This window comes from Poecilia latipinna, unplaced genomic scaffold (genome assembly GCF_001443285.1).
Source record: "Poecilia latipinna isolate Pla-1442-1.1 unplaced genomic scaffold, P_latipinna-1.0 Scaffold228, whole genome shotgun sequence".
Taxonomy (NCBI): domain Eukaryota; kingdom Metazoa; phylum Chordata; class Actinopteri; order Cyprinodontiformes; family Poeciliidae; genus Poecilia; species Poecilia latipinna.
In genome coordinates, this window is record NW_015112844.1 from 5424 (window position 1) to 77102 (window position 71679).

General features: G+C 39.7%; 3 protein-coding genes and 3 long non-coding RNA genes across 7 annotated transcripts; 3 read left to right on the forward strand and 3 right to left on the reverse strand.

The window, feature by feature from the left end:
• Positions 1-2287: 2287 nt before the first annotated feature.
• Positions 2288-23956, reverse strand: LOC106947192 (uncharacterized). The gene is made up of 2 exons (XR_001424938.1): positions 22282-23956; positions 2288-2463 (listed from the first exon to the last, which is right to left on the reverse strand). It is a non-coding gene; the product is annotated as an uncharacterized LOC106947192 (long non-coding RNA).
• A 192-nt stretch (positions 23957-24148) lies between these two features.
• On the reverse strand, positions 24149-31168 carry ythdf2 (YTH N6-methyladenosine RNA binding protein F2). Its single transcript, XM_015032013.1, has 6 exons — positions 30975-31168; positions 30724-30748; positions 28812-28891; positions 26177-27871; positions 24604-24669; positions 24149-24306 (listed from the first exon to the last, which is right to left on the reverse strand). The coding sequence occupies exons 1-6, from the start codon at positions 30999-31001 to the stop codon at positions 24283-24285; spliced, it is 1917 nt and encodes a 638-aa protein (XP_014887499.1). The 5' UTR covers positions 31002-31168; the 3' UTR covers positions 24149-24282.
• Positions 31169-31191: 23 nt separating this feature from the next.
• Positions 31192-34905, forward strand: LOC106947191 (uncharacterized). The gene is made up of 2 exons (XR_001424937.1): positions 31192-31269; positions 33915-34905. It is a non-coding gene; the product is annotated as an uncharacterized LOC106947191 (long non-coding RNA).
• On the reverse strand, positions 33674-35015 carry LOC106947193 (uncharacterized). The gene is made up of 2 exons (XR_001424939.1): positions 34207-35015; positions 33674-34033 (listed from the first exon to the last, which is right to left on the reverse strand). It is a non-coding gene; the product is annotated as an uncharacterized LOC106947193 (long non-coding RNA).
• Positions 35016-42397: 7382 nt separating this feature from the next.
• Positions 42398-50662, forward strand: vgll2b (vestigial-like family member 2b). Of its 2 annotated transcripts, none has more exons than XM_015032015.1 (4): positions 42398-42575; positions 43080-43428; positions 46751-47197; positions 48549-50662. In XM_015032015.1, the coding sequence occupies exons 2-4, from the start codon at positions 43125-43127 to the stop codon at positions 48590-48592; spliced, it is 795 nt and encodes a 264-aa protein (XP_014887501.1). In that variant the 5' UTR covers positions 42398-42575; positions 43080-43124; the 3' UTR covers positions 48593-50662. The 2 variants fall into 2 exon arrangements, with proteins under 2 accessions (XP_014887501.1, XP_014887500.1); XM_015032014.1 differs by having other exon boundaries at positions 42399-42702; positions 48549-50659.
• Positions 50663-56426: 5764 nt separating this feature from the next.
• ctsl.1 (cathepsin L.1) lies at positions 56427-59583 on the forward strand. The gene is made up of 9 exons (XM_015032016.1): positions 56427-56527; positions 56792-56896; positions 57007-57149; positions 57488-57685; positions 57777-57968; positions 58672-58837; positions 58923-59028; positions 59119-59222; positions 59384-59583. The coding sequence occupies exons 2-8, from the start codon at positions 56797-56799 to the stop codon at positions 59216-59218; spliced, it is 1005 nt and encodes a 334-aa protein (XP_014887502.1). The 5' UTR covers positions 56427-56527; positions 56792-56796; the 3' UTR covers positions 59219-59222; positions 59384-59583.
• Positions 59584-71679: the final 12096 nt, after the last annotated feature.

A 71679-nucleotide genomic window follows, 5' to 3' on the forward strand; every position in this document is an offset into this window, starting at 1 on the left:
AGTGTCACACTGCGATCAGCCAAGTAATAAAACTGTTGACAGCAACTACTAACAGCAAACAACCCAGCAGGCTCTTACAACCACTGAAAAAGAGTTTATCAGTGTCCAAAGGTTAGAGCTTTGGCTCAAAAGACTTTACAATACATGTTGGTTGCCAAGGTTAACTTTGGACAAGAATTTTAGAAGTTACCGTTGATTCAAAGATGTGTGAATCACCATCACTGTGTACCCAGTTTAATTTCAGGACACACTTTACAGCTACTCGTATAAACAGAAATTCAACAAAAGTTTCACTCTGCATATCTTTCCACATTTGGTCAGGTCACAACCAAACTTTTTGACAACCTGATTAAATGACCCATATGTGAACTGGATTTAATTTAATTTAATTTAGGCTTATCAGCATAAAGAGCCCAGAATACTGATGAATGACACGCTTCTTAAGACTTTCATCTGTAAAACATGTTAAAACCACATACTATTTTCACGTCACAATCATGCACCAGTTTGTTTTAAACTCACCTGCACAAAACTAAAAGTCTTATTTGTGATTGTTTGCATCCAAACTGTTTTATATCTACACAGACAGGTAGCAGTGAGTGTACCAGAGTTTAAACTGTTTATATGTAATCACATCCTGGTTATTTAACTACAATGCTGGGTTTATCGTTGAAGAGCTCTGATACTTATATACTGTTAGAGTTGCTCAGTGAAGCATTTGATTTTAAGACCTTTGAACTGAAATATGCTGTTTGTTTTACATCACAAGTTCATCAGCAGAGGCTGCAGGCTGACCAAATCAACGTGGTTTCAGTTCACGTTTTGTTTCCAGAATACATGTCTTTTTAATTCATGAACACAGGTAATTTTTTAATAATAAAACATTAAAAACAGCAATTTTAACCAGAAAACTAACAATATTCACTGAACTTAAAATGAGTGATCCTCGGTTATGATTTGTCTTTAACCGATTCATTTGGATCATTACTCTGGATGTTTCTTTAACCTTTATGGAAAAAAATAACCCTGAAATTTGGCTGAATCTGTTCGTACTGAGTGCAACTAAATCTTTTTCTGTGTCATCAGGAGTCTGACCTCGATTGTTTGGAGGAACTGTTGTCTAATACATTTTAGGAAATGTTATTTTCTGTTGCTTCCACCTTTGGATATCTTGTTTTGATGGGAGGTTTTAGAAATGTTGAGGTTTTTTATGTTTTCAACCGCAGAGTCACTAACTATATCAGGCTGGGCTAACCCATTAAAACTGACATTTCACTGCTTTTTTAAAATAAGAAAACTGCATTTCTAGCTTCCCCTGACAAGCAATATACACCACCATTCAGGCATAACATTATGACCACTGGTATGATCATCTCTACATGCCATCTGCTAGTGGGTGAAATACTAGAAGTGATAATTGTCCTGAACGTTTAGTACGTCATTAGAAATGTGCATAAGTTTCACAAGGACCAAATTGTGATGACTAGACACTTGGATCAAATCATCTTAAAACCTTTGACCATGAAGCAATGGGGGAAGGTGGCTTGGTTCTTTTACATGAAGTAGATTGTTGGGCGTGCATGAATTGTTTACCTGGGAAACATGTGGCAGCTGGACATCTTTTGGGAGGATGGCTTGACTTCCTCCCAGTATGCCACTCGAAATTTACCTTACCCTTCCACATGTGCTTTTACTGTTTCTCTGTGATGGACTGGAAACCTGTACAGTCTGGATAGGACCCTGCATGGATGGGTGTAGCTCCTTTCAGCAGGATACTTCACTCTGCCACAAAGCCAGGGTTTTGAAGAGTTGATTTTGCCTTTAAAACAAACCTATTTTACCTGTAGGTTTGCGTAGCACACTAGTGCAGCAGACGGTCATAATGTTATGCCTGATCTGTGTGTTCTATTTAGGAGTTTATATTTAGAGAATCTTGTTTGTATCCAGTTAGTTGGTGATTAAAGTGCTATCAGTTCATGATGTCATGCCCATCTGTTGCTGCAAATTAATCAGCAGAGCTTTCCATTGTGATTTAGGTATACATAAAAATATTATAAAATTCTGGAAGAAAAAATATAGATGAAGTTGTTTCCTTGCATTATTTTGAACCTCAGTTCTTCTACAGTCAATGTGTGTGTGGGTCTTTTTTTTTTTTTCATTATATAACAAAGCTTTATTAGTTTCAGCAGACGTGGCTCCAGAAAAAAAATCCGACTCCACGATTCGTTTAAACTTTTATAAACTTACGTTACTCTGAAATTTACCTGCTACGACCATCCTCTCCTCCCTTCCCTTCAGAGCCCGCTCTCTGCTCGGCAGCTCGGTCTTATCGGTCATTCTGTCAGCGGCGAGCAGCGACACGTACACCAGCAGCAGCCCTGCGCACTTTCTGAGTGTCTGTGGAAACCAGGCCGAGCACGGCGGAGCCTTCCGGGAAGGTTTCATAACGGCCCCCATCACGGACTTACGTTAAACGGCGAGGACGGGAGGGAGCGACACCGGAAAGGGGGAAAAAAAAAAAAAAACGCCATCAGGATGAATATTCATGGCACGTGGGCCACGTCGTGCGATGCATATTAACTAGTCAAGGGGTTAATATGACTTTGGCACAAAAGCCTGCAGAGCACCGAGTGCGGGAACGAAATTAAATTTAAATAAATATCCACCACATTCAGCATGCAAATGAGCACTCACCAATTATCTGCTGCCGTTTTGTGGGAGGTGCTTCTGGTGGAGCAGGTTAAAGTATGGATGTATGAAGTACCAGTTTTAATGGTCTGTGCAAGTTTTGGTAACTGGATGTTTTCATTAGACACCAGCAGAAGTGGTGAGAGTAAACCAAAAACTGTCCTCAAGTCAGAGTAGCACTACTTACAGTTTTACTCAACAAAACAGTGAAGCAGCCATCAAAGAAACAAAAAAAAGTAAATATGTATTTGTTTATAATTAATATAATATTTTAAAAAAAATTTGGCACACAAAATTATAAAAGTATGCAAATTCTGGTGTTTCAAAGAGTAAAAAATAAACACAAATACATAACAGTTAAAATATAAAATTACTGAGAGGAAACATTTCCAAATGAAATGTGTTCAACAGAAAGCTTGATATCAATCACTTCAGTAGCTAATGAAAGTGGTTTATCTACTTTGTATACTATCAATCAGTCAAGTTTATTTATAAAGCACATTTCAGCAGCATGGCCTTCAAAGTGCTTTACACTGTGAAAACATTAAAAACTGATCAATAAACACACGATACAGTCAACAATTGTGAAAGACAATAACACACATTAGATTTTGTGAAGTGAATTTGTTAAAATCATCAACACATCAAATATGTTGATCAATGTTTCATTTATTATTGTTCAAAAGCAACTCTAAGCAGGGGGGTTTTTAGTCTCCATTTAAAAAGACTCAGTGTTTCAGCTGTTTCACAGTTTTTGGGAAGTTTATTGTGGCACATAAAGCTGAATGTTGCGTTTGATTCTGGTTCTGGGGAGGCGAAGCAGACCAGATCCAGAAAACCTGAGAGGTCTGGAAGGTTGATCTTCCCAGAGCAGATCTTTAATATGTTTTTGTGCTGAGCCGTTCAGTAATTTATAAACTAACTAACTAAAGTCTACTCTCTCAGGGTGGAAGGACTTTAAACTGGGTTGATGTGCTCTCACTTCCTGGTTTTAGTGAGAACACAAACAGCAGCGTTCTGGATCAGCAGCAGCTGTCTGATTGATTTTTTTAGGCGGACCTGTGAAGACACCATTGGATTATTAAATATATTATGCAGGGCACTTAGGGACCAGAACTGTCCATCAATAGCTCTGTGAATACTTGAGAGCCCCTTTAAAACACTTATAAATGCCTGTTTTAATAGTTTAAACACTAAATATGAATTAATATGGATACTGGAAACCATCTTGGCTCTACCGGAAGACTTTCATTTATGATAATATATAACTATGATTCTTGAAGAAAACTCAAGTATTTTAAATACTTTTTCTAAGTAATCTAAAACCAAATTCATTAATTAATTCTTCAGTGTTTCCCTTCAGGGGCCGCCGCAGTGAATCATCTGTGCAACTTCTACAGCTTCGTTATTGATTTAGCCAAGTACTTTGGTATTGTGAATCAAACTTATCTCACTATGTTTTCACATAAAAAAAATATATAAGTGGGTAAATAAAACTGAATATCAAAGAATGACATTTTCTATCAAAGTCTTTTAAAGGTACAGTTCTCCACTGCTTTCAACTTGAACTTCAGGAAGACCTAGCGATGGGACGGTAATGATGATAATTGTTTGTCAGTGGGAGCATAAAGTATCATTCCTTGTTCTCTGATTCAGTCAATGAGAACAACAAAAAAGAAGTACTCAGGGCATTGTTCCCATATTCTGCAAGCCAAAATAACATCACAGCCTCCTCTACAACCCTTCCCTCCTCCCTGTCTTCCTTTCTCCCCTCTCTTATCTGCCAGAGAAATGAAGCTCAGTCACCTGTGGAGGAGCTGAATGCTGAACAGAGGGACTTTGCAATGCAAATGCCAGGTAATTACCCGAAAGCTAGGAGAGTGGAAGCACACAGATGAAAACAGAGCAGGCAGAGTAAGAGCGGAAGGTAGAAGGAGAGATGAACCAAGTGCTAGGTTCACATGCCTGTTGATGCCGGATGATTGGGGTGTAACTGTGAGTTTGGAGAGGCGGTGTGGGAAGAGGAGAAGGGATGAGGTACAGAGGACCAAAGGGATGTGAAGACACTACATAAATACAGTAGACACAGTGTGTTCTTTTTCTCCCCATTCTTCTCTGCTTCTAAAAACACGCTTCCCACTTAAAAATCAATCAATATCATTTCTGTAACCTCTGCAGAGTTGTGATTTTAGAAGGATCTACTTTAATTTGAAGGAATTTCTGTGATCAAATGAATGTAGAAGGAGTGGATATGTGTGTGCTTGAGCGCTTTTGTGCACATGAGCGTACGTACACGCTTTCTTACAAGCACTTGTGCAGACATGCATGCATGGAGTGGTTGCATGCATATATTTGACTGTATAGCTGGTGTGTTGTAGCGGAAGATTTAGCGAGCATGCCAGCTTGCAGCTGTTTGATTGTCAGACAGTGAATGCGGAGAGATGTGCAGATGCGATTATCAAAGAGATTATGAAATGACCTGGAATTAAACACTGCGGCAGACTTTACCAGGGTATCACTCCTTGTTAAGCCCCGGGTTTGATGGGAGACACTTGGTTAGCCAGGTCACATACCTGCCGTATGCACTGTAAGCTGACATGCTTGTTTAAATTCACTTCATGGAGACATAAAGCACTGCTTAGACAGACTCTTTACATGTCTCAAAATACAGTCACTGGTATCAATTTCATTAACGTGGGGCTTTTAATGATTTATTTGAACTTTTACTTTTCCAGGGTGGAATGTTTTTTAAAGTGAAAAACTATAATAAATATGAAAAACAAGAAATTGGTGGACAGGTCTAAGTTTAACATATTTTTTCCCATACATAATGTGTCAAAATGATAAATATAGACTCAAATATTAACATTCACACAGTGAATGTTTTTTTTAATACCTTCAAGCAAGAAAAGAAAATCCAGACATTTTTTCTAGCAAATTTCTAACAAATTTCTGGCATCATTCTGGATTTCAACTTGTTTTGGCTCCATTAAACTGGTTGATCTCCTAAGACGGACCCTTCTTTTAAGAGTACTCAATAAGTTTTCATCAGGTTTGGACCTATTGGATCACCATCTGTATCCAAATTTCAAACATCTTCTCCAAACTCTCACCCTCAGATGTAATCAAGTTTGAATGAAACTTGCAGTTGCACACATGGACAAACCAAAATGTTTCTGGAGAAAGGTTTTATGATCAAAAAGGGACAAAGATTGACTTGTTTAGCCAAAATGTCAAGAAATAAGTTTATAGGAGTCAAGAGAAGACTTTCAAAACTTAGAACACAGTATCAGTTGTCACATGGTGGAGGTAGCATCATGCTGTGGGTTTGTTTGGCTGTCACAAATTTAGAAAGAAAGGAGACTACCTACATTTTTATTTTACTATTTCTAGAGCAAATCTAGAGTTTGATGTTGTGAACGTGGACCAGTTGGGTGTTTGGATGGAACATTCATCCAAAGCTAATGCTACAGACAGCTTAATTTGAACTTAAGATGATTTTTCTCCAGTACCAGTGATGTTTAAATTCAATTTGATGTTGTTTCAGGTGAGTAAATAAGTTACATCCAGAACTTAAAATGCATACAATGGCAAAGTTTTGACCTGGCCCACTTTTGCTTTTACAATGCAGAATTTTGATCCTGTGGATTTATGAAAATCAACAGTAAATTCAGACTTGTGAACACAATTTTTGCTTAAAATCATCACTGAAATTGGAGTTTGAATATCCATCCAGCCTCCAAAAAGAAAAGTTAAAGGAAGTCATTAAAAGTTGAAATTAACATTCCTGCAGTTAAAGAGTGGATGCAAGCTTCTTACCAGAACTGACCAGAAGAAGAGGTCGTCAACCTGGAAACTGCTTTGCTTGTTTAGTGTAATTGTGGCTTTTTAAAAGTCTCACTTAGACTAATTAGAATAATAAATCATGCCGCCTCTGTGTTTTTAAAGGACTCTTTTCGTCTCGCTAAAGCAGGTGGGATTGTGGGCTGGTGAGAAAAAAACAAAGGCTTTGATTGCTCTGCTGAAGCTGCTGCTTCAATGTGGTTCTCTGGCAGTATTCACAGACCAGAGTGGGAAAAGCAAACTTGACAAATTTTCATTCATATGCCTGCCTGTGCTTGAGTTCACTTGCCATAAATCAGTCGGCTTATTGCAGAATGGGAAGAGATGGAGGCCAGTTTGAATGACTTGGAAAGGTGAGGGTGGTTTGGACAGTGGTGCATTTCCAAGAATTTGCAGCAAATATATTCTCTGCATAGGTCATTCGGCTATAGCAGAATCTCATTTTTCTCTCACTTTAGAGACTCAACACAATGTAACAAAGTGAAAATCATGATGCAGCAAATGGTGACATGTTAAGTTGATTTATATGAACGTCAAGGGGAGAATTTTTTTTATTGTGCTCATAAAATCTGAATAAATTTAGAATTTGAACAAAGACAAGTTTACTCAATATAAATAGTAATTTAAGAAAGCATGAGCCCTGAGATTTTCTGGCTTAATGAAAACTGTACCTCATTTTTTGCACATGTATATGATAGAGATGGGATGGACCAAATGCAGACCTACAAAGACATGACTGTCCTCTCAAACTGAAAGACTGAGTCAGAAAAGGAGCTGCAGGGACCCACAGCTCTGGAGGAACATAAGTTGTCTAGTTGTGATAAAGCTATGTATGGGACACAGCAATTACTTGGAAGGAGGTGGATTTCTGCAGCTCCTCCAGTAAAGACTGGTAAGGTACCATTGCAACCTCATGTCTTTTTCTCTGATTAGTGCTCTCCTGTCTGGTCTGTCTGCTTAGGTGGACATCCATGCCTTGGTAGATTTACAGTTGATGGATTTAGCAGAGCTCTGATAGACATTGCTTTAAATTTCTTTGCAGTTTTATTCATCTTCAGGAAATGGGTTTCTTTTGGTTGACTTCTTCAACGGCCTGCCTGCAATCTAAATCGGTTTAACACCGAAAATCTATCAAGGCGTCTATTTTAAAGAAGAGAAGTGGACAAATATAGTCCAGAAAGACGCACCCAACCCACCAAACCAACTCAGAAACACAATTGATCACTTAGAATATCCTAGTGCTTAATTTTGGACTGCAGGAACTTGACGGATCGGGGGGAAAACCACCTACCACTGCATGTGAGTGGGGTTTGAATAACTACTGTGATTCAAACCATTTTCCTTCTGTCCTGTTAGCTCACTGCTCTGACCTCTGAACCGTCAAACTGGCCCTCAGACATGTGAATAATTTGAAACTAGAGGAGTCAGAAATGGGACTTTTTGTTGGATAATTGAAAAGCCTTTGTAATATAAATGTTTCCCAGAGCTTGTCCCGTTGCTCCACTGATTAACTGTTTGATCAATGTAAGACTAAAATGAAGCAAAAATAACAAAAAAACACAGTAACATTATTACTGCCTCTGAAATATTCTTAAATATAACACAACTTTGAACTTAAGTGAAGTGTATTACTGTCACTTCTGAAATGTTTCCACTCTACAGAAGAAAGCTGTCACAACCTCTTGTGTTTGAAAGTGATTACACACTGCATGCTCTCATACTTGTGTGTGCATTCCTCTCATTTGACACTACCTGAGTCTATGCAGTGCATACTTGGCTTTCCTATGCTTCTGAGGACAGACTTCCAATTAGTTTTTCACTTTCATGTAGCATAACGTTTTAAACTTAGTTTTGCATTTGTTATGTCAGCAGTTCAAATAATTAATTCGACTTATGAAGTGACTCTTGAATTATTGTCAATATTTACACTTTAACTCAAATTTGGAGTGCTCTCAAAACTTAACACCACAAGGATCATCAAGGTCTGCAGTTTAGCAATAAAAGTACTCTCCATGGAAACTGTAGACTTCTCAACATAATGAAATAAAACAAAAACACATGCACCGTATAAATAGATTAGGCTCCTAATGAAGAGCTAGTTATTGGAACTTCTTTAGGAAGGGGTATATTGTTCTTATGTTCTTACGCTCCAATAAATTTTTTAAAGACGGCCAAAAACATGAAGTAAGACATTCAGATCAGTAACGTTCAAAGTGAGACAGAATGGCTGCTATATCTGTGTCATGTGATCTGCTACGATATCCCTGGACAGATAAACGTGTGTAGAGAGAGAGAGAAAGAGAGAGAGAGAGAGAGAGAGAGATAATGGTGGGGACAGAGCAACTAAAAATCATTCAAATGTAAGACTTTCAAGCTTACATGTATGAGGCAGAACCAGTTTTTGTGTCAGTTCTGTTGTCACAAAATTAACTGGAACCGTACTTCAATATGATACAAGTTGAATCATCAACAGGTCATATTACAACAGAGCAGAAGCTAATGTTAGCATTTTTAGCTATTGTTTTTGTAGCAGATATATTTTTCCACAGTAAGATTTTGTAAACATTTAGAATGCCATGAAGCATTTAGTCATCAGATATATTTGGGTGATTCGATCATGACCTTTTTGGAATGCTCATCACTGCTGTTGCAAATAAATGATAAAATCAATCAATCAATCAAATTTTATTAGTATATCACATTTCAGCAGCAAGGCATTTCAAAGTGCTTTACATAATTAAAATAAAAACAGCATGTAATAAACAGTGAGAAAGAGAAATAAAAAGCTGTAGAACTTTAGTTTAAAACTACATTTTAGGTGTTACTTTGTGAGAACACAGTAGCAGCTTTCTTAACCATGTAAACTCATGTTAAAGCAGAACACTAAGAAAACAACAGCTGGGAAAAAGTACTGGTTGAAGAGGCTGCAGCGTCCTGAACGTCATAGGAGGTATATTACTGATGAAATGTGGCGTGCTATTTTAATGCTGCAGAGTTTATAAGCTCATAAATAGAACTGTTTTTAATGAAGTTTACTGGAGCTTTGGTTATTATTTTATATCCTAACTTTGCTTTAAACCTGCCTGCTGTGTTCCTTGGTCTTCATGATGTTTCTGTCACAAACCTCCGAGGCCTTTTCAGAACAGCTTGATTTATTCTGTACGCTACACATCAGTGGACTGTGTTTTCTAACTAGGTTTGATGTGGATTTTAAAGGGGCTCAAATATGCATTTCTAAAAAATGTGAACCCATCCATCATTTCCCTTGTTACCTTTATGTGGGCCTATCACATAAAAAGCCAAATTTATTTTTATGGGTTTTTGGTTATGATGTGACAAAATGTGAAAATGTTCAGGGGGTGTGAAGACTTTTACACTTTGCTGTATGTGAAACAAGCAGCCAGACAGAGAGCAGGTGGATAAAAGCAGAAAAAACAAAAAAACGACATGATGGGCGATTTGAGTGAGATGAGTGCTGCTCCATAATGCCGGTCCACTTCCTCTCCATCTCGCTCCAGCCTTGCTAAGAGCGGCTGGGCTAAGCTACTCTTGCCCTACATACAGCCTAAACAGCAGATTACCGACTGTCCCTCTAATCCCATGCACCGGGGCATGTGCCACTGTCACCATGCACGAACCACCCAATCACCCTGCCGCCTCTGTCGCAGCCCCCCGCTGGGCTGGTATCCGAATAACCTCCCCCCACTCCAAACCCAGACCACAGCAGCTTCTCTCATTCTGGTTTCTGTCTGTTATTGTTTTTTTTAAATTTAGTTCAATCTGCAAAAAAGCTCGCTCAAAGCAAAAAGTATTGAAAACCTTAGTCTATTTGCTGCTCTTCTTCTTCTTCTTCTTCTTCTCCCCTAGCAACACCCCCTCTGATTCCACATCCTCTCCCAGCTTTAACCTCCTCATGACCACCTGGCATCATGGCACAGCCTCCTCCAGTCCCCCGGCCTTACCTAAACCAGCAGACCTGAGATTAGGGTTAATCTGGACCTTGTGTCATCCTGTATCCATCCACCTCCCCCCACAGGCCCATTCTTTCCACCCTACCTCCCTTCCTCTGCTTTACCAAAGAGGCTTTGGTTTAAAATCCTTTATTGCAAACCCCCACTCCCTTTGCAGTGTCTTTCTGCGTGCTGCCAACTGCAACTTTTCCTCCTGCACCACGTCCTCAGCCAATCCTCCAGCAGACACTGGGAGAACCTGTCCCCGAGCGATGAGATGCTTGCAAAGGATTTTTTTTTTCTGATCGTCTCCTCCGTTAGAATAAATCTGAAATTAGGCGTCTGCAGAAATGCGCTAAAATAAAACAAGAAATCTGTTCATTTCTACAAAGTGAAACATAGAAAGTCTGCATCCATGAAGAGTTTTTTTATACTTAAGTTCGGGACAGAATAACTAAACAATTCATCCCTCCGTCTTCGCTACTGATCAAGGCTACCCGATGCATTTAGTGATTTCTGTTCTAGCCGGAGGACTGAGTGAAGATGTGAAGGCCTGAGTTGGAGGAAGGCTTTTATAATAGGTGGAGAAAGAAAAAGCAAAGATGAACAAAGCAAGGAGACAAATAAAGAGCCAAAGTGCTAATGCTCCCTTCTTTTTCTTTTCTTTTTTCTTTGTCTGTGGAAGTAAATGGCAAATTCCCCCTTAAGCAAAGTCTCCCATCTTGAGTTGAAAGGCCAAAAAAAAAAAAAAAAAAAATTTGGCTGACGGATACTGGTAGAAAAGAAGAATTAAAGTTCCAGCGGAAGTGGCGGCAGATGTAGGCCAGTGAGGATGAATAAGGAAACTTAAATGTAAAGGGAAAAATAAAAAGGCCCTTGAGCATAAGAACCTGAATGAAATGATGCTTTCATGATAAAACAGAATGCAGAATGTCGTGGCATGATCAGAAGATGCACAGCTTATAATGTTAATATCCAATTCCTTGTGTAGTTCTAGTCAATTTGCTTAGCTGTGTTTAAGTTATTCACATTTTTCACCATGTATGTTTTTTAAATTTTAATTAAAGTGTGGATACACCCTTTAAAATATCTCAAATCCTAAATTCCTCATTCTGTTGCCTTCCTGTGAAAAGAACAAAAATGCAGCTACATAACAGTCATTACATGTAGAGGTGAACCTGTAGGAGTGACTGACGAAAAGCAAGCTCACCCGCTGACGGGTGGGAGAAAAAAAAGTCAAAGAGGAGAAGCGAAAAGCGTTCGAACTGGTTGCGCAAAAAAACGTCCTCAGAGAGCAAGAAGGAGAGAGCAAGCAATGTGGTTAATGGACGTAAATTAATTGCTGTCATGTGGATTCTGATCCCAATAAATCAGGGTCAGTGAGGTCTCTGGTGCCATCGCTCCATCACTGGGATCCTGCAGGAAGAAACCTTCATCTCACACACACAGACACACACAGCGACTCGCAGCTGTACACATAGAAATATTTGACTTTTTTTAGTTGAGAATTAAAATTAAACATGCAGGTAGAAATAAAATTTCCCCCCAAAAAACAAACAAAACCTAAAATAAGAATGCAAAAATAATATCAAGTTATTGCGGCACTCCTTGACTGTATTTTGGATGCCGGATCCTCGCATAAGTGAGGGTTTTTAAAAAAATGCACCACAAGTCAAGGCAAGACACTGGATGCCAACTGGTGCAGATCTAACTGGGTTATAAATGCAATGTGCCTCAATAAATTAGCAATGCTTATTATTAAAAATTACCAGTGTGCTTTCTGCTTAGCTAGGCTGCAAAATTGATTTACCTTGTTTTCTGACCATGGCCGTCACAAACACTTCCTCTCTGCTCTGAGAATTACTAAACGTGCTAATCAGAAAATATGTGATCCATGTATTTTAATTACAATTCACACAAGAAAATTCAAAAACAAAAAGTGGTAAAAGAGGCCGCAGCACTGCAACAACCCACAGATGAAACTCGGAACAAAAACGCCGTCCACGCTGAAGTTGACATTTTTATATTTAATTTATAACCACTTACAGTAAAGCATGCCTTATTTTGTATACCGCACATTGTGCCCTCTTTGATACCGTATGCCCCAAAGCAAATCACTCATGTTCAAACAATAATATCTGAATGCGAGCGAAATGGTGCAAAATGGGAAGTAGGTCACATAGCAATTTATTTGACAAAAAGGGGATGGGGGGTGGGGAACTGGGACAGGGTGTATGCAGAGGCAGCAGCAGCAGCGAAGGTTTTCGGGACCAGAGATCAGATTTTAACGGAGAAAGTGATCGATCCAGGAAGAAAAGTTACAAACACTTAACGCTCATTAGATCTGTGTTTGGGCTGGTGTGAAGCTGGAACAATAAGCTCGGCATGAAGTCTCACACACACACACACACACACAACAAATAAAGCATGCTTACTTATCAGAGGCGTCATTGTCTGTTCTTGTGAAACTGAGACCAATTTCGCAGCGTTGCAACGATACTGCGCTTCAGCACAACTGACACAGAGAACGGCAGCAGCATTGATCAGCTATCAATGAGCAGCCCAATAATCCTGACCAATATATAACAAACTGATTTCTAAATATATTTTAAAAACTCTGTATAAATTACAAGTATATCACTAAGCATCACATATGTATGACAACAATAAAAAACATTTCAATCCCATGTATTTTTTCTGATAAACTCCACTTTTTATTTAGGAATAATCTTGCACTTGTAATTTATCTAAAAACTGTAAATATTTTTTTAATCAAAAATAAACAAAACTGTCTAGAAAAAAAATATTCAAATGCAATATGAAAATAAATTACAAGTGCAAATTTAGAGGCTATTTAAAAATGCTACATTTCTATGCATGAGTGAAATCTGATATTTAGAGACGACTAATATAAAACATTTTATTAGATAAATATGAGGATTGTAGGCAAGATATGACAAAAAATAATCATTTGAATAATGTCACAGATATACAGTTACACACACCAGGTCTGAGGAGTGTTGGCTGATGCGGCCCTCTTTGCATGTTTAGAGACGATGTCATGTACATCCTCTGCACAGACTGCGCTCAGGACCTGTAAAGCCACATTAACACATGAGAGAGGCTCTGGAGCACCAGTCTTTTCTAATGACCCGATAATCCGACCCAAATGCTGCCTGCTTGCTAATCTCCCCATCAGATTACCAAAGTGGGAGACGAGCACTGCCTATTTGTCCCTGCCTGCCTGCCTGCCTGTCTGTCTGTTTCTGCCTGTCTGTCTGTCTCTTCTGGCTTGTCTCTTTATATAATCGCTTGACTCTTTTTTCCCCGTGTTTCTCTGTCTGATAAAAAAAAAAAAAAAATCTTTTTTCGAGTCTTTCTGATCTTCGCAGCTGCCAGCTAGCAGTGGTTGCACGCCCGTTTGCTACTCTCGTCTTTAAAAATTAAGGACGAAGTGCGAAGACGTAAAAAACGCTGTAAGAAATATTTGTTCTGCCATGTTTTTGATGTGGACAAGGTTAAACTTTTTGTGAAAAAGCACCATTTATGCTTATACACCATAGCATGCAATTAAAGGGAAAATTAAAGAATGATCTTTAACAGAAAAATATGTATATATAAAAAAAAAAAAAATCTTGTCTTCACAAACAAAAACAGGATCTCTCTGGTGTTTCACACTGGAGCTCTGCTCCAAGGTGTCTGAGCATTTCAGGCGGAAAACATCCAACCTAACATCATGTATGTCTCCCATCAGCATGTCTGCATCTACATGTTAGCCTTCCAGGCCACATAAAATGTCACGTTAAATCTACAGAAAGGCACTTTGAGGAGCCCGCTCCTCGGCTCTGTACGTGCATTTAAAATTTTTGTGCATATATTTGACACACGTATTTACAAAAAGCTCAGACGGAAGCCCAGTTTGCACACGGATAAACAAAAGATGTCTGATTTACTGCTTCAAATCTGTAACTGTGAGGAGTTAGTGACAGATTATGGACGGTGTCTACGTTTCATAAATTGTGCACATCTGATGTGTTTAAGGAACATTTTTAAAGATTTGTCTGCATTCTTTTGCAGAGGCTGAAATAAAATAAGTTTAACTTTTCTTTCCGCTTTTTTTCTAACTGTATCTTAATGAAGGATAATAATAATAATACCTACACTGAATAAAGGAAGCAGTGGCGCTGATGTATGAATAAATCAGATCAGCAGCCATAACAAAACGTTACATTGTTTATTGTAAAAAAAAAAACAACAAAAAAAACAGCAACAGCTTTACTCTTGAAAGTCTTTTAATGTGTGACCTATTGATTTCAACCAAAGTATTTGTGTACTTCTGCACACCAGTGGAGACAAAATACATCTGTAATGTGGAAGAAGTTCAGAGCCTTACAAAAACACTGACAAAGAAAATCTCATTCAACGACGACCAGATGAAAATATGCTCCTGTTTCTGTGTGGATACGACAGCTGTGGACACTTTTTAAGGAACGGGAATGGTGATAGCAGCAGGAATACCGGGATGAGCTAAGTGCTGAAGTGAGACATGAGACGGAAAAGAGCAGTGGTGCGCTGGAGGGAGCGGGAGCTGGAAAATAAAAAAAAAAGAGCTAAGGTCATCCCTGCTAGATTCAGCAGCGTTAGCGGGGCTCGTGTCGGTGTGCACGTGTGTGTTTGACAGGGAGAGCGAGGGGAGGGGGGGGGCTGCTGCCGCTGCCCATTTACCAGAATCAGCTGATGGCTGCGGATGATGGAGCGGGGAAGGAGTCAAGGGTCAAAGCCTCGCATTGTCAGCCCTGCTCCACTCTCTCATGGGGTTCCCTCCCTCTGCCGTCAGCCCCCCCACCCCGCCGACCCGCGGCCTCCTCCACATTAACATCCATTCACCAGCTTGGTGCATTGTTGTTGCTTGCAGCAGGAAGAGAGGATGCGATGCGTAGCTTACAGACGTCACTCCTGCAGCTCATTTCTGTTCTGCTGCGGTCGCTCCAAACCGTTCATCTGCTTCAAGTGTGTGAGTGCACTAATATGTGTTTATATGCAGGTGTGTGTGTGTGTAGGACAAGACAAGAGAACTACCCCAGCCCCCCCACTCCTCTCATCCCCCAGTATTAGATCTACCCTCTCCCCCCTCAGCTCCCCCCCCCGCCCCGCCGCCCAGTGCAAACCTCCCCCCACTTTGCCTGTGTAATCCCTGCCAGCTGGCCCTGTTGGCTAATCCCTGTGCACTGATCAGCTGGGCCATGCATCCAGTACGGGACAGGATAGGGACAGGGGCAGATAGGGGCGGGACATTCGATAGATGTGTGTTTGTGTGTGTGTGTATGGATGTATGTGAGATGGGGGGTGGTGTCGACCAGAAAGCATAAATTGAAGCCGTGCCTTCTCCTCAGCGCACTGTGTCTGCGTGTGAGCCAGTCGCCTGTCCTCCTCGTCCATCCGTCCCTTATTTCCCTGTTCTCCTCCTTCTCCCTGGGATCCTCATACATATATACCTACCTGGCTTATATATGTATATTCTACATCGTGGGCTTTTTTTCCCCATTGTTTCTGGTTTTGTCTTGAGCAGATCCAAATGGATTTTTCCTAAAGCCGATGAACGGCTAGAATTTAGCTGAGTCCGTGTTTTTTTTTTTTTCGTCCTGCTACCTTCTCCTCCTTTCCCCCTTGACTGCATGCGTGACACCTGCCTGCATCCCGTCCCTTCAGTCCCCCCCTGTTTGCTATCCCGCCACCCCTTGTGTCTTCCCAACGCAGAAGAACCCAGACAGGATGGAGATGGAGCGGCGCAGCCACAACAACTACAGCGGCAACAAACAACAACAAGACCGGGAGCGAGGACCCAAAGGAGGACACACTCTCCATCTTCTCTGCTGTTTTTCGCTTCAGCCTTAGAGAGGAAGGACGTATTCGATCAGAGAAAAGAAAGATTCTGTTTGTGGTAGCATTGTGTAGGGTAAAACGGAAAAAGAGACTGATTGCAGTGATGAAGAGTTTTTAAAAAAAAAGTGATTTCCTGGAGTGATTTGTATGATAAAAAGCTTCAATTCTGAATTTTTTCCTTCTTTCCATCACACTTTACTGCTTGCAAATCGATTTGTGCGTGTGTGTGTGTGTTGATATTTAGGTCTTGCTCTCTGGTCTGTACAGATACATGCGCAGAGTGTACAGAGCGAGAGAGAACAGTAAAGAGATGGAGAGCAGGAGGGAGGGCGAGAGGGAGATAGCGACACAGCTTTACCAACTGGGATGAAGATCGGTTTGGTCTGGTTAAGCCGTACCGAGCTCCAGAGATCAGGCGACGCGTAGAGTCCGGCGCTTTGCTCACATCAGGACGTTGCGGAGCGTCGTTGGTGTGTCCTCGTGAAAAAACGAGCGTCCTTCCTTTGTTTTGCTCTCAGGGGGAAGATGTTCTGCAGGAATGGTAGCGATCAGGTAGCCGGGCAGCTGCTCTCTTTATGGTGCAACAAAGGTAGCTTCGCTCGCTCTGCCGCTCTGGTCTCTCTGGTCTCTCTGTTCCGTTTACCCAAACAGCATCTGAAGGCTGTGAACCCTGCTTTGATGACAACACTTTTTTTTCCTCTCCCCCCCTCAAATTTTGTTGCTGCACATCCACATTTGCATGCGTGCATGTATGTGTGCCGTTCAGTGCGAGCCACCGTTTGCAGTGTGTGTTTGTGTCTTTTTCTGTACTATCTGCACAGAAAACATTATTTTTTTTAAATCAGACTGCACATTTGTGTGGGATTAACATGGCTGGCACTCTGACGTGTGAAAGACCCGCAGAGCCGCATCTGAGCCTACAGGGAGGACAGATCACAGGTGAGGAAAAGGAAATGAGAAAGTACAGCTGAGCGGAGGCAGAAATTTCTTTGCACTTTTGCAACAGGAAAGAGGCGAAAAAATGCAGCAAAAGAAGGAGCGAACTTCAACGTGCGGTACATGACAGATTAGAGGAACATGGAAGCGTTAGCTGCGAATGCTTGGAAGTTTGGGTTTGAGCTCTTTGTGTTCACAGTGGACCTTGATTTAATTTCAATACAATTAAGGCACGCGGTGAATGCCAAGAGAGAAGCCACAGTCGACCCTCACCTGCAGCGTGTAGGCGACAGGACAGGGCTGCACAGATTAACGCGCTTCACAATCCAGATTAACCAGACTGCACGCACAGATCGAAGAGGAGCAAATGTATATTTTAGGACACAGACCCACAACCACTGGGCACTGGGCGGTTAACATACTGGTTTCCATATTGTCCCAGCAAACAGAGCCATAGGCAGCATTGCAGTGTTACTCCTGCAGCCAAGTGGACAGAGGGATCACACTGGGGGGATCTGCCATGTGGTGACAGTGGGACACTTCAAAGGTCTGTGTGTTTTCTCTGAGAACACACTTCCTTATGAGGTAAAAAAAAAGACAAAAAAGAAAAATACTGCCATGATATTACTTATGGAAAGCAATAAATCAAACTCCTGCTGTGTATTTGTCTTGTAAAAAACTCAAAGTCATCCTCCTGCATGTTGGTTTATAACTTTAGCTTCGATTTCAGCTGCAACACGCTTACCTGCATTTGAAATGATCCGTTTGGATTTCTGACTTTCAGCAGCATCACACTTGTGTTTTTTCCTTCTTTGAAACATTTCAATAAAGTCGTCGTTTTATGGACTGAATTTCTATCTGTAGTATTTCTTGTTAAAGTACAAAAAAAAAAATCAAAAATAAGAAAGCCTCAAGTAATTTTAATAATGAGCAGAAATTATTGTATTAAATAAAAGAAAATCACAGCCTTACATCAAATGATTCAAGCTGCAAATCGCTGCAGGCAACAAAGATGTGAGCTGACCTACATCCCAGATGATGGAGGCAGAATATGCAGACAAAAATAAGATTTTTTTGTTGTTGTACAAATTCATTATTTACAATAAGTTGACATATAATTCAGATTTTTTTCAGATCACACACAACAGCAGCTAAAAACTTCACTAACAAATTTATTTAAGAGCAAAAGCTGTGTCTTATTTAAAAAAAAATAAGATAGATACCACAGCTTTAGAGCAGGTCTACATCTACGCATTTCTATTCGCACGCATTCATCTCCTCACAATTAAAGTGTGCAGCGGGTGAGTGTGCCACATATGTTGAGACAGAGGTCATCAACTGTTTTCAGGTCCCTCTGCCTGTCTGCACATTATGCATCGTCACAATGCTCAATACAATTAGGAGACATGCGGAGGGGGATGCCGAACACATCAAACACTGCAGAACCCCTGGTGCTGGAGAGCAGGTGACCATGTACAGACAGCCCCTCCCCCACCGCCCAGAAAAATCATCTCCCAACATGACATCTTTTTTTTTCTTTCTTACATATATGTAAGAGGCCATGAGGCCGCCATATTCAATTAATACTAAAATAAAATGAACATAAATAGCGTAAAATAGATGATTCTGAAACTTCCAACTGACAATACGCATTTAAAATGCATTGGTATAATAATATTCTCAGAAAAAGATTGTGCGATCTATCTTTTAATACAAACTACATTATGATATTTAGAGGATTAATTTTCTCATTTTGATTTGGAGATTATTTTTTTCCCAGTAAAATGCAGGAGAAGACAGGCAATCTAATTTAGTCACGTAAATAGAGGTCGGGTTGGCGACATGGCGAAGCGTCACTAATGGAAGAAAGAGATGGATGCCTTATGATAATGAGGGGAAAATAAAGCAGAACCATGACCTTGCAGTGCAAAATGAACCCAAACCGTGTAATACGTCGCTCACAAAAGGATCTCATGAGTCGAGAATGTTTTCTTTGGATCGATCTCATCAGGGTTTAAAATATATATAAATAATTTTATCTTCAATCGTAGCTGTATGATAATTAAAATTTTTATTTTATGGATTTGACCCATTTAAAGAAAATAAAACGTGGGTTGAGGATGCCACCTCACACACCATCACAAACTCTCCCATCATGTCTGTTAGTTTGCTGCTTCATCTCCGGCATGCTCTCAGCGTAATATGCACTCTGTGGGATGTTCCAGAGCTCCTCCTCCTCCTCCTCCTCTTCCTCCTCCACCTCCAGCACCACTTTCTCTTTCTTCCCCGCCGCCCTCTCCGTATGGGGCATCTCAATGCGCCCTGCTTTATGGCTGCTCATTTGCATCCCAGGAGGGGCTGAAAGGCGTCCCCAGAGACACGCAGATAAGGGTCACAGGAGAACCCCTTGAGGGCGGCACGCTTGCCTCGCACACACACACCCTCCCCCCCACCACAACACACAGACGACACGTGCCATGGAGCTCCCTCCCGACACACTCACCGCTCACCAGCCGTGGCTCTTTTATCAGCTGTTGTCACTTTGTTAGATGCCGTCCATTCACGATAAACTCGCCTTAATAAGGTTGAATCTGATTTCTGAGGGTCATCCCCAGCAGTGGGCGACACGGACTTGAAGTTTCGTCATGATATTTTGCTGTACTGTTGTGATAATGAAAAATTAGGGGTGGGCATTTATTGTATTGTTTATCATTCATGCCATAATAAGAATTTTGATTTCTTAATGATGTTAAAACCCCCCAAACTTTTCACTGTATGTTTAATGAGAGTGTAGATTAATATCATTAATTTGAAAATGTGATTCAAACCCGTTTTCATGACGTTTTCATACGTCTGCATGTAATGTTTATCATTATCACAGCAGTACTACAAAATATCGTGATAAAATTTTAAGTCGATATCTCCCACCCCCACGATAAATGTAATAAAAACGATTTCTATATCCGAGAGTGAGATACGTTTACGTGTTGCGGCGGAAAATTACCTCAGGGGTGAAGCTCGTCAAAATGCATCAACACAACGACTCTAATATGGCATTTAAAGAACAAGCACTTGACGGAGTTTGGCTAAATCGAGGCTCAATGCAGGGAAAAAAGGACAGATAGCAGGCAAAGCAGCGCACAGCTGCCAACACTCACCCGGATTAGCATCACGGTCAGAAAGCTAAACAAATAACAGAAAAAAATAAAGTCTTCGAGCTGGGAGCTGGTTCTGCTCTTTTGGACCGCCGCTACACGCTATAGGTAGTAATATTTCACATACTGAGAGCCACTCAACCTCCACCAGACAGTGAACTCTCACACCGAACATCTGCTTGAAGCTGCAGCATGTGACTTAAAGAAAACGATTTTAGATATATATTAAAATATGTCTATTATGTCTAAATTAGGTGAATTTATTGCCAGATAATTTTTTCCATTTTGCCAGATAACATAGTATCATTTATACCTAAAGCGAAAAATTAGCAACCATTCCAGGCGACTGGCAGTGATCAGTGATCGGCATCAAAAACCTGATTGGAGCATCCCTATAACATCTGTTACACTGAACCATCCAGATTAAGCCTAAAACCATCAGTGTGAAACCTCTGACAGAACGAACGTACAGCGAAAGTCAGAATGTGCACGACCTTGTTACAAAGGTCAAATTTCTGTAGCATAAATAAATTCTACAACCAAAAAACTTTTTTTTTTCCAACTTTAACACAACATGCCTAGTATACAAGTCAACTAAAAAACACACTTAGGAGAAAATAACTATTATTGTTATTCTGTTTTTCCTCCTACCAACAACTGTCCTGTCATTCCTCTGATCTTATTCAATCATCAGAGATAGTCACGTGTGGGGTACCCCAAGGTTCCATCCTCAGACGCCTCTCGTTTAGCATACATGCTTCCGCTAGCTCACGTTATGTAAAGCAATTATGAGATTAGCTCCCATAGATACGCAGGTGATTCATAACTCTTTATCATAATGTCACCAGGTGACTATGAACCCATTCCAGCACTGAATAGAGGCTGGAAACAAGTCAGAGCATGGATGTGCCATAACTTTCTCCAGCTCAGCACAAACAAAACTGAAGTTATCTTTGGATGCAAACATGAACAATGTAGAGTTAGCTACTGCAGCTAAAAACTACTGATCAGGCCCAAAAGCTGATGGGGAAATATATTTTAAGATACTTTTGTTAGTTTATAAATCACTGAATGGCTTAGCACCACAATACTTTAAAGAGCAGTTGTTTTTCTATCAAGCTTCCAGACCAATCAAGTCTTCTGGTTCAAGTCCACTCTGCATTCCCAGAATCAGAACCAAACCAGGAGAAGCAGCATTCCATGTTATGGTTCACAAATATGGAGCAAATTTCCTGGAAAAATGCATAATTGCTGAAACACTGAGTTCCTGCTGTTGGCTTGGAGGTGGCTAAAAACCCATTGTTTATGTTAAGCCTTACTTTAATCTACTGCTGACAATTAGTCTGACTGCAAGAATATCAAATAGTCAGCCAATTTATTTTTTACTAACAGGTCTACACCGGTACAAATATTAGATTTTTGCTTGTTTAAATGCGAAAAATGGGTCAAAGTGCACAGTATATGCCCTTTTGAATTTGTTTTTCCAAATGCAATATGTTGGAGGATATCAAATTATACATTACGGTGATTATTATGGCACTTAATACCCACGTCACTTTAAAATCTCTATTTTTAAGACGTACATAAACCGCTTAGACACCTCTAGCCTTGAAGAAACGTATTCAGAAATGTAGAAAATCCGAAATGAAAGCTGCAATACAGGCTGCTGTTCATTTACACACCAACGTTGCGCAAGCGTGACCAAAAATATTCTTGAAAAGCCTAATTCAGTTCATTTCTTGCAGATTGTAAAGCTTTTCTCAATTTCTCATCAGATGACGTGATAAATTTCCACACCTGTACATTTTATAGACAGTATTGCTTACCTTGTAACACAAGGCCTCGTGACCAGGAAGGAAGAGCGATGAACTGAACCCGGCTGAAGAACGTGACACGGTAAACGATCCTGTGTCGCCCTCTTGTGTCCACTTCGACTATTACAGAAATAATTTCCAAGACAGAAAATGGCGGAATGTGGATTAATCAAATATTTATGGTAATTACGGAATCTTGTACGTGTCATATTTTACAAAATGTCATTTTCCACCAATGAGTGAGTGTATGTAAGGTTTTTAATCAAGCTGAGTCACCACATTTCATGCCAAAAAGAAAATAACTGAAACGATCCGAAATACGTAGTTCTAGGATATATTTTCAATTTACCTTAAGCAGGTAGAAGATGCATTATTCTAAACACAATTATGAGAAGTTGACGGCTAAACCCGGACAGTTTCACAGCAGACAATTGACTTGAATGCCTAAAGAACAAAGGTGTCTGCAAGAACTGCATTCCATTTAGATCAATTCTAGTTTGACACACACTTAGCCCAATAACCGACATGCACCAATGCAGAGGTAGAATTCAAACCTTGTGAAAACATCAGTTTAAACTTTACTGGTTTAAAGGAGAATAAGTGCAAGTACAAATAGCCAATGAAAAGCAAAACCCAACATAACTTTGTGGAGCATCTTTATTATGCCACAAATAAAAGCCAGTAGTTCTCAAGGTTTCCTTTTTTTCTAAACTGACAATGACACCGAGCAATGCATGGCTGCAATTAATGGTTTATTATGAATGTCTGGCTGAGCAGAAATAAGAATTGGGGAGTGTGGAGGACAAGGTGACACAGAAAAGTGGAGCAGTAGGAGAGGCAAAGCAGGGTTAAAGTAGAACCTCCATCATCTGCAGGCTGATTATAACTGAGCAGAAAAAAACACATTAATACCATGTAAAAACAAGCTGAATAAAGAAGCCACTTTCAAGTCGAACATAAGGAATGCACACAACTCTGCTGAATATACCACATTTATTACTTTTGAACTGATTAATAGAAAGAGTGGGGGCAAGGCCACTCACATCAGTCATAAGAAAACGGAAGAAAAAAAAAAGCAGCCCATAGCAACAATGAGTCAACTTCTTCAAGAGACAAAGAAAAAGGCGTAAATAAAGTCCAATGAAGACTTAACAGACGGCCCCATTTTTTCCCTATAAAATTATACAGTGAGCAAAAGCTCATCAACTTAACATGTTCTCTGAATTTAAACATTTAACCCCATTCCTTTGTGTTCCTGCCTTGATCCTCCTCACCCCACCTCCCCTACACACTCCGACAACATGTGAAAACACAGAGAGCTTTACTTTTTTTAAACAAACATCTGTAGTCCTCCTAAACAAAAACGTGGCAAGCATGTACAAACAGAAACTGAAGTGAGAATAGTTGGCACCAGCCGTCGGTGAGGAATCCACTGTGGAAGAAGTTGCTCTGGATTTCTTGGTTGATGATCCGAGCATCATTTGCAGACAGGTGTAAGGTTTGCTTTTAAAGATGAAGATCTTTCCATTCTTTTTTATTTTTTTTGGGGCAGACAGGGACGCTAAATTTTTCTATTTGCTTTCTGTATGGATTTTTATCATTAAGGTTTGTGTGAGAATTACAGACTCAAGTCTTGGACCATAAAAAATGGATGCCGATCCTTGTGTTTACAAAAATAAAGGAAAGAAAGAAGGAAAGGAAAAAGCAGCATACAAGGAAAAAGCGTATGTAGTGGAATGGGGTAGGGCAAAAAAAAAAAAAAAGGATTTCAGCTAAGGATGCTATGCATTTAGTTGTAGTCCTATGAATAATCGTTTCCTTTTTACTACAAGTTCGAAGTAAGTCTTTAAAGTCAAAAGAAATCAAAGTCTTCATTTAGTTTTTTTTTCCTCTTGTCCTTTGTTAAATCTTCACCCCTATTAGAATTTCTTAGAGATCTGAATGTAATAATGTACTGGAGCGGACAGGGTTTTAGGAAGGGGCATTGCAGTCCTTTGACCAAAGCACCAACTGTTACTTGACTCGTCCTTGGCGCTCCTGGAAAAAAAAAAAAAAAAAGAAGCAACAATTAAAAACAATAATAAGTACAAAATAAAATACAATAAAACATTTTTTTCTTCCATTTCCAATGGATTATAACAGAAGGGGACGTGTGGTGCATTAAACAAGCAGATAGAGATTGCATACTGTGAAGAGTGGATATCACTGTATCAAATAACCGACGATGCAGGTAGAATAAAAAAGCAAACACGTTTTTATTAAAAAGTCAACATACCATGGCATAAATCAACAATGCATGTGCATCAAATTACTCCTGAGCTCAAGCAAAGTTACCTGAAGCCTGTAATGACTCCTGTTGCTTGGGTTGCTGGGATATGGCTCACTGCCTTGGACCTCCACCTGTCAGACACAGCACAGGAAACTGAGCACAACATAAAGAATGTGGTTTCCACCTATAGACTTCAATTATAACCACACATTTTAGATTAAAAACAACTTTGATACCATAAAAAGAATTAAGGTTGTGCTTCAGAGACAGAGTACAATTAGAGCAGTAATCCAATATAAGGAGAAGTTAATATTTCCAGAAATTTATGAAAATAAACTATTTCTAAGCATTTATTTAAATGTTCAAAATGACATTCAAGAAATGTAAAACTACACAGCAAAGAAATGGACTGTAAAACTAAAAGTATGTTTCCAAACTCATACATGTACAGTTTAACTGTAAAACTGTTCTGTGTGCAAACACATGGAAGAAATGAATAAATATTATTTTAATCAAATACCCCAACCTGTGAAAGAATCCAAAATCTGCTGCTTGATAATTTTATTCCTCATGCTTTAAATTCACTATGTAAATGATGAAGTGCAATAATTACAAAATAAAGATAGTGTTTCACCGTTTCATGGTCTAATCTGGTTCATTGTAAAGCCAAAGGTTAAAGGTTACAACAAAAAGAAAGGAGCTAAGCTTCTGGACTATACCAGAAAATGTGTAAAAATATTACGAAATACACACACCCTATTGTGTGGTATGGCAAGTAGCCTCTGCACACATTGGTATATTAAAATATCTGGAGAGGTGCGATGCATGCCTATTTTCTTCTTCCATCACTCTGTGGCCTTCAGCATCTTAGCCAAGGTCATTTGTGTCCAGTGTGAGGATCTGCTGCCATGAGACTCCAACTAATTATTACATTAGCATGTAAAATGGACGTTCAAAACACTTGGAATAGATTAACCAACAATTATTGCTCTCCAAACAGTCCTTTGTAATGTGAATATTGCACACACTCATGTTACGATGATATTTTGTCCAGCTGTAGTTTCTGCATACAAAACCAAAAACCACCACCAACATGGCAGCTAAGCTGAAAAAAAAAAAGTCATTCACACATATTCAGGGTATTTCCAGTTTATAATTTGACTTATGACTAAAATATTTAAGAACTGCACAATACTTTGCTGTATCGTCATGTGTTTGCATATCAACACTGGAAAGCAGTAATTGAAGGCTAATATACACCAAGTGTCATCAATGTACACTTTGAATGCCGATAAGGCTTGATACAAGTTTCACTGTAGTAGATTCCCACAATTGACAGATCATGGTAATCCGTCAAAGGTCAGAGGTCATGAGTAAAAAGAAAAAGTGGATTTCTTCTGATACATCATTACATTTACCTACAACACTGGGTTTTTTATATTGTGCAGCTCAACGATAAACAGAGAAGGGATAAACAGGTCATTACAGAGAAAATAGTTAAACTTTGAATAAAAATCAAACTTGTACTAAACCTTTTCATTCTGTGTAATGTGACAGAAAAATGCAATATATAAAGACATTCAGAGTTGAACAATTGTTTTATTACACGTTTCAATCATTTTAGGAATGGTGTTTTACCTTTTTCACACACTCTTCCTCCTCCTGACGCTTCTCATAGTGAGAGAAGTCATCGAAGATGGAAGTGGTGTGTTTATATCCAGCGATGATCTTTAACACCTGCCTGGCCTTGTCCAGCGGTACCTCCTGTGTGTCCCGAGAGTTGGTCACCGGTTTGTTTTCGTTGTTCTCTAGCCGAATGTGCCTCAGCTGACTGTTGGGAACGTCTTTAACAAAGATCCAGCGCACGTCGAAGCGGCCCTTCCACTTGTCCTGCGACCACACGCCAGCAGACGTGTTGTAGTCCACCGGTGAGCGCATCTCCGCTACACCACAGAAGTGCCCGCTACCGTTGACGCTGAACAGAAGATAAAGCGGCCCTTTGCCCGCCAACGAGCGGTAGGCGGCGTCGAGCCGCTTGTTGCCGTGCTCCGTGCTGCACCAAATGTTGTACTTGATGGAGCGGTGGATGTCGTCCTCGGAGTAGCTCTTGATGATGAACACGCGGCCCTGCTTGAGGTTCCAGTCGAAGTCCTTGGGGTTGTAGTTGTTAACCATCCGCAGCTTTTCTAAAACAGGATGAGGCTCGGACGGGACTCCGGGAACCACACCGATGCTGGAAGAGGAGGGAGGCGACTGGCCTGACCCGCTTCCGCCGGCGTCTCCAAACCCATTGGCCCGGTTACGCGGAGGGACCCAGCGAGTCGGTTGAGAAGGCTGCTGCTGTTGGTGGTTTGGCGGTGGTGGACCCTGGGAGAGGGGTTGGGGTATCTGAGCCATACCTGGCTGTCCAGTAGGTGGAAGATGATGCTGCCCCAGCTGGGAGACAGGTGGAACCAGCTGTCCATTGCTCAGAGGCATCTGTGGGTTCCCTGCAGCTGTGGCTCCAGGCTGCGGAGAAGCCTGATTGGGTGGCTGCCCGTTGCTGGGAATAGAGGGCACCTGCTGAGGGGTGGCAGCTTTGGGCATGGTGCCCTTGTTGTCCCAAGTGCCAATGTCCATGTTGTGTTTAATGGGCGGAGGAGGCAAATTGGAACCTACCATGCCACCCTTGGTTTTAAGCTTGGGTTGAGGCTTGGCGGGTTTGCTGGCGATGTCGGCCCAGGAGGCCGGCTTGGCTGGGGCAATGGAGACGGGGGGCATGCTGGGAGGTCCAACAGAAGATACAGGGCCCAAGGGCCCCCCACCAGGCAGCCCAGAGCCAACCACCTTCGGAGCCATTTCTCCATTCCCACCAGGGGCAGCACCACCGATTTTAAGACCCGCCATGCCCTGGTCCAGGCTGTTCATGCCAGGTGCCTTGTTGAGGGGTTCATTGGCAGCAGGTGCAAATGGAGACTGTCCATCAATCATGGCACCCCCAAGCGAGCTGGGGGCGTAGGCATAGCTGCTGCTGTAGCCAGAGCTCTGCGGTGTCCCCGACTGTCCCTGAGAGCTGCTGTTGCCCCATGCGGAGAAGTCGATGCCGCTGGGGAAAAAGTTGAAGCCATGCTGGCCCAGGAACGGGTTGCTCCCCAGGGGACCAGGCTGGCCGAACATTGCATCTGGGAGGTAGTGGGGTTCGCCATTGCTCAGCTGTCCATAGGAGGCCAGGTAAGGCATAGGAGGGTCCCCACCAGTGGACCACGCTGCCTCATTCAGGGAGTAGGAAAAGCCAATGGAAGGACTGTAGTAGCTGGGCATGTACGAGTCCGACATGGCCGTATAGGCATTGCTCTACAACAGAAACAGACACGGCATTAACAGTGTTTCAAATAACACTCCATATTATTCCCCCACATTTATCATGCCAAAATTCCATATTTTTCCAGATTCCAGCATACTTTTCAGCCAATTTTTACAGTATAAATACAAAAGTTCTCTATGAATTCATTTGGAGATACTTTCACACTGACTGGACTCGGTAAACGTAAAAAAAAAAAAAACACTCTGACTTAAGAGGATGGATAAACAGTAGCAAATTATGCCAACAACAGATTGAAGGATGGATACAACTTTTACACCAGAAACAAGTCAGATTCAGACCCCTAAAAAAAACAACACTGGATAAAACTTCTGAACCCAAAATATCAGTCTAGTCTAAAAGCTTTACCAAAAGGGCAACTAAACAGGATTATAATGAAAACATCTCCTGGAATATTTAAACACAAATAGACCTTCAGCATCTCTCACTCATTTGTAACTTCTTAGTAGAGAGGTTGCAAACGAACCTCTCTCTACTCCATGGTGTTTCCTTACAGGTAAAACTACAACCAAATACTTGTTAGAAGTTTTCAGATATAAAATCCATCAGTGTCCTGTTAGAAAAGCAAAATAAATGCCACTATGCATATTAAAAGGCGTAGGATGACTTTTTTTTTTTAATTAATAAAAATTAATCAGTGATTCCCCAGATAACAGAAATAGACTGGAAACAAGTTAAGTCTTTGTAAATCAAGTTTCAAATTATTTTACATGCAAAATTATTTTTATAAATTTGAACCCATTGAAGGTAAGTAGGTAGTTTTTTGTGATAATTTTTTATTTAATTTGCAAACTCCACTTCCACCATTGTCAACAAAGAATAAAGGTATGTTTTTTATTAATGCATGAGGAAAATGCGGTCATGGTGGTCAACATGATTCATCATCTTCTCAAACCTCAGTCAAATGCTCACCTGTCTGGCCTGAGTATTCAGGTAAGGCTCAAACTCATCGTCATTCAAAGTATCCTTTTGGGTCACAGCTCCGTTTTGCACTGAACAGAAAAAAAGACAAACAGGTTTGTGAATCTGATATAGAAATGTTACAGTTTCAGTTTATATCTCCATCATCGCCTGTTATATGATAAGATTAAACTTATCAGATGATGAGGTAGCAGCCTGAGCAAGTTAAAAGATGTTCTGATGTACTGAAGAGGTGGACTTTGTTACAGATAACAGATCAAAATGATATAAAAACCCATGAAAGACAGAAATGTGAGTAAGACTACAATAAAGAAATCTAACAGACAAGAAATGTTAGTTATTAACTGCTGGCTATTGGCTATGTTACCATTAGTGAATCTGTGCTGATATTCCTGTAACGGTCACTGGATTTGAATTTACATTCAGAATAATATAAATTCAGAATGCTATTCCTTATTGACGTACTTCCTGTTAGGGAGATAATGGAAGACTTTTGATTCAAAGAAAGTGTGGCTTTAGATTATCTGTCACTAAACATGTAGATCCTGTTTGAGGCCTGGGAACTTTGACAGTAAATTTAACTGGTCCAATATTATATAATTACAGACGGTGTAAATGAATGACATATAATATACAGTATCCAGCCAAATATTACAACCATCCAAGTCATGTTTTATAATCACAATGTTGCGTCAAAACTATGATTTAAAGTACATCTAATGCAAAATCTTAAAATCAGAAGCAGAATCCTCCTAATGTGATAAATGCCAAGTCTATTGTGACTTTGAAAGTAAATTTTCCTTTCAAAATGTCTAAATATTTTACAATTTATAGGTTAGACAGAATAAGGACATCCAGGACTTGTGAACATTTTGTTTGACAGATGGATGACAATTTTTCATAAACAATCTCAAATTCAGCACATCAATTAAAAGTAACAACGGTTGATTTTTTAAAATTATTTCTAATTTTTGTTCAATAGATTAATGCCTTGAGAATTAATTGTCTTTAGGCTGATGGAATGATTAAAACATATTTCATAACTATATAAAAAATAATAAATTACACACATTTTGTGATGATATTACATTTTGGGTTGCAACTTGTTTTGGGAGGACATAATTGCTTGAGGATTTTGGATTTTAACATTTTAAACTTTCATATACGTTTGTGCCATTTAAAGTTGGTTTTAAATTAATTCCTTTTGACATTCAACTCTTCTGAAAATGTTGATAGCAAATTTTGCTGAAATTTCTTCTGGGATCCCGCTAATCACCAAGTATCATAGTAAAGATTGATAACTGCAAGTGAAATCATAGAGACAGGTTAAAATTTATTTAAATGTAGACTTATAGCGTTAGCGGTAAAGTGGTGGTAAAGCATGTGTAGAGACGTGTCGTTTCGGGTTAACATAGCAACATGCTAACATTAGCACGCTACCAAGCGACGAGTCCTTTCAACTTGACGGGCTTGGCTGACATTAGCCATAGAGAAAGGCACCTGTAGATTAAACGCAGCTAAAATGCCGTTTAGTGTGTGCTGTAGAGGAAGACTGAGTGGTAAAACGTTGTCTTTGTTCAGTTCTTTGCCCAGAAAAGCGTCCAGTCTAACCAGGAAAACGATGCCGACGTGAATCATTTTGCTATTAACATTAGCAAGTCAACGCTACCTGTGGGGACCCTTTTAAAACTTGTACCGTAAACGCTCCAGAACTGGTTTTAGATAAAACAACGTTGCGTTTTTTATATTTAAACTTAAAATATGCGTAAAACTAGTTTGTGATAGACACAGAGGGGCCTTTCAACAGTAACAAGCTAACAGCACTCGTGAACGCAGGATTTTCAGAGCGCACGGCACGTAAGGAGATCCGTATTCACAACCCCAGTCAGTGAGTAGCTCTTACCTTTATTAGCTTGGCCTTTCGGTCTCTGGATTGGGTCCAGGTGATTCATGAAGGTTTGATTTATGAGAAGAGAGGAAGGGGAAAAAATAGATGAAGAGATGTATTTTCAGCAGTCAGTTTGTTTTGCAGGTGGTCAGGCCTACTGCACTACTGAGCCACAGCCGCTGCCTCGAAGCTAAGCTACCTGCGCTAGCCGTCGCGATGCTGACAAATTTGGCCCTCGCAAACGTTCAGAAAATACCTCTTTTTACCTGTTCAAGAAGGCTGCTGGCTGACATGTCTTTCCCCCCCCACGGCCTGTGTAACTGTATTCTCTCCTAATTAACAGCGGCGGGGTGTACAATTTGTCCGGCTATGAAGGAGTTTCAGGCAAGCACTCTTATCTCTCTACAGAGCCTGGTTTCTACACAATGGCGGGCTGCAGTTTGCTTGACAGACTCCTCAACATGGCTGGGCGGCCCTCGTCAACTCAGAATGACATTTATTCACAGTGAACACGCGCCCCCTAGTGACTGGGAGGAACAAGATACGAATGGTCCATTAGAGGTGGGTAGAATACCCTAAATTGTACTCAAGAAGGAGTAGCACTACTTCAAAAAATTAGGGACTTTCTGTTTGTTTTCTTTTTTCTTTTCTTTTTTTTTGTTTAGAAAAGTCAGAACCTTAAGATTAAAGTCACTTTAATTTCACAATTCTCACTTCTGGAATTTTTGGAAAAAAATCTGAATTCTGAAGTTATAGCCAGAATTCTTTTTTTTTCTGTGTGGCTCTAATCATCCTCCGTAACTTCAACATAGTTTTACTAATATAAAAATGAAAAGTTTCCACCTAAGGAATTACTCAAGAGTTAAAAAAATATTCCATATAAAGGCTACTTTTAACTTAAGTACTGAGTAACTTATCAGAATATCTTATGATATCAGATAGACAAAGCATTTAGTTTTGTGTAACTTCTAGTATTTTAAAAATTGAAATGAAAATTATAATATAAATAAATAACCTCTAAAGGCACAGCAAGCTTTAAAAATTCTGTGCATGAAAAAGAAGTCTCACTTTAACATAAGCTATAGATGTGTGAGTCTTTCTGGTGCTTTTTTAGTTAAAATGTGTTTACTCTTCATTCAGTGAAGTAGGTCACAGTTGATAGAGTATCCAGATATTTTACCCATGTTAGTGATACTAAATGTAGCTGTTATTACCCACTTCTGAAAAGAACTGTAGATGTTACAGAACTCAAAGCTTAACTTTTTATTTAAATATTTATCCAAGACACTTTAAACATGTATAGCGATTTGCAAAGTATTTATATTTTCTAACTTTGTCTCATTGCCACACCAACCTAAAGTGCATTTTATCAGGATTTGAGGTGATTGAGTGCATAGTTACAAATTAGAAGGAAAATCATATATAATTTTCTATTTTATGCAAATAAAAATCTGAAAGTGCGACCTGCATTTGTATTCAGCCCTCCTGGTTCTTGGTAGAATCATATTATGGTGCATTTACAGCTGTGAGTCCTTTTGAGTATATCATTTCTAGCTTTACATGTCAAGAGATACAAATTTTGCCCATCCTTCTTTTGCAAAATAACTCAAACTAAGTCAGATGGGACAGAAAGCATCAACATAAAGTTTCAAGTCTTACTGCAGATTCTCAGTAGGGGTTTTAAGTTTGAGCGCGCAAACAAGGAATTTTCATTCGGTTCCACTTTGTTCACAATACCGATAATTTAAATATAGATATTTAAGAATGGAAATGGAAAAAAAGCTTTGTAAATATTTATTTACAGACAATACTATCAATACTTTCACAAGACAACACATGCTTTTCAGTAAAAAGTTTTCATAAGGTCAAAAAACAATGTTTTAATTGTCATCTGTTATTTTGTAAATATAAGACAATGCCCCTTTCCTCCAGATTTTATATGTTTTTGGGAGTGAAATACATAAAACGTTGTTGAGTATAGACAGTAACAACATTTTGAACTTATTTGTTACCCACAGTTTCAACAGAGAAGGTCCATATTGAGTGATTATCTCAGCTGAATCTGAAGCTCACCAGAACCAGAAAGTTGTGAAAGCTTTTTAAGTAACTTTAAGGGATTCAGGATCTGTCCGAAAGATGAACCTTGCTTACAGTGAAGTTGATTATTACCCTAACTGGTACTAATGTGCGACATAAATCAAGGGCCTTTGCTGTAATGGCATTCCTCGGCCACTAGATGGACGCAGAGACACTTTTCTGAGTAAAAGCAAAGTTAAAATTAGTTTCTATTTGTGCTTCTTATTAATGATGATTCAGGATTAGCTCTGTTTGTTTTAGTTTTTTCTTTTGACTCAGCACTAAGTGAAAAAATATGCTCCTGCACATGTTCTGACCATATGTGGAGAGACATGGGGGCATGGAGGACACTGAGAAAACCACGCTTTCTTTTGGCATTGGAGGAGAACAGGTTACTAGTCCATCACAAAAAGGCAAGTCAGAAGAACATAAAGGGATATGTTGAATTCATTAAAATCGTTTCAGTTATTGAATCATCCCTCACAAACTTACCAATCAAAAATACCAAAATACCCAAGCACACTGATCTGCATAGCCCTCTTCATTTTCCATCAGGCAATTATTCCTAGTTATTGCCATTCTTGCTTTTATAAACAGCTGTTTAATGTTGTCTCTATGCTTATTTTTCCCATTTTGACTCATTATTATCTACAGTTATTCTTTCCCTTAATGCAATAGGTTTAAACAGTGATACCCTTGATTCATTATGGGTGGCCTGTGACCAACTTCTGATCAAATGACTCAAGGACAGGAATAACCCCATGCAGGCAACCCACCACAACCCAAACACACACACGTATATCAAACTGGTTTTTTAAAACCAGGTATTATAGCTAAAATCTTAATTTATATGCAAAACTCAGCAAGTAATTACCAAAAGCAGAGCATAAGCAAAGATAAAACATATTAGATCAGTGATAAAACACAATGGCATCAACATTATAGGATACACAACTGACTGCACTCAGTGCATCAGTGTGACAAATTGGGATGGCAGACCAGTAGCTGTGAAAAGACATCTGACTTGTTAGACATGCTTCAGACAGTAGCATGGCATGCCTATATCATTTTCAGCCTTTCAACTCTCAATCATTTTTTGGGTGCATGATTTTTTTCCCCCTTCTCTCCAGGGTCTTGTTGACTGGTGTGGATTGGGCAGGTGGCGGTGCACGGAAAGGAGCTGGCCCTTTACCGTCCAATAAAAATAGCTGCGGTCTCCATGATGTCACCGCTGAGTAAATCATAGATCCTGAGAGTGAAGAAGGGGATAAAATGAGGCAAATTTTAAAAGATATGTACTTTTTTTTTTACACTTCGCACTTCCATTGGTAATTCAGATTTTTTTTTATGTCTTGGTTTTCATATTATTCAGAACAACTTACACGAATGCTCACTGTTTTGCATTCATAAATGCTAGCTTACCTGCAATCTTGAAGATGTAGAAAAAAAAAAAAATAAAAGATTTCGCCCTTCTCCCACAGGTGACACTGTCATTTTCAACTAGTCACACCGGCTGTATGCTGCCAGAAGGGGTGTACAAACTATAGTCAGAGTCTGATCTCACTCCCATACCTGGCATTCTGGAGCCACAACACCATGCTGCTGATGAGGAACCCGATCAGTCGTAAATCTTCACTGTTTGACCATGTGACATGCCAAATTTGTGATTCTGCTCAGTCTCCCTTTGGTATCTCATTCTCTTCACCTTTTGCCACCCAGGTCGCTCCTCTAACGGCTCCGTTCTCTGACAGAGACAATCCTGCATTCCCCAGATCAGTTCTTAAGACTTCAGCTCCTTCATTTTTGATTTTCTTTGACTTTACATCTGGATTCGAACATGTAATTTTAATTGTGTGTGCATAACTTCAGTGGCCCAACAGGAGGGTGTCAGCTATGTCGGTAGTAGGAATGTAGCACCTGTCAGCCTCGCCAAGGATGCAGTTTTTCCAGATTTTGCCCATTTCACAAGATGAACTACTGATAAATAGTGAGGCAGCTTTGGGGGGGTCATTAACAAATCTCAAGTGCAATAAAAAAGTGCAGCCATTTCTTGGCCTTGGCAATTCCTGGTATGTTAACAAGGTGGAAGGAAAAACAATAAACACTAATATTTTTATTTTCTGAACATCTTTATTGCAGTGTTTATTGTTAACAGTGCTAATTATTTAACTTTTCCTTTCAAAAAGAGACATGGATATGTTTTATGGTGATTAACTGTACTTATTAAAGGTCTGTTGATTTTTTTCATAATAGCAAAATAATATGGATATGCAAATAGAATAAATTAAATAATATCAGAATCTTTAAAAATACATAAAATATCAAACCAAACATTTTTTCAACTGAGTTACAGAAAAAATAATTCAGTCTATTTATATTCAATAAAAACAACTTTAGAATAGTTGCAAATATGCAGAGAATCTGAGGTATTTTTTTTATTATTATGCTCTCAGTGGTGTATTGAGAAAATGATTTATTTGTAGAGAATACTAAATGCTTTTTAGCAATCTTCACAAATAAAACCTGAAAGGTGTGGCATGCAGCTCCTTTTTCTTTGACACCCCTAAACAGAATCTATTCCAAACAACTGCTTTCAGAGTTAAACTAAGGAGTAAACGCAGTCTTTAAAATCTTACAGAGAACTCAACCAGTCGTCAGAATTTCACCTAAACTAAGAGGAAGAGCATCAATAAGAGACACATGGTAAATTAGATGCCAAGAAAGAATGAGAGGATAAAAATCACTCCAAACCCATAAAAAGTTCTGTTTTCAGTTTGCTAGACGATATAGAAGACATCAGAAAATATGCGCGTGATGGATTTTTTTTTTTCAGATTTAACTTTTTTGCAACTGCATATTATCTGAAAATCTTTTAGGATGCAACAGACTTTACACTGGGCTGAAGGCTCACTTTTCAGTAGGACGATGCATATTTGTTTGTTAGAATGGCCTAGTCAAAGTCCAGACCTATCAACAGCAGTGAATTTATGAAGATTTGAGAACTACCAATCTGACTAAGATTGCCCTTTCTTGTGAAGAAGATAGGTTTTAGTTTCTAGATGTTCACAGCTTTTAAAGACAAACCTAGAAATATTTGAAACTATGATTTCAGTGAAAGGTGTCTGTTTTAAATTGACAAAGGGAAGCCTGCATACAAAGGCACACCACACTTGTCAGATTTGTGTTGATATACAAACTGAAAACCATGTGTCATTTTTTCCACTTACAGCTGTGGAATACTTTGTGTTGGTCTATCACAAAAATCCCTACAAAATACAGTTTGTGGTTGAAATGTGACACAAAGTGTGGAAAAAAATACAGTGAAGGATTTTGCAAGACTGCAAAACTGAAAAGCAATTAAAGCAACAAATTGACTTCTGTTATCTTTTTTAGCTAATCAAAGTTGATCAGACCTGATGTTTCTCTTGAAACCAAAGAAAATAATTCATCAGAAGAAAAGAAACATGTCTTGATTTGTGGTGTATAAAGTTTAATTTCTAATTTAATTTGTTTCCTTATATTTCCTTATTTCCAATATTCTGGTGGTCTGTGCGGACAATAAGTAGGTTGTTTGAGAAATTAAATAGCCACACACTTGCTCACTCTGTGACAGAGGATTTATTACCAACATTTGTGTAGAAGGTTGAATGAGCTGGACCTGTCCATATGTGGCCCTTTTGTAAGAGCACGCCTGTGTGCCAGAGTGTCTTTCCGATGACACCGGGTGATGATTTTCAACAGCTGAGATGAGTTTGTGTGGAAGTGGACAACGGGGCAGCTGTACATCTCTGCCTTGGACATATACACCCACATTCACACGAACACCAAGGCTTATAAACAACAGTGGAATCCCGAGGTCCATCCCTCCTGGGACCAAGCCACACTAAGACCTTAATAAAGGACTTGTTGTTTCAGGAGGCAGCTTATATCATTTTGGGTTCATGTTGCAACCTAAACATCTTTCAAGACTGTCTCTAAAACCTCACATGCTTTCTGAAACATCCACTTTATCTCTGATTGTTAAAGTTTAAGCATTTTATAAAAAGTTAGCAGGAGCATCGATGCTTTTTTTAATTGCAGTCAGGTATTTCTAGCAGACTATATACTATTAAAGGTGCTGTTGCAATTTGAATAGTGTGCTAAAATAAAACCAAGCTGCTGTTACTACCTCAACTAGCCTGCAACATCTCAGCCAATGAGAGACGCTGCCTGCTCAGAGCCTTTTTAATGGGGGTGGAGCAGCACCGAAGGGTCACAAGGAATGATGTAATCTGTGTTTATTTTCAGCACACACAAGTAAATGTATACAACTCCTCAAGATCTCGTTCACAGATTCACTCTGAGTGACAGATTCAGCTTTTGCTTGCAAAGATTTACATATTTCATTTTGGATCTCTACCTTATCGGTTGTCTTTTTTTGACTTGTTTGGCAAGGCAAATATCTATGAAATCACTCCCATTTCCGTGTGTCTTAAGGCTAGCATTATAAGCGGAGAAGCAGTGTTTATCACGAGGGAAGACAAGTGAGAGGCAGAGACAGAAAGGGAGACGGAGACACAGAAATTTAGTCATGGCAGTTAATACTAATAGTGGCCTCCCTTCCATTCCGTCAGCTGCAGCTGTTGATCACGCTGGTGTAACACTGAGCTTTCTAGCATTGCATCACTCTCTTTCTCCAACCACTACTTTGCCGTCCAGCATTACTGTGCAGGAAGCTTTTCTGATGGCTGTGAACAGAAGCAAGAACGAAAAGGCTTATTATCATATAAAAATCTACATTTGTATATTTACTCATAAGCTCATATAAACTGAGACAGGAATGTGCCTTAATGAATTTGAATCTGCCTCAATGATTGGATTGTTGGAGTTATTTGAGGAGATAAAATATATTGCAAAAAGTAAATAAATAATCAAATTGAGGTGATCCAATCATTTCCATGGCCACAGGTGTGTAAAATGCAACAACTAAGCATGCAGGCTGTTTCTGTTTCCCAGACATCTCTATCTGGGAAACCAATGATTCTGGGTTTGACAGTTGCCAGAACAATGGCACTTGTCTGAATGATGTCAAGTGTAAGTTCTGGTGAAGGGGGATCATGTTGTGGGGATGTTTTTCAGTGTTGGGATCAGCTCTACAGTTCCGTTAAAAGGAACTCTTAATACTTCAGCATACCAAGGATTACAGATGATTTCATGCTCCCTGCTTAGTAGGAAACAGTTTGGGAATGGCCCAGTTGTTAGGAAATGACTACGCACCCGTGCACGAAGCAAGGTCCATAAAAGCATAAATGAGCAATCTACTGGGAAGGAACTTAACTCTCCTGCACAGAGTACTGACTGAACCATAAAAACTCATTTGTGATGAATTAGAGGATTGACTGTGAGCCCTGTCGTCCTACATCAGTGGAAGAACGCTCAAAATGATCCAAATTAAATGCAACATTGAGGGAATGAATTTGCAGAAGTGCTGAAGCTGTTCTTGTTGTAAAGGGTGGAGTGGAATGGCAATAGACATCATGCATTAAGAAGAAGATATCACTCAAATTCATATGCTTACAAACTCAGACAAGCAAATATTTATGTATTTCTGCATGTGATTTCGCCCTGCTTGTCTTTTAAAAGTGCCTTGATTTGACATTTGTTGTGAACTCGCACTGTATTAATTAATTAAAATAAATACAGAGACAATAAAAGATGCACAATTTTCTCCATAACATGACTTGACTAGAATTTGTCATATGATCATGCAATTGTAATTCATTAATGTCTATGGGGAAGCATAGTAGTAGCTTCATTATGCTGAGGGGCTGTTGTGCTTCCTTTCACACTGGAATGTTGCAGGGTGAGGAATTCACTAAAGCTTGGTTTCACAAGACATCTTGGAAGAGGCAACAGAGGCCGTCAGAGTTGCTTGACTTGAACTGTAAGAAATCTCTTGTGAGATTCGAAGGATGTGGTTGCAGCATGAACACCCATCAATATCAATTACCTGAAGATCTTTGCTCATAACAAGTGAGCTAAGATTCCTCATAAGTTGCATGGCTCTGCGTCACACTTGTGAAAAAGTCATAACAGTGAAAAAGTGCTTTACTAAGTGCTGAAGATGCACATCAAAGAGGGTTTGAATAATTCTGAGACTGCAGTACTCACTAAAAATGTCATGTTTAATTTGAACCACTTGTTATATTAGCTAATAGTTAAGCTATTTTAATAACTTCCATTTGATTTTTTTTTATTGTAAATAGCTGTTGATTTGTGTGTTTTTTGTTTTGTCAAATCAGCCCTCAATTTCCAGTGAGGGATGAAAGACTTTAGGTGAAAATGTTGCTATGTAGGAGATAAAAGATCCATTCACCAATAGAGTTTAAGAGCATGTTTAATCCATCAGCATGTTAATAACCTGGCCTCAGTTATTCATAATATGTGTAACGTGTGCACAGCAAGTTGTTGGTCATGTTCTCCATCTAGAGAACGCAGCAGAGGGACGATGTAACTTCCCAAGGAGCTCGTCCACTAGCATACATCAGAGACATTCCACCTCATCTGACACTCGTCCATGGAATTCTGCAAATTTTCCACACTATTCTCACAGGCATTCTGAAGTGCCTGTCAAAAAGACTGGCATGCCCAGACCTCAAGCACAAGAAGCACACAAGAATTAAAAAAAGCATGTATTTACAGTTTTTTTGTTTGTTTGTTTTTTTAAAGTCTGGATACACATTGAATCTTCAGTTTCTGCTCTCTTGGTGCTTCTGGGGGTCTGTTTGTTTGTGTATGTGTGTGAAAATATATTTTGTTTGCACTGCTGATAGGTGATAATTTGTCATAGATTTGTGCAGAGTCCCTTTCTCGTCCATGTCGGTGTGGCCAGTGTATGCAACCTATAGTTGACACCTATGTGTCATACTGGGAGCACACTAAATACTTCAGATGACTTGAGGGTTTACTTGGCAACCAATGGCTGTTTTAAGAGCATGGATACACTTTCAGTTTGGACCCAGCACAAGGTCTGCAAGTATCCAAAGTGCACACAGAGGAATAGAAAAGTCACAGAACCACATGCATCATGTGCTCATTGTTGTTTGTCCGCTTATCTAAGTGACTTCATCCAGATCTATTTGTGTAACATGACAGAGTCGTTAACAGCCGTTTGTATGAGAAATCAGATATTGCAGAACCACAACTTGTTTCCATGTTTCAGAGTTCCATAAATTATGTTCACATTAGAAGGAAATTTATTTCAGCGTTTCAATTCAAAAGATGAAACTTTTATAGCTGAATTACACACAGAGGTCTAAATGTCAGGAATGAATTTCTGTTAATCTTGACAATAATGACTTACAGCTCATGAAAACAGAAATCTTATTGTCATGCAGATTTCCAAACGAGACTCTACAAGGAAGAGAAGCCATGAAGATGGAGACAATGTTGAAAAGTATAGTAGAAGAAAACATGTGATTGGTGCATATAAAGTGATTAAGAAAATAGACAACCAGGCCCTTGAGAGGATTATGAAGCAGAGTCAATTTAAAAGTTTTCAGGAGATTCAGAAGGCTGCAACTCGAAGGTGAAACTTCAAGAACACACGACTAGTCTACAACCGTCACTCCTTTAACTCTGGCACTCCTGAAACAGACGCAAAATAAGGACTTACTTACATGAGCTTAAGAGAATGAGGAACTGACTGTTGTCTCAGTGGTCCCAAGTTTTACTTTTAGAGGAAAGTAAATTTAATAATAATAATCAATTTTATTCATAAAGCTCATCGCATTCACACGCTGATGCTACTGGGCTGGAGCTACAGCCGTCCTGGTTCAGACTGACGGAAGAGACTGCAAAAATCGTACCATCGGCTCTTCTGACTGACACTAGCTGGCAAGACAGGTGAAGTGTCTCGCCTAAGGGCACAAACGGAAGAGGGCGGGCAGACCGGGAACTGAACCGGCGATCCACCAGTTTATGGGCAAACTCCTACCGCCGCCACCCCAATTCCTCACATCTTGCATTTCATTTGGAAACCAAGGTGCCAGAATCTGCAGGAATGGTGGAGAGGTACAGAATTCAAGCTGCTGTGAAGTTTCCACAGTCAGTGAGGACTTGGGAGGCAACATTACCTGCAGGTGTTTATTCTCAACTACAAAGTAAGTGTAACACTCTGCCAGCACAATTTAAACCCCTTCTTCTCTGCTGACTAGGTTTTTAGATGCTTGTTCCATTCTGCAGGGTGAGATAAATCCCACAGAGAATCTAAGGAGTTCTGTCAGGAGTAGATGAGAATACCAGAGCAAATAATCACCACACAGCAATGATGCAATATTACATGCAAAAGGAAAATCAGTCAAATCACCTGTGGGGTTCTCCAAGGCTCCATCTTGGGGTGCCCTCTATTTAATATTAACATGCTTCCATTGAGTCAGATAATAACAAACATAACATAGTATGATAATTATGCACAGCTCTACCACACAATGTCAGTAGGTGACTATCAACTCATTCAAGTGTTGAGTAGATACATTCATTTGTTCAAAGAATGGATGTGCCATAACTTTCTTCAGTTGAATAAAATCAAAATTGAAGTTATTATTCTTGGAGAAGCTGTGATCAGCTGTGTTCTGATGAAGAGTCAGCACACAGATTTTACAGTTAGAAACTATACAGATCCGTCCTGAAATCTGGCTGATGGACTTGGACCTGGACCTTTATTATCACCTGAATGTTTCCAGGAAAAAACAAGATGTAAAAAAAATAAAAATAAAAAAAACCTCATCCATGCATTTATCTTTACTTGCATTGATTACTGCAACAAAGTCTTCACAGACTGTCTGCCTAAAACTCAGACAGCTGCAGCTGATCCAGAACGCTGCTGCTCCAGTTCTCACTAAAACCAGGAAGACAGAGAACATCAGCACAGCTTTAAAGTCCTTACAGAGGCTCCCTGGAGTTCAGATAATACTTTCTATCAGTAAATACCTGAATGACTTAGTACCAAAATGGATGTAATTCTATTCCAAACACTCAGGACTTCTGGTTCTGGTCTGTATCCCCAGAACCAGAACCAAACATGGACAAGCAGCATTCAGTTTTTAGGCTCTTCTAATCTGGAACAAACTTCCAGAAAACCACAAAAATCCTGAAATAGTAAAGTCAAATCAAAACTAAAAACCCATCTTATACTTTGACTGTCCAACTTTTTACTTTCCTTTTATTACTTTTATTATAAGTTTCTATGTTTTCATCTTGTAAAGCACTTTGTATTCAAAGTTTGAAATGTCTTGTTGCTGAAAAGTGCTGTATAAATAAACCTGGACATGCTTTTCAATAGACTCAGATTTCTGTTTTTTAATCCCTTTTTATTAATCTTATACAATTAGTGAATATATGTGAATGTCTCCTATTTAGTGAATTGAAGGAATTACTTCAACTTTTCAATGGAGGAAAAGTGGATTCCACCATAATGTCCATAAACTAAATGATTTATGCTAAATCATCCATTATTATTTTCCATATTGTGGATGTAACGGCGCTGCCGGGGATAATAAGGCAGGAGAGGAAGGAGATGGCGGGTAGGAGGGGTCGACACTGCGATGCACAGGACAGGACACCCTCATGCTGGCTTCATAAACCTCTCCACATTTTGCAACCGCGGCTGTTGAGGAGCGCGCAGGACGCGGAGGGAGTGCGCTCCTTCTGGAGTGATTATGTCAAATCTGGCTTTGCTTCACGCCGCATAACCCAGCTGAGCTCTCCCCACTTCCACAAACAGGGATGTTGTCGCGCAGTCAGTTGCGAAGGTCGGTTCCAGCAGAACAGTGAGGACACCGCTCGTTTACCATGAGCTGTTTGGATGTTATGTATCCAGCCTATGGACATTACGCACCGTACGCACCGACTGCTCCCGCTTTTATCAATAGCTTACAGGTAGGATGCGAGCAAATATTTAAAGTTGAGTTAAATTCTTCCCCCAAGTTTAACTGGAGTCACTGAGATGAATGTAGAATATTTTTAAATCGGATACATTATGCTGGTTGATGTGGTTTGTGCGTAAACGTTAGTAGGCTTGGTTTTAGGCAAGGGATTTAATACGTTTACGATTGAAATGTATTTATTTTTAATTGAATATCTTGTTCAAATCAGATGTTTAGCGCGCGTGGACATGCCAGCGCAGCAGCACAATGATAAGCACGTCAAAAAGCCTCATCATAATTTCCAGAAGTGTTTCTGCAGCACCTGTCTTAACCCTCGCCCTGCTCCCCCGCCCACGCCCCCTCTCCCGCCCGCTGATCTCCCCCTGACAGGCTCCTTCAGGTCTGAGCAGCTCTGCGCCCAACAGTCGGGATTTTATGGAACCTCCCAGCGTTCCCGAAGGGATGTCTGGGGGCCCCGGCACTGGAGGATCTACGTCCTCCTCATCTTCGTCCAGTTCTTCTTCCTCCTCCTCTTACACACCTGCGGTACCGAGGCCGGCGGAGGGCCCCAAGGAGAAGCAGGAGGGCCCCGAGGCAGAGTACCTGACTTCTCGCTGTGTGCTCTTCACTTACTACCATGGAGACATCAGCAGCGTGGTGGACGAGCACTTCTCCAGGGCTCTCAGCTCCTACATGGATGGAGAGGGCAAACGGCGGGCGCCAGAGCAACAGGGCACAGGTAGCTGCAGGTTTCACATGACTGAACTATTAATGTTGTCAAGATTTTGCACCACTAATGGAAATAATTGTCTTCACAATTAAAGTCATGATATATATAATTGTACATAAAGCTAATATAGGCCAGGATGTAAAACTTGGATAAATATCAGTGTTGTTTGGAGAACAATACAGTATTTGTGACTAACCAATCTATTATTATGATTACGATTATTACTATCGTAATTATTAGATTTTCCAACACAGACAGAGGATGCTGGACAACTGGCAAAAAGTGACACCCATACTGATTCTGGAAATGTTTGTGCAATTTCATCTGAATTTATTCAATGTGACTCACCTGTTGCCTGCACAGAGAATCCTGCTGGTATTTTTGATCCACGTTCAAATTAGTAAATACATGTGGTTCCCACAAATGAGTATTGTCATCTTAGTCCCATTTTGCAAACACTCAGTCTGAGCAAAACACATACTGGGCCCACAAATGCATGCCATGTGTGTTTTGGGGTGTCTTTCATGAATTTCAAGACACTGGTGGAGCTGGCAGTTCTGCAGAGCACAGCAGAAAGTCGGACCGGTGATGTCAGGTGACAGGACTGAAGGGTAGATGTGGTCTTGGGGGAGTCAGGGCAGAAGGTCACGCAGGTCAATGGCTCTTTGGCAGAATAATGTGGCTTCTGTGGTTCTGGCTGGGCCCAAAGTTTGAAGTAAGACAAAAAAAAAGAGTCTGTGCAGTTGTGTGCGTTGCTTTATGTAACTTTACCAGTTTTGATTTATTGGGCCTCAAGAAATGTTTAATATTTTTATTTGTAATTTTGATATTTAAAATCCATCTTAAAATAAAACGGCTGTATGCATGCTTATCTGAACCAATGCACTGAATAGGACACCTGAAATTGAAAATCTTCCTAAGCTCTCTGCGTCCAACAGGGCGTCCCTCAGCTCTCCATGTAGGGTCTGCACCCTCACTCGCTGCCCCACTCTGCTCTCCCTGCGCTCTTTTTTCTCGTTAGGCTGGACGTCTTCATTTCGGCACCAGCGAGCGCTCCCTGCCTCACAACAGATGCTATGTTTATACCCGGCTGTAAGCGTACAGCCTCGCCGGCGTATCCCCTTCAAACATCTCCGCGGCAGCCATTCTGACTCTGATTCCAACTCATGCTCCACAATGGTTGCACAGTCAGCTGCCTGCCTGCTACTCAGATTTATGTCTATTCTCAGTGCAGTAGCAACAATGAGAAACTCGGTGGGTCTTCTTGAGGAATAGCTAAATATAAAGCCATATTTCTGAAAATATATAACAGCATATTGAATCTCTGTCAAGGGCGTTCAGAGAGCGGGAGGGGCTGCGAAAACAACAGGTGAAGGTGCGGGGTGCAGAAGAGAGGGGCGGCGGGTGCTAGCATGGGGTCAGAACTGCTTGTGTGTGTTTTTAGATTTTCAGGAGCACCGGGCCGACATGAAAGTGAGAAGTGTCACCACAGCCAGTGATTTAACACTCTGTGAGCCCTGGGCTGCCTCCAGGTTACAGCGTCTGCCTTATATAGCATTCTAGAATATAGGGACATCTCTCTTTCTAAATTGTGTCTCTCCTGAAGTGTATGGGAGCGTGGTTGTGTTTATTTCTGTGTCTTGTTGGACCTGGGTCGTGTGACCCTATGATCCAATGAGGAAGATATCTGACCCACAGGGTGTCGCAGTCATGTGAGCAACATCGTTGGTCCATTCCCATTCATTTGCTTCTGTGAAATAAGTGCACCAACCAGCCAGTTAACACGACGTGCTTTATGTGAAATTAAAACAGGAGGGAGTGAGAAAAAAAAAGCATTGGTTCTAAAATCCTGGTGTGAGTGCTAAAACTAAAAGCAAAATGAAAATAGGAAAGATAAATTAATAAATAAAAAGAAAACTTTTAAACTCAAATCTACATTTGAGTCAAACAACTGATATAAATGTTTGTCAGCAATAAAACAAATTAAATAATTATTATAGTGAACAGAATGATTTTAAATCAATATAATATCCAGGCAAAACTTAAACAGTTTAAACATACACTGTATAAAAAAAGACACTAAACTGTTTAAGCTTTTCCTGTTTAACGTCAAATACGTCAAACCAAAACGATTTGCTAAATGCCAGAATATTAAGTGAGTTAACATTTTCAAAGACTGTGTTTTTTTTTCTAAACCAGAAGTTTACATAAACTAAGATTACTATTTGTTTAGAGAATTTGGGAGCCCAGATTATGATGTCATGGCTTTGTAAGCTTCTAACAGGTTAATTTATGACATTTGAACCAATTAGAGGCACATCTCCACAAGTCTGAATCACCCTTTGGTACGATTTCCAGATGCCTGGAGATGCCGGAGACATGATGATTCAAAAATGTAAGTGTTTGGCCATAATTAAGGGAAAATTGAGAACACTTGGAAGCCTGAAAACACAATCCCAAGTGTGAGGTACCTGGGTGCCAGCATTGTGATGTTTGGTTGCTTAAGGGAAAGTGCACTTCACAAAATAAATGGTGTCAAAATGAGAGAAAATTATGTAGAAATACTGAAGATTAATCCCAAGTTCCACAGAAACTTGGCTTTGGGACAGAAAAGTGTCCCAAAGCTGACAAGCATGAAGCAGCTACAGCAGGTCTGTCAGGTCTGAATATACATGAAGTCCAGCAAACGACTGTGAGAAATCATGAAATGATACTGGAAACTTTTGACCCCAATCAGGGTCAATTTCACCAAATACTGAGGAAATGTTGGTGTACTAACCTAACCTAGTTAGACTAAAACAAAACAAAAAATAAATAAATAAGTTTTATTAAATGTAAACCACTGAAGGACAAAGTTGTGTCTTTTTAAACAGTGCATGTAAATATTTGATTTTAAGTGTACATGGCCATGAGCTCTAAGAAAAAGAACAATCACTGGTGGAGTTCTTACATGATATTTTAAATAACATAAAACTATACATTTTGAGTTTCAAAACCTAGAATATAAATTAATTCATTGTAAAGATTGTTCAGTTTTACTGTGATTTTGTTGCTGAATCTCGGTTTTGTTCTGATTCATCTGGAGGTAATGATTGTGCAAAATGCAGCATTCAGCTTCTATGCACCTCAAATCTGGAGCAAACTTCCAGAAAGGTGCAAAACAGATTATTTCTGTTTAGCTTCTGGTTTCACTATTAGTGACTGTATGACAAGTTTATGATTCAAAGCACTTTGAACTGCCTTGTTGCTAATACAAATAAACTTGATTGATTGATTGATAGGACTCAAGACTTGATCTGATGTTGATCGCAGTTTTTCTCTCGTCTGTTAGAAACTTCTTCCTCTACCAGTCGGCGCAGCTTCCCCCCGTCTTTCTGGGATAGTAACTACACGTCGCCTCAGAGTCGCCCCCACTGTGAGACCAGCGCCCCGGCTTATTCCATGGACCCGTACGCGTCGGCGCTGCATCCAGGCCTGTCACACCCGCATACTCATCCTCACCCACACGCCCACACTCATCCCCACCCCCACCCACCGGAGGGCTGGGGGTACCCTCAGGCCCAAGCCTACGGCCCCCCTCGACCGCTACATGAACTGTACTCACCGTCGGCTCTGGAGCCTCACTATGGGGGTCTGCTCGTGCCCACTGTGAGGCCGCCTCATCTTCCCACCTTGCCAAGCCACTATGAAGTGGGCAAGCTGGAGCCCACCGCCTCCTGGCCGAGCCTGCTGCCCCCTGGAGATGTCGGCCAGACGCTGGCTCTCAACATGGATGCAGGTACCCGCTCAGAAATGTCCTGAATCATACCAGTGTTTCGCTTTCAATTTGTCTATGGAAGCAGAAAGAAATGTCTTTGAATAATGTTCATTCAAGAAGTTTTTGAGCTCTCAATATGCATTAACAGCAAAATGCAGTCAGAGCAAAAGAACAAACAGCGACTCTGCAAGTAAGGCATTGAAAAACTGTTTTACAGCCACTAAAATAGGAAGGTGATCACTTTCCACAATGTTGTGTCACAATTTAATAATAAGTGGTAAATCAAAATAAATACATTATGTCAAAAGAAGACGGCTAATAAAAATGGTCAATGTTTATTTGTCCATAAACTAATCCATTTTCAAATGAAGCTTTTTCAAATCTTAAAATAGATTTGGAGCAGTTTAATATTACTTTTTCCCAGTCCACCCAGTAGCACGAAAGTAAAATCATAAATAAATTCAAGAAAACTGATCAAACAACTTGAAAACAGATATCTATATGCAATATTAAAACTCTAAAATGTACAAGCTTTTACTATGCACACCATAAAGGACACACTGTTCTGAACCAATGAAAATGAATTTATTCTTAATATGCCACCTTTTACACCACCTATGATACAATCAATTAACCAATCAATCAATTAGACACCAGTTTTATTTTTTAGATGTGTTTCTGGTTTTTCTGGAGGTTTCTCCTGTGAAACAAAGCCTAACTCCCCCCACCCCGCCCACCGTCGCCACATGATCTGACTGCGTTATATTATAACTAGGAATTAAATGAAATCCTTATCACTGGTATTTAAACCGTCTACATGGTGGGATTATTTTTTAAATATGAGTTGGACGTCTTCTAAAGTATTTTGTGGTGACATCTGTTGTAGCTATATATAAGCTATAAATGTAAGCAGATGCAAAAGATTAAATGCATTTGTGACATGTTTCTTATAATGATCAAGATAAACTGTGAATTTATGAATAAACAATACAATAAGTTAAACTAAATGCAGATTGAACTGAGAACTGAGGGTTTTCATAAACATCATGTCTCATCATAAACTCTCACTTTATGGCCTACAAGTCTTATAAATAGGTTTGACCAAGATCATCAATAGTTTAAAAATCAATACTCTATCAGGTTAATATCAATTCTGATTTGCTCCTGGTTCAGCCCCCTCTCCGCCCCCCCCCCGCCCCTCCTCCATGTTCAGACCTGCATACAGAAACACACAACACATCATAATCATCACAGAAGCTCTTTTCAGCCGCCTAAACCAGCATGTTTGGCCATAGAAGGCTCCATGACAACCTGTGTTCTGCCGTTCACTGTTGTCCTTCTCATTGTTCCCATGTTTTTTTTATTTCCTCAGGCCTCCAGCAGCACAAGAAAGGCAAGGAGCTGTACTGGTTCTAACGAGCCCCTCAGTAACACTGACCTGCCATTACCAGACCCAATTAGTCCCTGGATCTGCTCTGCTTTTCAAGCATTGTGTCCTTTCACCCCCACCCCACACCCCACACATTCACACACCACTTCCCCATCCACCCACCCCCGTCTTTCTGCCTTTAGCCTCCCCTGCCAGTACACGGCCTTGCTCCAGGTCGACGTGTGTGCACCATGGAGATAAAGAAGCGAGGGAACGAGGGAGAGAGGCCCAGCATCTGAACTGGCCGTGATGTGCACCATCGTTGCTCCCTCTCCTCCATCTCTCCTCCACTCTGAATCCAGTTGCTCTGGCAGGATGCGGGCCACGGTGACCTGTTTGGATTGGGAAGCAGGATCACAGCAGACTTTTGCAGCTCGGGGAAGAAAAAAAGACAGAGGGGTACCGGGATGAATCACAGCGAGCAGGGATTTCTTCCAACCTTCCTGGTTATCTCAGTCTCATGCTCTGTGTTGCTACGGTCACTGTCATTATCCACTTATCTGCATTTCACAAATGCAATGTGCAGCAATATCCAAGAGCAGAATTCATGGAGGTTAGTGCTTTGTGACAGTCATCACAGGGCCTTTTTTATTTTAAAAAGCCATTTCTTTTAAAATAAAGTGTTTTTATTTATCAGTGTTAATGTCTATTTTTAATATGATTGCTTGGCCAGTGTTCTGAGATTCTTGTGGTTCAGTTGATGTTTTTAAAAGTGGACAGTTATAGATCAGCCAGTGCAATGTGGTTTTGGTGTAGTTTCTCAAGGATATCGTTTCAAATGCTGTCAGATCATATTTATCCACGAACACTCTCAGAGAAGGTAGGATTTTTAATATGAAGATGTTCCATTTTAGTTCGAAATTTCAGTTTTTTTCCCCCTTTTATTGTGGTTTTGAATTTGGACTTCTTGAATATGTTGGGGTTTTTCCATGTGTGAATTATTTCTCATTTTTGTGTCCAAGAAAATTTTATTGTCAATAAATATTTTTATGGTTAATTACCACATCTCCTGAATGATTACAGTCATCATGCTTATGCAAAAGGCTTTAGTTGTCCCTCATTTCCTAGTATTTTCCTTCAAAACTCGCTCATGTTTCACGAAAGTGTTTTTGCCAATTGTTTCTTTGAGCACACACAAATACTTTTTCCAGCTAAAGTTTTGTTCAAATCACATTCTTTCTGCAGGACAAACGTTTGAAGAAATGGTCTTTGATTAACTTCTGCCCAGTGTCACTTTTTACTTACTGCTTCAGGAATGGACAAGTGGAGCTACATTTAGTCAATTTATAGATTAAAATAAAGAGATATGACTTTATTATGAGTAGAATCAACAAGTTACAATAAGTTCTTTGGAAATGTGTTTATTGTGTGCACATAAACATTGTCCATGTCTTGTGTTTGTAAGTATTTTTGATAATTGAATAAGGTGACAAGCTATTGATTAAGATCGTTAGAAAATATTTAATTTAGCGTAATCAACTTATGCTAAACTGAAGATGTCAGATCAGCTTCTCAAATTCAGGGAAAGCCCAGATGTTTGTCCCTGAGACGGTGGCAGAGCCAGATGTGATCGAGGTTTTGCTTCCAGATTCATCTCATTTAAAAGGCCTTCCATTTGAATTCCTGCTCACATTCACACTTTGTCACCTATAAAGTGGGAACGAGTGTTGAATGCCAGCAATGTGCAATGTGAGAAGAAGCCAGCTATCCGAGCAATGCTTCAAATGTTGCTCTGTTATTGATCCAATAATCAGATTACGCAGTATGCAAAGTAAAGCTTGAACCAAGCTACTGCCGCATTTTAGAGGCTGATACATTATTTCTGACTCGCAGTGTGAGAGCTGCCAACAGTGTGAATGACTAAGCTGAGGAGATATGCAGGGTAATGAAATTAGACGAGTTTACAAGAGACAGCTTTCCCTCTTAGTTTCCAATTCCAAACACATCGTTGCTTTATTAGAGGGACGTTTCTTTCCGCTCTGGATCCTTCAAGAGGTCCAGCATGGTGTGACAAATTTTGTTACATCGTATTTCTGAGCCATCAATGAACCCCACATAAAGTCAAGTTAACTACTTATAAGGAATAGTTGGACAAATTCCCCACTCCAGTTTGCTCATTGCTGCTCATTCCTGAGATTCAATCTGATTGGTTCAGTTTAACAGATCTGAGAGAGGAAGTAGATAAAATCATGTTAATATAAATTTTGTGTTTTCTAAACGGATCTATATTGTGTGTGATGCTTTGGAAATGCTGCCATCTTCTGGTGTTTTCACAATAAAGCAACAGTTAGCACTTTTTGCGTTGCACTCTGATCAGTCGTAAGTTGTTGCAACTATTAGATGTAAAATATTGTTAAAATTACTGTTGAGTTCTCAGCATTAAGGTAATTTGTGTTGGTTTTATTAGTACACATTTAATATACACTTTATTAGGAAGACGTGTTCAAGATGTTTGATCAAGATCGAATTATAATGCAAAAACAGAAAATTTTACCAAGTAATTGTTGCCTAGATTTTTATGTAAATATCTTAGAATACTTGAAATAAGACAAAACAAACTTACAAGTACCTTTTCAACAAAATATTCGAGCTTGTTTTAAGTCATAAATTCCTTGGCAGATTAAAAAGTACTAGTTCCATTGACAGATTATTTTACTTACAGTAAATGTTATAAGTGATCTAACCTGCCAATTGATCAATTTAGAGATCGATATACAGTAGATGAGAGTTTGCGTATACTGTTTAAGTGATGCCTTGAGAAATGCTGCCATCTCCTGGTGGTTTCTTAACACAGCAAGCGTTAGATCAAATTATGATAATGTCTTTTACTGTGTTCCCTGTTTCACTGTGAAATGCTGTCGTTTATATAGTGGTGTTAATGTTTGACTTAACAATATTTTGTCATAAACCAATTCAAATAGGTTTCCAGTGATAGATAAGAGATTAGAATAAATGGCTATTTTATGTCCTAATATCCTGCTGACTGCCTGCAGTCTGGGAAGTGAGAAAATAAATTAATGAGTCATAAAATCAAACCAGTGACATTTACACTTTTCTTGGCAACAGTTCCCAGCATTTCCTGAGAATAACTTGCCAGTTAGTTTTGGTCACAGTTTACAGTCAGACAATTTCTGAGATGTAACACCTGCAACAGAGCGGGTCATATGATCATTCAGTGGAGGAAGTCACATGATATGACAGGCATGTTCACTTTTAAAAACAACTCACTTTACATAGCTTTAAAATAAGAACGGGGAATTTGTTTAAGAAACTTTAATAGTGGTAAAAAAAAAGAATTGTTGCCAGTTATTAATTGAGGAACATATATGATGTGTCAACCATGTGCTGGACAACATAAAAGGAAGGGGAAATTACGGGAACGTAAATTCTTCTTTGGCTGCCAGTTTCAGTTTTGCTTTCGGAGAACAAACTCAGTATTTCCCCTAAGCTTGTGTGGAGACGCCCTAAAACACATTCTCCAACCACTTCCACGTTTATATAAACCTTTGATCCACGAAACTGTACAGAATAAATGTAATTTTTTTTTAATCTATCTGCAACTGCGTTGACTCCTGACTTGCTTTTGCAGGTGTAGTAAATGATTGGTAGAACTCCAGACCAGTCACAACCCTCAGCGTCGTGCAGAGCTGCTCGTGACTCCAGCCGTGCTTTCACACATAAACACACTTGTGATGTTTCTCATTCTATAGGTCATAGTTACTCAGCAGATTGCAGTTGGTTGAAAACAAAATTTTCATAAACTGGGAACCATATGGCCAACAGTTATCTGAGAATTACCTCCAGAAGTTTACCTAATCAGTAACCTGTGTTTAATGTAACCGTATTATAAATGCAGCTGTTCTGTGGAGACCTCTTAGAGGATATTAGTGAACAAATATCATCATGAAGACTAAGGAACACAGCAGGCAGAACAGAGAGAATGTTATTTAAAGCAGAGTTAGGTTCTGAAACAGTATCTCACAGAGCTCTGGTTAATCCATCATCTGAACATCAGAGGATTTTTGCAAATGTACCAAAGTAATCTGAGAGGTCGGGTTTCAGGTGGCTGTGAAGAACCACAGGAACCTCCAGCCTGCTACAAGCCATGTGGTCCTTTGGTCAGATGAGACCAGAATTTATTTTTTGGTATGTGCGGTATAAAACTAACACTGCATATCATCATAAACCCATTATCTCAATGGGAAGCACGGTGGTGCCACCATCATCCTGTGGGGGATGCTTTTCCTACACAGGAGAAAATCCTGATAGAGATGAACCTCAAAAAAATCAGCAGCTGTAGCAAATAAATGTACACCACTGTTAGGTAAATTGTATTATTATCAACTATTTTTTATGCTGTTTTTAGTTTATGTGCTCTTACTTGTTTAAGAAATGCTTTGTATTGCTAATCACTCTGATTTCCTTTCTCAGAGGGCCTCTCTGAATCAGAGCAGTGACAGCAGCTCCTCACAGAACGCCCTGCTTTTGACCTCTCAGGTAGCTGCATGTGTGAAGATGTACAACTTGCTCTGTTTGACCCTGTGTCAGGAACTGGAGAATCTAGATCAAGACAGATTGTGTTGTTAGTTAGTGATAACCATTGGCGCTGTAACTGTGTGAAGTGTTCCCCCCTCCCTTTAGAGGTACAGCGCTCTCTGTGATTAGGGATCCTAAAGACAATAAAAAGAGGGGCAGGCAAATGTGCTTCAGAGCAGCAGGAGATTTGTAACTGAAAGCACATCTCTGTCTGTTCTCCTCACGAGTATTCAGAATCTAACTTTCTCGTCTTTCCTGTGTTATTTGCTGTGTTTAATAGGTGTCAACTCTGACAACCACACTTTTTAGATTTTATTTGTACGTAAGAGGATTAGGGCTACTGAAAAAAAAAAAAAAACATTTTTCTCAGACGCTTAAAGTCAGGATTTCTTTTAAAAACATAAAATCTTTTTGCTTTGATATCACGTTTATGAAAATGATCCCATGAAATCCCAATAAAATACACGGAGGTTTGTGTTTTAAACAGTGTATCAGAATGAAGTCCATTGCAATGAGCTGTAAAACACAATCTAAGGATTGATGACAGCATATATGAGTCGTATCCTCAGGGTTTTATTCTCTTTCCATTATTGTATGTCATGTACACTAACAATTACAGAAATCATTGCAGATGAAGTTATCAGCTGACTGGGCAAAGAGAGAATGACCCACCTGGTCAGCTGGAGGATTTTATGGTAGGTTTAAAGTATTTTATGCTTAAAACTGAATTACAGTGCAGAATCTTTTAGTGGTTTAAGTATCGAGGTGTTGTCATTGGCAGGAAGCTGACATTCAGTGACAAATCTGATGAGATCTGCAATAAAGCAAATCAAACACAAGCACACTTCCTCCTCAAATGGAATCAATTTAGAGTTAGTAAAAAGCTGATGATCGTTTTCTATGATCATCAACAACTGAGATAGCTGAAGAACATCTGTTACGCACTTACGTTCCGTTACTTCAAATGTGATTCTTCTTCTGGATTTAATCAGGATTATATGGTTTACATTTTGAAAGTAAGGCATTACCCCTCTAGGAGACTCAAACAGTAATACATTACACTAAATTCTTCTAAAATTAGATATTTAGATAACAATCAACATAGTTGTCTTTTTTTATTGCTCTTTCAGTTTCAGTTTGTCTGCATAAAACTGAAAAACACACCAGATAGTTTTCAGGAATCATATGAGCTATTTGCATCCTGACTGCAAAGCAAGAAGTAAAATTAGACTGAGCTTCAACAAAGATAAAATTATACATCATGATCAAATATCATCTTGATAGCTGCAGAAATAATCATAACGTAGAAACAGGAGATCAGAGGTAGAGGCAGCAGCCCTCTAAAAACAGCCAGGTGTCTCATTCTGAGTCAACGTCTCTTTGTTAACACACAGTCAAATCTCACAGTGTGGACTGGAGGTTTTGGGACCTTTTGAGGAGAATAAAGATGTGAGCACTTTGAAATAATCAGACAATGTTGCAGTCTCATTTTTTGCTCTTTTGTAGCTTTGGTCCATAGTTGAGGCATGTATGTCATAGCAGAAGCACTTATTTATCTCTATTTCTGTTTTTAATTAAACAGAAAATTCTTGTGGCTTTTTTTTTAAATGTTTTGCATTCAAATATCAAACATCTGTAAACTAAATGACTTAATTTCTTAAAGTAAGCTATGTTTGTTTACTATTGCAAGAGACTGACAGACTGAGTCCACAAAAGCAAATAAATATGACTTACGTAACGTTTTAGCTTGGTTATCAGTTCTCTGCTTTTTACTCTATCTTTATGGTCTAAGCTCTGTCATGAGACTGAGAGCCTTGTGACATTTAGGAGGCAGAGCAGCATGAGTTGGGAAGATATGCAGTCATTTGTAAAAGTCACATACATCACACCACTTTAACTTTTAACTTTTCTATATTTTGTGATGCTACAACCACAAACGTCTTGGGATTTTATACGACAGACCAACATGAAGGAGAATTAAGGAATTCTTAAAACATGTTTACAAATTAAAATCTTAAAAAGTGTGGAGTGCATTGACACTCTAACTTCTTTAAATCCTACATTTTCAGAATTGCTCTCATGAGTAAAAATATTTCAGGCGGCCATGTTAGATTTAGACATTTGAGTTGTTGTGAAGTTCCATCTTTTTTACTCCAAATTCTTGGGAATTTTGACTTTTTTGTAAAACTACGACCAAACCTGCAAGTGCCAATGAAGAAGAAACCTTTTAGTGTTCAGAGCAAAGGAATGTTTTAGAATGGACCAGTCAAAGTCCAGGCCAAAATCTAACTTGAAAACAGACGTCCGCAGATGCTGTCCAAACATGTCTTAGCTCAAGTTTTTTGTAAAGAGAAATGGATAAAAATCTCAGGCTTTAAATGTGCAAAACTTGTAGAGAGACTCTAAAAGACATTCAAGAACTCTTCACAGTTTTGTTTATTTATACATTGTAACATTACAACTTGTTTAGGACCAAGTCAAACAAAGAAAGACATTTTGGTCTTGAAAAAAAAAATAAAAACTTAAATCTTAATCAAAGCTAATTTAGAAAAAGGATTTCCCACAGTGTGTGCTCTGTGTTTCCCTCTGGAGAAGACTTCCTCCAGAGGGTTATAAAAAGTTATCAAAGTTGCACAAGTGTGATTTTTTTTTTGTTTTTGTTTGTGTTTTTATCAACCAAGACAGAATTTATTTTTGTGTAGTGGGTGGAGTAATTTCAGCCCAGATCGTTTTAAAGAGGTAAAGATGGAGCAACATTTCATGTAAACCCTCATAATTCAGCTAACTATAATTGAGTGGGTGTCCGCTGAAGTCAGCCTGCTTTAGGAAACAGAAACACACCGCTTCTGCACGTTCAGTATTTTCCAATGCGCCATTGTTTTGTCTATTAGGTTTCATAAAAAACATGTGGGTGTTAGCGCATGCAAAGCCTGTTTTATTTATTTTTTAATGTTAGATTTCATCTGGAACTCAGAAGAATCCCCACTTCTCTGACTGGAACCAGGCTGAAGGCAGCAGAAAATCCCAGCTGTGGTATTGAAAAGAAAAATATTTTACCATCACATGTGACTGTAAAATCTCAAACCAACAAACTGCTGAGTGAAGTCACTTCGTTGAAACCCCAAATGAGTAACTGATGTTGCTTATTTTGCTGATGTTGAATCTATTTGACATCGTGCAAGCTTGTCAGAACTTGTAACTCCACCTTTTACTTGTTTTAGTGCTTCACTTGTTACTTTTTTGTTTATGGGCTCCTGACAGCCACCTGACTGGAATGCTGTAATCGTAACAGTTGTCATCCATATAAGAAGCTCTTTCCAGCACACCTCTGTCACCCACGGGAGGAAATACATCTGTCTTCAGCCCAGAAACAAAGATAGACACAGGTAAGAGCAGATAAGACCTAAACCTCATACACATTCTGTTATATATTAACACTAACCAAAGGGGAAAGGAGCGAGAGGAAGAGGTAAAAGAGACATTCATGAAAAGTAGGTTATGGAACTGAAGTTCTGCTGAGAGCTGGTAACATCAAACATCCCGTCAAGGAAGCGTCTGAAAAAAGCAAAAGAAGAAAAGCTGAAGTGAACCTGTGTGGTTTCCTGTAACTCAAACAAGTTTTAGTTTTTTTTTTATCTGTGTGTGTTCAGCCAAGATGAAGATCCTGCTCTTTGTTGCTGCTGCTCTGGCTGTGGCCAGCTGTGCAAGCATCTCACTGGAAGACCTCGAATTTCACGCCTGGAAACTGAAGTTTGGTGAGATCCTGCGTCCTCTAACAAGATGCCTAAATGTTCATTTAAGTCTGTTTTTGTGTGTAGATTTCTTCTCTTTGTTTTCTCATGGTTTTTTTGTTTCTTTATTCCAGGAAGGACTTACAGATCCCCATCAGAGGAGGCACAGCGGAAGCAAATCTGGCTCAACAATCGCAAACTGGTTCTGGTTCACAACATCATGGCAGATGAGGGCATCAAGTCATACCGCCTTGGAATGACCTACTTTGCTGACATGGTATATGCAGAAACATCATCTTCCATTTCACCTTTATTGTCACCACTTTATTTGACTGCATGCTAAGATTTATTAATATATTTCATCTCTTTATCTCATCTGTGGAGCTCTGAGGGAGGCTGCTGGGCTTCTCTTTCCAATAATATAACTTTATTATGTAAATATAGACATGTTCTTAGCTTTATTTCTTATTATTCATTCTTATTTTAGCTATGTTTCACCTAGAAGGCAACCAGATCCATCACATTGGCTGAGAAGGCTGTCAGAAAGGGACAGGTTAAGAAAAAAAACAGATATTTCTCTGTGATGACTCTTTGAACTCGGTTCTTCTTCTCCAGGAAAATGAAGAGTACAGGCGTATGATTTCCCTGGGCTGCCTGCGTTCATTCAACGCCTCCCTGCCTCGCCGTGGCTCTTCTTTCCTCAGCTTGTTCAACGCCAACGATCTGCCCACGTCTGTTGACTGGAGGGACAAGGGATACGTTACAGATGTCAAGGATCAGAAGGACTGCGGCTCCTGCTGGGCCTTCAGCACGGTACGCTCCAGAATAACTTAGTGTTTCTTTTGAATTCAGGAAACTTTAGGAAACTGTTCTCTTCTTAAAAAACCCCGTTTCTCTGTTGTAGACCGGTTCCCTGGAAGGCCAGACCTTCAGGAAGACCGGGAAGCTGGTGTCTCTGAGTGAGCAGCAGTTGGTTGACTGCTCTGGTGACTATGGCAACATGGGATGCAGCGGCGGCTTGATGGACAACGCCTTCAAGTACCTCCAGGCTAACGGTGGGATCGACACAGAGGAGTCCTACCCCTATGAGGCGGAGGTGAGAAAAAATGTTACTTAAACTTCCAACAAAATAGAATCAAAGAATTCTCAAGATTCAAATCAACTTACTGAGTGCTAAACGTTTGAATGAGTGAACAATGCTGCCATCTTCTGGATGTGACATGTACTTGCATTAATCCTGAAAGCGAACAGGAGCTTTATGTCTGGACTTTTTTTTTTTCCAAAATATTTTTTGCATGACATTTGCTGTATTTATGCAAATGGAATAATATTTGTTTGTACTTTTTGGGAAAAAAGCTTCTATTTTGTGATTTTTTATTTTTTTTTTCCAAATCCTTAATAAGATTTTTCACTATGGGATTTTTTTTTGTTGTTTTTCTGCAAGTCTGCCAATTTCAAGGAGGTGGATTGAAATAAATAAATTTAATTTTTGATAACTTTTAAGTTTTTAAAAGTTCATAAAATTCACAGCTATGCATCAGGATTTAAATTAATAATATAATTTTTAAAAAGTAGGAGAAAGTATAAGGATGCATACTATATGTCAATCTTTAAATTAAGCTTTTTTGGAGCACATTTTTAAAAACTTGATCAGAATCATTGTTGCTGTCGGTTTTTCACATTTTGAGACTTTGTTAAAATATTATATTTATATATATGGGATAAGAAAAACATTTAATTACTAAAACAGGAATCTAGAGAGTTACTTTGTGAATGGTGGCGTGTTTTCCCTCCTTCAGGATGGACAGTGCCGCTACAACCCCAGCACCGTTGGAGCCACGTGCACCGGCTACGTTGACGTGAATCAAGGTGATGAAGATGCCCTGAAGGAGGCTGTGGCCACCATCGGACCAATTTCTGTTGGCATTGATGCCGGTCATTCATCATTCCAGCTCTATGAATCAGGTTAATATAGATTAAACCCTGTAAAGAAATGACAATGGGGCTTTAGAATTTGACCTTGTGTGTGACCTGTGGATCTGTGTTGTAGGTGTGTATGATGAGCCTGACTGCAGCAGCACTGAGCTGGATCATGGAGTCCTCGCTGTTGGTTACGGCACTGACAATGGCCTTGACTATTGGCTGGTTAAAAACAGGTAATCACGTAGCTCAAATTTACATTGTCCTTCAAAGCAAACTATTTTTCTTTGAACAAATAAAGAAACATAATTTGTGTGTTTCTGCAGCTGGGGTCTTAGCTGGGGAGTCAGTGGATACATCAAGATGTCCAGGAACAAAAACAACCAGTGTGGAATCGCCTCTGCAGCCAGCTATCCACTGGTCTGAACAGGTACGCTTTTTTTTTTTTTTTTACTTTTTAAAATGCAAATGCTAAATAAATAAACCAAAAGCCAGAATCCAAGCAGCACATGTGAGCCCAAAGCTGTGTTTATCTTCACCCTGCAGTTTACTGCCTATTTATTTCCTCTTTCTGTTTATCGGATTTTTCAGGTCCAGCACTTCTCAACAGAGGGAAAAAGTGACATGTAATTTGCTGTAATTCCTTTTTAAGAGCAACTGAGTCATGTGCTGTAAACTAAACATGTTTCTCTGTTCTCTGCAATGGCTCTTTGCCTCAGTGCACTCGTAATAAAAGTTGTTTATGAGCCTTGTAAATAAATGTAAAGAAATAAAATCTGTCATGAATATAAACGTTGCTGGTATGAGCTTTGCTTTGTCAACGTTAAGTGATTTATAGCCAACACTGCACTGTTTTCTTCCTCTGAAAAACACAAATACTCAAAACTACATGCTAAGCTGAGTAGTGAAGAATTAAGCGGTGAAGATTGCAAGTCTATCTGCCTTAAGCAAACATCAAACACTGGATATATTTAAACTGACAGCACAGAGAGAAATGTGCTTATCTAAAGTCAGTGATGTTTCTGTAATATGTATGTATATATACACATATTTGAGGAGTTAAAAAGAGAAAGTCTCCCTAAATCAGTAAAATTCACTTTAGACACTTTTAAGAATGTTTGTTTAAATAAATATTTTCAGAGCTGCCAAATCCCATAAATCCTACCAATGTTTGCACTTTTCCCCCTGTTGAGCTTCTGCAGGAGATATTTTTATAGTTTTACTGTAACAGGAAAAACAAAAACATTCCAGCTGTAGGATCTACATAGTATCTGCTCTGAATCTCACATTAACTCGTCTGTTTTATCCACTTTCCAAATCCAGTTTTTGATATTCGTTTGGGATCCACCCAACTTTGTCCAAATCTCAGCCATCTAGCTTAGTGGTAGTTCTCATTTGTGATTATTCCATTCACTTTGTGAAAAGCATTAGCAGCAAATACCTTTATAACGATGCTAACAGGGCCATGCTAAACCGTTTTTACAGTGTCCTCAGGTGGGGAGGTTATTGGAACAGCTCAATGTTTGTCTTATCTGACCATAAAATGTTTCTCCAAAAGATGTTTAGCTGACTCAGGTAGTTCCTGCTTAAAGTCGTTGATTTAGGATTAGGGATTATTCCTCATGATGAATCTGAGTTCTGCGTGATGAACTCAGAAATGTATGATCAGCTGTGATTTCAGATTTTACATGTTCAAAACAACCAAGCAAACCTGTTTTCTCTTTAAATTCTAGGCTAAAACCAATCATGTTAGAATATCTGTCAAATAATATCATCAACATAATGATGTCTTTGAGAGAAGGGTGAGACAACCCGGAGAGAAAATGGTTAGCCTGATCAATCAAAACGGTTAGCTTTCTTTACCTTTGAAAAAGATCTCACTTTGATATTTCCTTCATTTAAAACCCTGCAGACGCTCTGGTTTGTATCCAGCCAATGAAATAAAAACCAACATTTTTGAAAGCAACATTTAAAGAATGATGAATGTATAAAGTAATAAATCAAACAATATTTTGTGAAGTATTGATATGGCTGGTTGCAAACTCACTAAATCATAAAACTCTGATATCACTCCAACAAGTTTAACTTTATAATTTGACTCATATTCAGGTGTAGTTAGTATTGACTGCATTTTGTTTGATTGAATCAGATTCATACCTAGATATCTGTGTTTACAGTTTAAATCGTCGTGTTGCTTGGGTCATTTTAAGAGTAGCTTTACCCCCTTTCTCCACTTGTTGTGCTCTGTAGTTCATTTTTTCCTGCTAATAGTCTCTGACTCACAGTTTCCACAAACCTGCTGGGATCTGGAACATCCTTGTTAGCTGTCCTGAGATATCATCTACTGCTGCTAGTTAGGACAAACTGGCAACACGCTTACACCAACCGTCTGCAAAGAAATCCCTTAATGGACTCTGGCCTCTTTCTATGCTCAGGGATTTTACATGTAATCCAACTAAATAGTGATACTTAGATCAGTATTTGAACATCTCTTTTGAACCTTGGGGAGTGGACGGTTGCTTAACTCTGCTGCAGATTAACGTCAGCTATAAATAAGGTTATGGTGCCGGATTTTTCTTTTGTTAATTTGTTGTAGACTGTTCAGCTTTACTGGGTTTAACTCTAATTTTCTCTCATGTAACAAAGCTTAAAGACTTCAGCATATAAAATCAAGGAAAAATATGAGCAAAACAAGGCTAAACGTGGACAAGAATGTTAACAGAAACTAAATTGGTTTAAAATAGGAGAAAATGGTGAAGGCGCATATGATGAGGTGATGGAGGTGCGAGTTCGTCCTGTAACTGGTGGGTTGCTGGTTCAAACCCTGATCTGTCTGTGTCTGTTGTGCTCTTGGGCTTGACACTTAACCAGCTTGTGAATGACTTAATGTAATGATCATTTATTTGGACTGAAGTAAGTAATATACAAGCACAAAAAATGAGCAAAATAAAATTATATTAAATCAAGACAAAGTCAAATTAAAAGTGTAATAAAACAACTTATATAAAAATATTTTGTCACTCATTTCAGAAATACTCAAAACATAATGAAATATTACACAGTGAAATATTTCTGGAAAATTTGATTAATGTGATGTGCAGATAATGAAAACCTAAAATTTATTGTGTGCATTATTGTGAGAATGTTAAATATTGGAAACTTGTGGTGTCACATCCAAATCAAATAACTCAACAAAGGTTTCCTGAGTCTCGAAATTGTCTCTCAGTCTGGGTCAGAAGGATACGCGATTATTTGGAAGAAGCTGACTCAACAGATGCAAAAATTAAAAAGTAAACCAGAGCCCTGTGAAACTCTGTCTCAGTTTGTGATGCTGAGATCCTGACTTTCCCATGTAAGCAGTTTTTTTCTGTCAGATATGACACGAACCACTTAACATTACTGCAGATGGTTATCCTTGTGGGTCGATTAGGTAAAATGCAATTTTCTAGTTCGATATTAGTGGGATGGTTTCTTCAGGTCCAGGTTACACCTGAGGTTCTGATAAGCTTAATTAGACCTGGACTTTCATAAACTGTTTTTCTTCAGATGCTGTTAAAACCTGTTTAAATCGTTTACAGTAGTTTCCTCAGTCTAATTAATGAAGTCATACTAGGTGCCTGCAAATTGCCCATGCTAAATGTCACATTAGGTCTGGTGGTGATAATATTTGATTGGAGGTGCAAAACATAGAGGCTGTGGATACGGAAAGACGGGGAACATATTAGGGAATTAATCAGCTTGTCTGACAAAATGTGACCTTAACGTCTTTCTTTTTCCGCCCTCAGCTGAAGCAGCAGCTGAGGAAAGAGACGCAGTCTGGAAGCAAACATCCACAGGCAAAGTAATTGAATGAAAGATTTAAATTATCTTTTGTCAGGCAAGCCTCATAACAGCATAAAAAGAGTAAAAAAAAATTCTTCCCATTTTATCAGCACCCCAGTGTGACAGTATTCAGCCAATTAGGCTTGAATGATTGTTATCCGGTGACATTATCTTCATTATTCCTTTTATTTCTGTGAGTATGAAGTAGGGCATTAGAGAGCGGGAAAAGTAAACGATGAAAAAGCTCCCAGACAGAAACAAAGGGAGACAGAAGTAGGGCGCATAAGAGGTGAGGCAAATTAATTGGTTTTGCTAAATCCTCCTCAAACAGCAGAAGCCAATGTGGTTCCACAAAAAGGCCATTACCGGTAATCAATTTAAATCTGTTTTACCCTTCCCAAGGAAACCAATTAGGAAATTTAATTTGGCTTTTTTGATTCACAGCATAACCACAGCACAGGACAGGACATCCAATTCACTTCCTGCGGAGAGGGACAAGTGAAAACACTGGGAGATGTTGCTGCAACAAACAAAGCTATTGATCTGAGGGAAGGCTGTAGGAGCAAGAGAAGGAGGCGGAGACACGGGCAGCGGGGCAGGAAGCGCGAATTAAATCCTTATTAAGAAAGAGAACAAAAACACATCCCTGCTCCTGCTGCGTCAACTGAATGCTGCCCCAGTAATTAAACTTTAGTGCAGGTTATTTTCTTTATTCGTGTTCTGTAATTTTATTGGTGAAATGAATGAGTCACCTGGCTTCAATAAACAACAGCAGGAAATGAAAGATAAATGAATAAAAGCAAGAAAAAGAGTAGAAGCAATAAATGTACCATGAATGTGTGGGTCTCACTGAGTAGATAAAAATTTAAAAATCAAAAATAAACTTAATAAAATAATAATAATAATAATGTTTCCTATTATTTTGCTATAATAAAAATCCATAGTTCTTTAATAATATATTTTGTATTTGTTTATCTCATAAGTTGAATCATTATATATGTTTTGCATCACCATTACTACTCCTATTAGTGGTAGTTTGTCGTAGATCTAACAACATTTTCTAATCTTACTAAATAGATTAATTAAAGTTGAACTTTTAGATAAATCCTACAAATTCTAGTTCACTCAACTGAAGTGACTGATTTCTGCCACTAGATGGCAGCACTTTACTTCTGATGATTATCTCAACGTTTGGGGCGCTGCTATTGGCCCGGCTCGAATCATACAAGCTCTGGTTCAAAGTCAAATGTAGTCCTTTGATATCTGCTGTCGCGCGTCCTTGGAAGGAACATGTAATACAGAGAAATATTCTTGCAACGCACATACACACACAAACACACACACACACACACACACACACACACACACACACAAGCTCAGATTGCATTTTCTTGCACCAGTGAACCCATCACACCATAACAACGCACACGATGAACACTGAATGTCCACTTAATCAACAATGTCACAGCACAATTTCAGTAGATTGGCTGTCTGGTTGGAGGAAAGTGTCAGTCAGCCGTGTCACCTATCACTGAAAACAAACAGTGTCTCCTCTGGGGACGCAGACGGGGCCACAGTATTTCTGCTCCGGAGTGTTATGGCTCTGCCGTCACGCCTTTCAGGGAGCGGTCCCTTTCGTTTGTGGAAATAGGGTGTTTGGTGGAGTCTTATAATGGAGAACATGTGTGATGGCGACAAACAGGACAAGACTGCATGACCGCTCATAACACTGATGTGTGTAAAAACCTGTTAACTGAATGAGTAAGCAGGAACCCAGGAACACATGCTCACCTCTGTAATTATGCTCCTTTAAAATCAGCATTTTTTTTTAACTCAATTTTCCATCCCTCCACCCATCAGCCAGCTGTAGTTCTTGGACGGTGCTGCTGGCTGCGGTCTGAGAAAGACAAGGAAGCTAACCGTCTAAGAAAAACAGCCCTGGCAAGGCCAATTACACACAGACAAAGCACTTTGCATGTTATTGTGTTCAGGATTCATGCTTGATTGACTGAGTGGGTTCTAATGAGGCCTGGGGAACGGAAGAGGAAGAAAGGCTGCCTCCTTTCTCCCTGATGGACTGAGTTCTCCTCATCTTCACACACAGATGTGTCCAAACACATATACTGGTGACAGGTACAGCACATACAGTAGGTGTAAATTGACACTGGTGTGAACATTGAGATGCACTTATGGAGAAAACAGAAGATGACCAGTATAAGCTACTGCCATCAGGAACGTACAGATAGGGAGATATTACAATAAACAGTTAACCTGGGAGAGTTTCACTCCTACCAGCATCCATTAGTAGCATCACCTCAACATAGGTGAAGTTACATATCGCAGCAGATGGATTGGTAAGCCTTCAATAGGGATGAAAATGTCGGCGGAAATAATGCATCAGCTCCTGGTTTCCTGGTTTCGTTGAATCTCAAATCCAAGTTGGAGCAAAACTTGAAATTACTTCTGCATATCACCTGACAGTGAAACTGATAGAATCCTGTGAAGTCTGTGAAGTCAGCCTGCAAAGTAAAGAGGATTTTCAAAAGAAAGCAACTATGGATTTCAACGTTGGGGATATTATGCAAATTCTACTTTTTCAGCTTTACATCATGTTCTACTGTGATTCCATCAAACACATATCTGGATTGTTGCTTTGCCTCATTCCCCCATGTTTGAGTCTCCTGTGTCCTCCTCTACAGACATGCAGGGCAGAGGGTGGGAACAGGTTCAAGTCCAAGTCCAAGTCCTCTAACTGTCCTTCTGTCCATCCGTCTTCCACCATCATCCCAAAACAAAGGGGTGAAATATACAAATTAATCATTTCAATATAATCCAGACATTTTCAATTTCAGTCACATTGGCAAAAAGACAGATGATTTAAGACGCACATGAGAAAACAATATCATACTTTCTGTTGGGTGAAAGTATTTTTAAATCAAAAGTCTCAAATTAAAGTACAGTCATGAGTCATTAGTGGGGACATTTTTTAAAGTTGGGTTTAGAGTCAATAAATGTGTAACTTCAGTTGGGTTTGAGCCCAAGTCATGTGACGTCGGTGGACTCCTCTGTCATGTTGTGTTTGCATCCGTCTTTAAAACTCTTTGCTTAAAGCTCTTTTTTGTGTCACTTCCTTGTGCTAAATTTGGGATTTCTTCTCCGTGGGGTTGTTCAGACTTTTATTGAGGTCATTTTGTGTAATTCTGTAAGTCTGTGTGCGCATTTCACATCTCTGCTCTTATTGGTCTCAGAAGGCATCTACCCTTTAAGCCCATTTTTAATACCTCCATGAGAGTAGAGGCTGAATATCCCCAGCAGAAGTTTTGCTCCCTTTCTTTCGTCTTTTATACGTCTTTTTCAACCCCTTTCTATGTGCTGCTTTCCATTTGCTCCTTTTCCTCTACACCTCTCTCATTTATCATTTCTTGTTGCCCTTCGTTTTGCTCTCAGCCCTCTCCTTTGCCTCATTCATCTCCCTTGCCTACCGAGGTCAGGGTGAAGGGTCAATTGCCCGGGCACACCTCCGAGCCTGTTCTTGAAGGAGCGGTCATGTATCTGAGCTTATCCTTGTGTTTTATTTCACCTGACAACTCTTTTCTACAAGAGCCCTGCACATTGAACCCTCCATTTACTGCCACCTTGCACATATATTTCTGTGTCCATTTCTGTGTAATTGAGGGTTTTAATGTGGGTGGATGCTTTCTCTTGTTACCGACCTTTGTTTATTTGCCCAGTTATGTCTCCTCCTCTCCTTCAGTCTTCCTTGCTTGACCTTTTTCTCTCGCTGCATTGTCTCCACCATTGATGGCCACTGCTAATAAGGCAATTAAAGCCTAATTAAATTAGTCTTTTGAGAGGAGGAAGGTCTCAAGCTACTTCATGAGTGAAAAAGAAGGGTGTGTTTATTTGCAGGCTTTCTAATACACAATTGCCACAAGGTTGCAAAAAGCCAAGAAATAAGAAAACACTCAATTTTTTAAGTAATACCCTAACTGTTGTTAGACATTTCAACCAAACTGATTTTCTGTTTTTAGTTTATTTTTAGAAAAAAAAATATAGAAATATAGAATATAGAAATCATTTAAAAAGAACCTATCTGACAACATGAAACAACATAAAACTGAAACTGAAAAAGATTAACAATCAGCCTGGAAAGGGTCTGGACTCCAGGAAACCAGAGACATCCATCCATTTTCTATAGCCATCGGTGGATACATGAGTCAAGTTTATGTCACGTTAACTGCTGTAACACATCTCAGAAACAAGACAAAGTGCTCACACCCTGGCCAGGTCACCAGTCAATCACAAGGAAACACAGAGACCCATCAGGAGGTCACAGAAGATCCCAGAGCAACATTTAAAACAATGCCAGTCTAATTTGCTTCTGCCCAAAAAGTCTTGATGAGTGTGATCTGAGGAGACAACTTCGGAAAGTGCGTGTCCTGTTAAAAATAATGTAAACTATCAGGATTTGAGGGGGGGAAAAGTGTCATACTGATAGTCAAATATGGTGGTGGAAATGTCATGATCTGGGTTTGATTTCCTGCACCAGAACCTGGACAACATCATTGTCTGACCCATAAGTTCTGCTCTCTGAAAGAAAAACACCTAAACCAAAATTAACCTTCTGAAGTGGTGTAGTCAAAGTCTGACTGTGGACTGACACCAAACAGGCTAAAAGCTCTTCAGTGTGAAGTGAAAGACTCATTGCCACAAGCACTACATACTTTCTGCAGCTTGATTAGAAAGTTTGCTGCTACTTCTGCTGCCTTTTGTATTACTCAGGTCGTTTTTGTGTGATTTCAAAATGAATTTGTTAATCTGAAAGATTTGAGTCTGTCTTCAAAAGAAAAAGCAAGCAATCTGCAAGGTTCTGCACAGTTCTAGTGGATTTATATAACCAGGATCAGCCCAGTTATTGTTGTAAAATTTGCCAGCAAAGATCAAAGATGAAGCATGTCTGCCAGGCTACCTCTGCTTGGCACCCTGACGCAAAACCATGGATTAAACAGGGGAGCAGGAAAGGGGAAGAAGTTCAAGACAAGGCCGTGTGAGGAGCGATGATCCTCTCTTTGGGAGCTGCTTGTCACAAAGGTCTCCTGTGAATCTGTCTTCGTTTTGGCACATCGCAGAAGCCCCCTTCTTACATCCTGATGTATACGATTGCTGTTTGTTCTTGTAGTCTGAAACAAAATCTTTACCCCTGATTTAGAAGGCACTTACAATGCATTAGCCTTGTGGTAATTACTAGAAACTCAATTAGAAGAAACCGCTGAAGACCCGAACCAAACTGGAGGGCTTAAGCTGCAACGCTAGTAAATGGATTTGGAGTTAATTTAGTGAGTCAGAGGGTGAAACAGCCATCAGTGATGTTTTAAGCTGCAGCAGCAACCTGAGCGCTCAGAGCTCTCTGTACCGTGGGCTGATCTCGTCTGTAGTCTCAGCTCAGTTGGCATTCAGCGTCACTTTGAACTGAGTGCAGCAATTAAAATGCTGTGGGAGTTTCATTTTCACGTATGCCTCCGACACCCTGCATTCAGCATGTTCTTTTTTTGGTTTATTATTACTTAGTGGGATTTACATGTGTCCAATCTTACGTTCTCGCCTCATATCCTCTTTGGAAAGGCAGTTTTTATATTTTATTCATGAATATTTCTATGTTCCCTTTAATGCCACGGGGCATTTTATGACCTGAAGCTGTCTGTCTCCTGTGAAGAACTGCGTTAACAGTTGTTTAGTGGTACAAGCAAAACATCCTTAACATAAAAACAAACATTTCAGTTCTTGAAAATTTGATGCCAAGACATAGAGGGAGCAGTGTTATTTAGTGCAATAAAAACAAACTTTGCAGGGATCCCTACAGGACAAAGTTTTATTGGCGACATATTCTGTAAAGTACCTCAAACACACAGTAACTCCTCTGTGCCACAAATAAGTGAAATATATTATAGGCCGATTTTAGCAGCCATGTTGTGGTTTATGAGTACCTCAGACACCTGCACCTCAGGGGACTGTATTGCAAACCGAGCTGGCATTCCAATATATTACATATTGGAATGCCATCTAAATCTATGGAGAGAGCAGATGGACTGCACCTTGGAGAAATGGTGGGTGGAAAAGCCTGCCTGTCCCTGTATGTTTACTTGTGAATGCTCCTAGCGGTGCCAGCATGTGTGTTGGCGTGTGTGTCCATGTTGGTAGTACTGCAGGATCTTGGATTTGGCCTCGGAGTGAAGTTGTGTGAGAGCGTGTGTGTGTCTCGTTGTGCTTTGTGGGCTGGTGAGTGGGTGTGCATGGCGAGCGAACTGCTGTGCCTCCTTCTTCTTGGGACCAGATGGTGATGGAACCTGCCACTGCTCTCCACTGTTTCTGACAAGGAGACGAAGAAACAAAGAAAAACAACTCCATAGGTCACGTACAACGCTGTCATTGTTCCTTATTTTGAGAATGCATACTGTGGCTTTTAGGAATTATCATTTTTCTGCATTAAAGTGTCCTAATTTTATCTGGTTAGAGAACAATTCAGATCATATTTTACAGCCAGAGAACCTAAAAACTTTGAAAACATGAAGCAATAAATATCAGGCTTTTATTTATTTCAAAGAAAGACCTGCAAATGAATGAATGACAATAGATACATTAATTTGCCACTTGAACTTTACATCAACTTCAGGGACATCTCATTTTTAATTCATATGGTTTACTATGAATTAAAAATGAAAGGCTTTCCACAAGGTTTAGAGGTGCATTCATGGGAAACTGTGATCATTATTGCTGATGCTCATTTGGATGAAAAGGTCTGGATCACAGTATCCACTCCAATCCATCCCAATCATGTTCTTTCAAGTTTAAATCAAAACTCCAAGAAGGCCAGTGACTCTGCACCGGTCCAAGGTCATGTTGGACCAGGAAGAGGCCATCACAAAAATGTTCCCACAAAGTTGGAAGAATGAAATTCTTGAAAATGTCTTGACATGTTGACGCATCGAAAACCAAACCACAATCCCCTGTGGACCAAGCTTTAGTTGTGACACTGCGCAGTTATTGACTTTCTGCTGGACTGCCTGAGGCCAGAGAGCAGTCCTCCACTACCGAGTCCAGTGGAGGTGTCTGCATCTGCTACACCTCCAATTTAAATGCAAAGTAACACTTGGATGTAGCTGGCCTGATGTGGAAACACCATTGCAAGAATCTCTTGACAGTGTTTTTGAGTTAATTTACGGGCTACCGCTCAGAATCCACTGAGCCCCGTCTGTCTGGCCTTTCACTTTGTATCCGAGTTGCTGTTGTTTCCAGTTGCTTTGTTAAGTAACCAATAAAAGTTGACCATGCAATGTTCCATAGTGATGAAATTTCGACAAAGGCCTTCTTGCACAGGTTACATGCTGTTACAGAACAACTCACAAAGCTCCAGAGATTCTTTCACAGTTTTTGTAGAGACAGCATGCAAGCCAAGGAGCTTCATTTTACACACTTGTTTAATACGCTTGCCGGACTGGTTGGAACACCTGCATTTAATGATTTGGAGGGTGAACCCAATGCTTTTGGCAACATAGTGTAGCTCTAGCAACTGCAGCTACACTACAACAGATGTTTGTTGTAAACAAAGTATCCCAGGTAAGAAAATGTGTTTTTACTTTTCACCTGCCGTCTGTCAGTAAAACCCTCTTGTCATCTGCAGGTTACTTAATTAAATAACAGTCAAACTCTCCTCCTGCATGTTTACTCATATCATAAAAACTCCTCCTGCATCAGTGACTTGTATTTGCTCTGTGTCTGTGCCGAACAAACTGTAACACGACTGTACTGCAGCTGAAGCTTCATGAGTGAAACAGCCTAATTATGCTCATAAATTTGACTTTCAGCTGCTTCTATTCACTACGACATTGTTGCAGACAAGCGCCTGCTAATATAAAGATTTTAGTGAGAGAGTTGGAGAATTTTTTCACCAATATGCTTTGTAGGCAGACAGATGCCTGGTTTGTTGTGTTATATTTTCCAGGCACATAGCGCCATTTTATAGCATAATAGTGACTATGTTACCTTACGTCGTTGGAAAAAGGATGTATATATGTCAAACATAACGTAAAAAAAAAATTGCGTTGCAATTTGATGCCTCGAAATTGGCCTCTGTCACTTTAAGAAGCTTCTGCTCTTTCTTTTAAAGTTTATTTGCTCTGGTGGCCTTTATTTGAGCGTGGTTAGACAGGAAGGTGGGTAATGAGAGAGGGGGAAAAAAAAGGTCATCAGGCTTCGACTTGAACCTGCAGCCACGTTGAGGACTGATGCCTCAATAAGTGGGTTGTGTTTTACCTGTGTGCCACCACAACACCTCTCCTCTGGAGATTCACAAATTACTCAAACATGCATGAATGGATCATAGCAACACTTTAGGTTTGTTTGTGATGAGGGACGTAAAGCTAAAAAAAAAAGTCGATATTCCATAGTTGCCCATCTTTAAGTCTTTAACTCTCTGTTGTTCTGCTCACAGGATAAATATTCACTTTATGAACCAACATGTGAGCTAGAGACTTCTTCCTAGGTGACCGTTGTTTTGTGCATCGACTCCACAGTTCACTAATTGCCCTTTGGCAGTCCTCCACTTTCTCACATTTTTCCATGTTTTCAAAATCACACAAGTAATGACTGTTTAGAGCTACAAGGTCAAACACAGTTGAGAAACGGCTTACCTGTTTACTTGCATCTAAAAACAAGCCTGGCTCCACATATTTTAAGAATTTGGATGAACACATGGCAGGACAAAGAACAGCATCCTCCACAAGTGCTTCATCAGCACGGCATGTCACCTTTCCCTTCCATTCAGCATCCAAGCGCATGCTGCGCGATGTGATAAGGACAGGTGTGCACATTTCACAGGGAGAGCTAATCACCAGCCGCACTCGGCTGACAGGCTGACGCTGCCGTGTGATGCTCTACCTCCACTGCTCTCCGTAGAGTGTCTAATTACATGTGAGGCCATGGGGGCAAAATGCTGAATGACAACTAATGTCTCAACAATATTATGCATCCTTACTGCTTGCACACGTGTGCTTCAGTTGCCATGTGCT

Coding starts and splice junctions, on each gene's coding strand:
- ythdf2 (XM_015032013.1), bottom strand. CDS start 31,001: ATGTCAGCCAGCAGCCTTCTTGAACAG. Junction 27,872..28,811: donor TGAATACTCAGGCCAGACAG/GTGAGCATTTGA, acceptor TTTCTGTTGTAG/AGCAATGCCTATACGGCCAT. Junction 24,307..24,603: donor GGAGTCATTACAGGCTTCAG/GTAACTTTGCTT, acceptor TTTTTTTTCCAG/GAGCGCCAAGGACGAGTCAA.
- vgll2b (XM_015032014.1), top strand. CDS start 42,616: ATGAGCTGTTTGGATGTTATGTATCCAGCCTATGGACATTACGCACCG. Junction 42,703..43,079: donor CTTTTATCAATAGCTTACAG/GTAGGATGCGAG, acceptor TCCCCCTGACAG/GCTCCTTCAGGTCTGAGCAG. Junction 47,198..48,548: donor GGCTCTCAACATGGATGCAG/GTACCCGCTCAG, acceptor TTATTTCCTCAG/GCCTCCAGCAGCACAAGAAA.
- ctsl.1 (XM_015032016.1), top strand. CDS start 56,797: ATGAAGATCCTGCTCTTTGTTGCTGCTGCTCTGGCTGTGGCCAGCTGT. Junction 57,150..57,487: donor TGACCTACTTTGCTGACATG/GTATATGCAGAA, acceptor CTTCTTCTCCAG/GAAAATGAAGAGTACAGGCG. Junction 57,686..57,776: donor CCTGCTGGGCCTTCAGCACG/GTACGCTCCAGA, acceptor TCTCTGTTGTAG/ACCGGTTCCCTGGAAGGCCA.